General features: G+C 43.1%; 1 protein-coding gene across 2 annotated transcripts; it reads right to left on the bottom strand.

Annotated features, from left to right (window-relative positions):
* Positions 1–5,412: 5,412 nt before the first annotated feature.
* Positions 5,413–54,348, bottom strand: OPTN (optineurin). 2 transcript variants are annotated; one of them, XM_037846218.1, is made up of 14 exons: positions 54,222–54,348; positions 39,995–40,165; positions 39,187–39,389; positions 30,832–31,008; positions 27,866–27,939; positions 26,013–26,147; positions 18,733–18,835; positions 17,449–17,564; positions 16,517–16,666; positions 16,053–16,146; positions 14,261–14,419; positions 8,976–9,106; positions 7,968–8,050; positions 5,413–6,368 (listed from the first exon to the last, which is right to left on the bottom strand). In XM_037846218.1, exons 2-14 carry the CDS (start codon positions 40,152–40,154, stop codon positions 6,241–6,243), a joined length of 1,713 nt encoding a protein of 570 aa, XP_037702146.1. In that variant the 5' UTR covers positions 40,155–40,165; positions 54,222–54,348; the 3' UTR covers positions 5,413–6,240. The 2 variants fall into 2 exon arrangements, with proteins under 2 accessions (XP_037702146.1, XP_037702147.1); XM_037846219.1 differs by having other exon boundaries at positions 7,968–8,047.
* Positions 54,349–60,948: the final 6,600 nt, after the last annotated feature.

Genomic DNA, 60,948 nt, shown 5'->3' with positions numbered 1-60,948 from the left:
TCCTAGGTATTTCACAGAACTGAAATCATACAGTATTTGTCCTTATCTGCCCTATTCATGTCACCCAGCAAAATATTGTCAAGGCTCATCCATATCTCAGAATTTCATTCCTTCTTATGGCCATGTAACATTCCATTTTGTGTATATACCACATTTTCTTTATCCATTCATTGTTCATGAACACTTGGTTTGTTTCCACCTTTTGGCTATTGTTGTGAACATTGGTGTACAAGTTTAAGTCCCTGTTTTCATTTTCTTTGGGTGCATATCTAGGAATGGAATTGCCAGATCATATGGGCATTTTATATTTAACTTTTTGAGGAACCACCATTCTGCTTTCCACCGTGGCTGCACCATTTCACACTCCCAGTAATGCACAAGGGGTCCAATTTTTCTGCATCATGGACAACATTTATTTTCCGTTTTTGTTTTTTTTTTAATAGCCATCCTTGTAGCAGTGAAGTGGTATCTCATTACCTAATGGCTAATGATGTTGAACATTTTTTCATGTGCTTATGCCATTTGTATATCCTGTTTGGAAAAATGGTCAAAACCCTTTGCCATTTTAAAAATTGGGCTATTTGTCTTTTTTGTTGAGTTGTAGTAGATCTCTCTATATTCTGGATGTTAAACTTTCTGTCAGATATATGCTTTGCAAATGCTTTCTCCCATTCTGTGGGTTGTCTTTTCACTTTCTTGATTATCTAGTTTTTCTTTTGTTGCTCATGCTTTGGTGTCTTATCTAAAAACTCATTTCCAAATCTGACATGCAGATTTGCCCCTATGTTACCTTCTAAGAGTTTTAAGGTTTTAGCTCTTATATTTAAGTCCTTGATCCATTTAATTTCTGTAAATGGTGTGAGGTAGGGGGCCAACTTCATTCTTTTGCAAGTGGATATCCCATTTTATCAGCACCATTTGTTGAAGACATTGTTATTCCCCATTGAATGTATTTGGCACCTTTGTCAAAAATCAGTTGGCCATAGATGTGTGAGGTCTATTTCTGAATTTTCAATTCTATTCCATTAATCTATATGTCTACCCTTATGCCAGTACCACAGTTTTGATTATTGTAGCTTTGTAGTAAGTTTTGAAATCAGGGAGTATGAATCCTCCATCATTGTTTTTCCTTTTCAAAATTGTTTTGGCTGTTTGGGGCCCCTTGAAATTGCATATGAATTTGAGGTTCAGCTTTTCCATTTCTGCAAAAGAAACTGCTAGAATTTCAACAGGTATTGCATTGAATTTGTAGATTGCTTTGAGTAGTATTGACATCTTAACAATATTAAGTCTTCCATCCATGAATTTAGGATGTCTTGCCATTTATTTAAGTCGCCTTTCATTTCTCTCAGTATTGTTTTATAGTTTTCAGTGTACGAGTCTTTCACCTCCTTGGTTAAATTTATTCCTAGATACTTTATTCTTTTAGATGCTGTTGTAAATGTTATTGTTTTCCTAATTTCTTTTTTGGATTGCTCATTGCTAGTGTGTAGAAACAACTGATTTTTGTGTGATCTCGTACCTTGCAACTTTGCTAAATTATTAACTCTGGTAGCTTTCTTGTGGATTCCTTTGAATTTTCAATGTATAGGAACATGTCATCTACAAAGAGAGATTGTTCTACTTCTTTTCCAATTTGGATGTATTTTCTTTTCTTTTCTTTCTTTTTCTAATTGCTCTGGTTAGAACTTCAGTACAATGCTGAACAGTAGTGGTGAAACCAGGCATCCTTTTCTTGTTCCTAATCTTAGGGAGAAATCCTTCAGTCTTTCACCATTATCATGTTAGCCATGGGTTTTTCATAAATGGCTATTATCGTGTTGAAGAAGTTCCCTTCTATTTATGGTTTTTTGAGTGTTTTAATCAGGAAAGGGCACTGAATTTTGTCAAATGCCTTTTCTGTGTTAATTGAGATGATCAATGGGTTTTCTTTTTCCCTTTCTTCGAATCATGTGGTGTATTATGTGGATTTTTTTGTGTTGAACCGTCCTTGCACTCTGAGATAACTCTCACTTGCTCATGGTGTTTATTCCTTTAAATAATGCTATTGGATTCCATTTGCTAGTATTTCATTGAGGACTTTTGCTTTGAAGACTGCATGAGTTTTAACTGCTACCTGTGCAACCTTGGGTAGGTTACTTAACCACTTTCTCAGTACCTCAACTTCCTCACCTGCCAAGTTGTAGGGACAATTAAAGTTATTTCATGGGGCACTGTAAAGATTATATTAGAAAACCTTGAAAATGTGCATTCTGCCTGGGACATGTGAGCATTAAATGTGTATCAACTAATATTCTTGTTATTTTATAGGGCATTGTTTAGATTGATCTAACAAAATTGGGTGCTCAAGAACTAAATGCATAAAACTGGAGGCAGAGAAACTAGTTAGAAGATTGAGATAGTCCCAGACTGAGAACTGAAGAAAAGGGACAAATGGGAAACATATCATGAAGGGAAACCTATCTGCTTTGGTAACGGATTGTAGGAAAAGGGGGAGGGTGATGGGAGACTGGCAGAGTTATAGAAAAAGACCAGGCACCTAAAGGAGGAGCTTCCTCTGGAGGGTGGAGGTGTGAGTTCAGTCTGTGATGATGGTGCACAAGCCTCACAAGTGGAGATTTGGGCAGGTACTTTTAGATTTGTGACCAAAGCCAGGGCCCATATCAGGGCTTCCAAAGTAGGACTGGGGTGCTAGTTCAGTGAATACAGCAGAATTCTCTTAAAGGAGAGATTGAAGCAGCAGCCTATCTTTGAATATGCTCAGCTGATTAGTGTACCAGATGGTGAAACCAATTCTTTCATCCTCAGGCCCTGGAGAAGGCAACACTATTCAAAATCAGACCTTCTTTTGGAATCATCTTGGGGTTTCCACAGCCTCCTCTACTTCCACCTCCTTAGAGACATCTGTTCACATCTGTCTTCACATTTTCCATGCTCTCTGGTGCAGGGCTCTCTGAAGTTTTATCCCAAGGCTTGAATTTGTCCAGCTGATTGGACAAAGATCCTCTGCTAAGAAAAATGCCAGCCTTGTTCAGAAGCAGCCCTCTACTTAGAGATGAAGTGGCCTGAGGAAGAAGAAAACTCAACCTCCTTAATTTTTCTAACAGAATATTGTCTTTGCTGCCCAAATAGCCACCTATTGCTCTTCAACCAACACAGAGACTAAGCAACAGGGTGTGTTCCTCCATCTAGTTACCAAAACGGAAGCTTTGCAAAGGGAAGCCAATGTCTCACCTTGGTGGTTTTCATTAATTCGTAAGAATGTTCAACACATGCCATTTTTGGTTTTGCTGGGTTAATAAATACAGTATATATCCATATATGTGAAATAACTTTCCACCCTGATTATAGCTCCATATATTTAAAAGACAAAGTTGCTACATACATCTCTCAGCTCACTGAGTATTCCTAATCAATACTTTTTGTATTGTGCTTCACATCTTTGCAGTTACTTAGCTTTTAGAAAAAAAATAACAAATTACTCAGTGTTGACTAACATTTTCATAGCAAAAGTATGTTATTTCAGTAATTTAAAAAAATGACAAATTATGTAAGCCAAAGGATTCCACAGAAGATGCTAAAAATCAATTTATACTTTATCTGCCTATCATAGCAAAGCCGTTTTGGTACCTTTTCATTGTTCCAGTAAAACATCTGAATGTTGTCCCATATCCTTGATTCCTATTTTACTCAAAAGCTGTAACTACCTGCCATATCAGCTTTCCCCCACTGAATGAATGATGGCACAATAAAGTTGGTATTTCATTAAAAACAATCTCAACTTAGCCGTTTCATTTTAAGTCAAATGGAAATACTGGCTAACCTTCACACCATCTTCAGTTTATGATGCATTTAGGTGTGTTCATATTAAATAATCTTATAGTTCAAAGTTATTTTTAAATATAACATTTGAAGACTTACTATTATAAAATTGTTTAGCTGTGAATTTTTCACCGGCTCACTCATTCAAATTCCTCCATTTTGCAGCTTTCTACTCCTCATTTACTCAGTCTTCAAGAATACAATATTGCAGGGCCCGGAAGAAGCGTCAAGATTTCCATGAGGGGCAATTAACCTGTGCCATGGAGCAAGGCCTCTGAAGAGATAGCACGCTAAATTAATTAGGTAAGAGATGCATGGAATTTTCAGTTGATGACCAAGCTGTTTGATTCCCTCAGAACAACAGTTTTAATTTAAACTGAGCTTATGAACTTGCCTTCATTTGCAATTCTTCCAATTATCAAGCAAAAAATTTAATCACAGTTTTAATATGCCCATACAGGCTATTATTTCAGAGTTTGGATTTGTTTAATATTTTTACTTAAACAAAGGATAAGCCCAATAACTTAATGTGAAACCATTTGGTTTGCTTCTGTATTTAGGATACTAATAGAAATCTGTTTTCTCCTGTATAAAATCGTAGGGAAAAAATTTAAACCAGAAACCATAAACAATAAAAAGCAAAATCACAACAGTTACTTTAGAAATGTCTTTAACAAACATTCTCTCTGGGATGGATGGTGGTGGTGGGGGATCTTCTAATTGAAATTACTGTTGAGTTTGTGCAGTATGCTTTCCTGACATGAAGATGTCCACAACTATTTTGACTCCTGTCAAAATGTATATGTATAAAAAGTCAAGTTTGCTTAGGAGAGATTCTTATGATAAATGCAAACAAAGGTATATTAGTTAGGGTTCTCTAGGGAAACAGAATCAACAAAAGATATCTAAATAAAAGATTTTATGAAAGTGTCTCATGCAGCCGTGGAGATGCACAAGTCCAAATTCCATAGGGCAGGCAGCAAACTGGCAACTCAGATGAATGCCTCAGGAAACACTTTGCTGGCTAGCCGAAGAAGTGAAGGTTCTCTGTCTGTCTCGCTTAAAAGTCTTCAACTGATTGGATTAAATCCAGCTGAATGAATTCTCTCATTGCAGAAGACATGCCCTTTGTTGATTTAATCAGTCACAGCTGCAGCCAATTGACTGATGATTTAATAAACCAGTTTTCTGGTTTATTAACCAGCCGCAAATGTCCTTGCAGTAATGGTTAGGCCAGTGCTTGCTTGACTAGACACCTGGGCATCATCACATGGCAAGTTGACACATGAACCTAACCATCACAAAAGGGGAGTTTTAATCTCCTCTTAAATGCTTTTAGAACTTAGATGCAAAAGGGCATTGTGGATTTTTATAGCTGGCCTAGTATTAGCTAGTCTTGGTAAACTGCAGTTTTCCTATCTATATACCTCCTCAGCAAGAATAACTTCCAACTCAACAATGTGTGCAATATCTAGAAAAGGGATCTGCACATAGTCATGGAATTAACCAAACAGATCTAAATAAGTGTTAGAAGTTTACAAACTGAATAATCTCAATAAAGAATATGTGTTCTAAGAAATTAGTCATATATATAAACCATGTAAAAGTTTCATAAGCAACATTTTATTTTGCATTAATGTTTTTTTGGGTGTACAATTATGAAGCTTTAACCTGATCCAGGAAGAAAATTAATAGACAGCTGTTCTTTTTACAGACTATTAAAGTATCTGCTGTACAGCCACGGTATCTGCAGTACAATAGAAGAGCAAAGCTAACTTCTTTACACTGTGAATGATTGTGTGAAATCAAGCAAATCTACTGTTACTGACTTCCTGTACACCCATAGTTTTTTCACTTATTTGACATGAAGTAAAAGCTTACAGGGCTCATATGACATGAGCCCATGTCACAACGGTGGCACAAGCACCGTCGCGGTAAAATCACCACCACCACGCACGCGCGCGCGCACACACACACACACACATGATACAGCCATTTTAAATGGGTGAAGGAAAAATAACAATATAATTTATTTAAAAAATACTTGAGATATTTTCTTGATCATACCCGTGACCGCGTCATTTTTCCTGCCTCCTTAACGGTTCTCAAAATTTGTCAGTGAAGTTTCTTCTTTCTGGTTGCATGGATTGCCACCTGCTGTCTGCAATGCAGTGTTCACACAGATTGAATGTAAAAACTCCTGAATTTACTATTAGAAGGGCGGCATGTTAAGGATTCTATTTTGTGAGTTTAAGAAAAATAAAATATGTTACTTAGAATGTATAAATTTTCTTTCTCTTAGCACAAACACAATGAGCCAAAATATTTGAGTGGAAACAAATAACACCAAAGTTCAACTCTTGGAGGAAAACTACCTGACGTTCACCAGTGGTCTGGGGTGGGGGTGAAGCATAACACTTAAATGATGCAGTCCATGACGTGGATCTGCAGGGTGTCTATGTCAGGCAGCACCTCGCCACATTTGGGGCAGGAGTGAATTGGCAAGTTCTGCTGCTGCTGCCGCTGCCAGCTTCCATCCTCAGCTCCTGGGGATAGAAGAAATGCCATTCATCAGTTCCATGTCACAAGCAGTTTTTTCAGTTTGGTTTTAATAACCGGTGGGCTAGTTTTAGCATGAGTAAGACTTTGTAATCAATACCCAGGTGGGAAGGGAAGAGAGGACTCGACAGGAGTCTTAAGAGTGAGGAGGGACAAGTGAGGGGAAGGACTGAAGAGTGACTGCCCTGACTCCCCCCAGTTTTGGAGTCATGTTGAGAGTCAAGCCTAAATTACAGACAGCTTGAAGGGGCCTTGACTCTAGGTGGGCCCCATGTGTACAAATTGTGATCAAAGCTGGAAATTCCTTCTGGCTCCTGGGACATCTCTGTGGTCTGACCCTCTTGGACCAAATACAGAATGTTGGCAATGGCTAGAGGAGGAGCCTTTAACATGGTTATTTATTTCTACATGTGCATGTTACCTGATGTTAATAACATGTGAGGCTATTGCGGATAGTCTATGTTCAGAAAACTGTAGAAGCATTCTCAAATAGAAATGTTGATCACAAGGCACAATTTCTGGAGCACGGAGCATTCTAATTCTCTTATTGGTCTAGATCAGGGGTCAGCAAAGGACCAGAGAGTGAATATTTTAGGCACTGCAGGCCAAACAGCCTGTGTTGTAACGACTCTGCCACTGTAGCATGAAAGCAGCTGTGGACAATACGTAAACCAATGGGCATGTCCATGCTCCAACAGAGCACAGGCAGCAGGCTGGATCTGGCTTGTGGGCTGTTGTTTGCCAAGTCCTATTCAGCTGACCACCACCACTTCCTGGGGACTGCCAATTGTACTGTAAGCTGTATTGCATCTATCTGAGCCTTCCTTTTCGTCCTGGTCTACATCTCAAGACAGGTTTGAGCTGCTGTACCAGTCTGCTTATGGGTCCTCTCTGCCTTCTGACTCTTCACGCTAAAGACACATAGTCATTTTTCATTATGAAACAGATCATCCTCACTCCTGCCTTTGCTCTTCATCCTTGCACCACTCTCATCTGCATCCCTGCTTCAAGGTCAGACATACAGTCCCCATCTTTCCAAGGCCTTCCTCTACCCCGTGGGCCTCATAGCCATCCTGTCCTCTGATCTGAGCCCTGGTGCTTCCACTCCCTGCAGGTTACCTTGTATGGTGAATTCATCTTTTCCGATGCGCACCCTGTCTCCACAACTAGACCCCAGTCCCCAGGCACCTGGCCATGCCTATGCTTTTTGTTTCCAGCAGAATGTCCCCTGGAAAGAGACTGGAGGGAGAGATGGTTCTATGTGAGGAAGGACCCCTCTGTGTAAGCAAATCTGTGTGGGTATAAAATCATAGGACAAGCTCAAGGAGCAGGGAGTAACTCCATGTGGCTAGTGTCTGCAGGAGAATAAAGTAAGACAAGGCAAAAAGGCGTGGCCATGCCAGGCCAAGGAGCCCAATCTTGATTCAGGAGGGGAGGGATGGAGACGGGCACTGGTGGGTGCTCTGTTTCTGGAGACTGGTTTGGAATCTGCTGTGGAGCACAGGGTGGGGTGTTTCTTCAGGTGTCTTCTTCACAGGGTACTGCTATTCCTATGGCCCTGAGCGCCGAGTGCCCGCGTTCCTTGCCTCTCTGGGCGAGGTAAACCTGCAGGGCTGCATCATCTGTCCTGGCCCCGTGGCGGGTCTGCATCTCCATCAAGGTCTGCCTGCTGGGACAGAGCAACACTGCACGTGACCTTCCAAAACCTGAACACAGCAACAACTCTAAGCAGATCTCTCCAACAGAAGCAAGAGGAGGATTACAGTGTCAAAGTGTACAAAAATAAAAACCAGAACCTGAGAGTAATCTGAGTCTTAAAAATACTATTGGCACTTTTACAGTATACAGTAAAAGTAAATAACAGTTAAGAGTTAAATAAGGCAGTTAGGAAAGACGCAAACTGCCAATTGACAGGGGAATAGTTTTTTAATGTGGCATATTTCTAAAACAAGAAACTACACAGCAGTTAAATAGAATGACATAGACAGGGTTCAAATCACAGTGCTGTGTAAAGTTGCAGAATGATGCATATGGTAATCATTTTGTAACTTAAACAAAGAGAAATTAAGTTCTTGTTTAAGAAATTATTTAGATATATGTACATGTAAAAGCATAAGACAGATAAAGGGGCTGCATACCCAATCCCTGGTAGGCTGGGGTGAGGGCAGAGGGGACATGATGAAATGGGACAAAGGAGACCTCGACTTGATCCACAGCCATTCTTTTCTCCTTTACTAAAAAGAACTCTTGAAGCACATGTTCACACCTTTTAGTTCTGAATGGCATACTGAGCGGGGCATGTTATTTGATTTTCTGCATTTTCTGTACTTTAAGACTTTCTCACAATGCATCTTTAAAAGGCAGAAGTAAATTTTAGCAGCACTTTCTTGTAAAACGTACTACGGAAGTTAGTTTACAGTTACTTGTGTTTCACCCCGACAATGGCAGGACAGGTACCAGAGCACACCAGGCCTGTCTGCATTCGTCGGGGCTGTGCCAGCCTCTGCCAGCCTTGCCGTGGGCCATGCTGGGCATGAGGGCCGCGAGGGGGGCGAGCGTGTCGGGTGCCCTCCCCTCCACTCCTTCTGCCTCACCTGCCGTCGTCTTCAAAAATGTTATTCTCTTTCAGCAGGAGGGCCAGCTGTAGGGCCAGTTGCTCCTTCTCTTCGTGGATCTTCTCCCTTGCTGCTCTTTCAGCGTGAAAATCGGAACAGTAAAGCTCCATCTGTCAGGGGAGTGGAGGTGATGGAGGTTAGGGTGGAAGGCCGGGGACCCCCAGCCCCATTCCTGCCGTGGAGACGTGTGCTGCCGCCCGCACCGTGCAGGCAGACTTCTGCAGGAAGGCAGGAAGGCAGCGTGACGGCCAGACTCCAGTCCGTCCAGGGAGTGTATGCATGTGTGCACGCATGTGTGCTCTAAACGATTAGGCCGTGGCAACCATACAGGGACAAGTGGTTAAATACTGTATGTGCCATTAAGCCAGTAAAATTTGCTTTCCCTTGATAATTAAGAGTCCTCTCTTTCTTTAAAAAAAATAATAGTCAGGATTAACTTAAGTATAATAAATGACTTAATCACTCTGTCAGGTATATTTATGAAGGCAGACCTTAAGCTAAATTTAAGTTAATTAAAAACAGATGCTCTTAATTGAATTGTATACATGTGCGAGGTTTTGTGTTGGGTGCTTTATATTGGCTATTTCATTTCACCTTATCAGAAATCCTGAAAATGGCAGAATTGCTATCCTCATTTTAAAAACGAGCTTTATAGCTCTTAACCTTGGGCAAATCAGTTAAGCAACAGAATCAGGATTTGAGCCTCAACTGAAATCCAGGCTGCCCTCTGCACCTGACCACAGCTCCTGTGTGGGGCCAGCCTCCACCACGGCTCCAAGGGTCCTCGCCCTGGGTGTTCCTGTCCACAGCGAGCCCCCTCCCACGGGATGTCAGACTAACCCACGTGACCACCAGGATTCCGCGGGAGTGATAGGGGTCCTAAAATCCCCAAGCTCCTGGCTCGCATGGGGGAGGCCAGCGGCCACACCGTGAGGACACTCGCGCAGCCCTGGGGAGAGGTCACACGGTGAGGAACTGAGGCCTCTTGCCCACAGCCGTGTGAGTGAGACAGCTTGGAAACTGGTCTTGCCCAGCTCAAGTGTGGCCTCATGAGACCCTGGACAGAGCTGTCCAGCTAAGCTGCTCCTGGGCTCCTGACGTGCAGGGAATGCATGTTTACTGGGATAATGCATGATTACCTGGATAATGCATGTTTATTGCGGCTTTAAGCTAAGTTTTAGGGAAGTTTGTTATGCAGTCATCAATAATTAATACACCACAGTAGCAATTTCTTCAGTATTACCAAGTAAAAATGAACCACTTACTAGTGTTAAAAATTTAAGTGAATTGGGTATTATTCTAATATCAGTTTTTAACTTTCTATGTTTAAAACTGTAAGCTTTTCTCTTCAAATTTAATAGTTCCAGGATACAAACTATTACCCATTACTTTTGGCAGACATTCTATCAAAACTATAGTTACAAAAAATGCATGCAATAGAGATCATCTTAAGGGGCTTTCTCCATGTTATGTGATGTTCCCATTGATGGATCACAGGCTTTTGAGTTAGATCTAAACTCAAGTTAGAATCTCACTTCTGTCACTTACTAGCTTTGAGCAGGTAGGAACAGGGTCTTGGATTTGTCCATCCCTGTATCCCTAGCAGTGAGAACAGTGATAGACTTATTATAGGTGCGCAAAAGAGTAGCTGAATGAATAAACCAGAGAAATGTCGTGTACGGCATGTGGCAAAAATATACAACCCCAGGAGAGCAGAAGAACGCAGTAACATGAGGAACCCAAGGCGATGGCAATGTTGGGAAGAACTCACAGAGACTGAGATTATATTCCTCTGCAAATAAAACTAACGCCGCACGTACAACCAACCACCTCGTTTCACTGCGGCCAGCCAGCAGCAGGTAGTAACAAAGAATAAGCTGCTGAGATTGTCACATGGAAAAGGAGCCAGGTGACCTTCATTGTACTGGCAAAGATGTGGGGGAAACAGAAGGCCACATGCCCTTTGGGTGGGAGTATAATTCTGGTTACGTATCGTTGGAAGACAACTTAGCAACACTCATTTAACTTACAAACGTGCATACTTGTTGGCCCAACAATTCCATTTCTAAATTGTAATATGGATTCCACAAACACACAAAGACACATGTGCAAAAATATTCACTGCGGCACCGCTGGTGACAGCAAAAATACCAGGGCAACCTAAATGTCCATTAGGAGAGCGCCAGACAAATCTGTCAGGGTAACACACACTTTGAGACACTGTGCAACAGTTAAAAAATTAATGTGTGACTGCGAGTAACAACATGGAATGATATCCAAGATATCATTAGGGAAAACATCGTAAGACAAAAACTATAGTGGGATCCCATTTTTAATTAAACAAACAAAATAAAAACAGAAGAAATCTACTTTATACTTACCAAAATGGATTCGAAGAGTTGTAATTCCACTTTCTACTTAATATATTTCTGTACTGTCTAAAAGTTTTGTTTTGTAATGAGTAGCGTTGCTTAAGTAATTTAAAGATAAATTTTGAAAAGGTACCTGATTATCCTAAAACTTTGCCTGAGATTTCTGGTTATTTAGAAAGAAAAGATTATTTTTCCATGTTTTTTGTGATTCTATAGCTTAAGCAGGATGTACTCTTATACACACACTCATACACTCTCCTCCAAGTAGTCCAACCGTCAGTCTCAGACTGGGTCAAAATAGTCACAACAAGCTAATCTTACACAAATCCTTCCAGAGAAGGGTAAAAGAAGATATGTGCCTCAACTTGTTTTATGAAGCCAGCATAACCGTGATATAAAAACCTGACAAGGATGTTAGCAGAAGGAAAATTCTAGGCCAGTCTTACTCAAGAACACAGACAACAAAAACCTTAAGCAAAATATGAGCAAACTAAATTCAGCATTATATACAGAGGATAATTCACGGAATGCAAGGTGTAATATAAAACAATCAATGTAAATCACCACATTCGCAAATTAAAGGAAAAAAGCATATAATTACCTAATTATATCATTATGCGAAGTAAAAAACATTTCCTAAATAAATTCAACATCCACTCAAAATACAAATTCTTGGCAAACAAAGAGAATTTCCTTATCTGATAAATGATCTCTACAAAAAGCCTATAGCAAACATACCACACTTAACAGTGAAATGTTGAAAACATTGCTCTGAAATTGGGAACAAGACAAGATTGTCTACTGTCTCCATTATTAGACAACATTGTACTGGAAGGTCCTAGCTTTGCTATATGACAAGAAAAAGAAATAAAAGATAAAAAGAATCAGAAATGAAAAAATAAAACTGACACTGTACAAATGATATGATTATTTAGGCAAAAAGTCTAAAAGGATATTAAGAAATACTATTAGAATGAAAATATGAGTTGAGTAAATTTGCTGAATACAAAGTCAACGTACAACATCAACCATACTCCTATATAACTGCAACTCTTAGGAAATGAAGTTTTTAAAAAATATGCCTATTATAATAGTATCACAGAAATATAAAATATCTAAGAATAAAAATAATGAAAGATAAGCAAAATCTCTACTAAGAAGATTAAAAAAACATTACTGAGAACAATTAAAGAAAATATACCATGTTCATGGATTGGGAGATCAATAATGTAAAGAAGTCAATTCTCTCCAAACTGATCTCTATATATTCAAATTTAATTCCTACCAAACCACAGTCGTGTTTGTGTGTGTGTGTGGAAATTGCCAAGCTAATTCAAAAATTTATATGAAAATGCAAAGAGAAGGAATACCTAAGGTCCTCTCGAAGAATATCAACATGGTAGAAAGATTTATTCTACTAGATCTGAAACTTTCTGATGCTTTATAATAAGCCAAGACAGTATGTATCAGAGGCAAGGATATACAAATAGACCAGGGGAACTGTTCACAAAGTTCAGAAACAGCATGCATGAGACAATTTATGGAAATGAAGGCAAAACAGCAATTAAAAAAAGATGACCTTTATAATAAATGGTGCAAAGTCAACTGGATACCCATGTCGGCAAAAAATACGACTTTTTACCTTTACCTTACTCCATATTCAAAACGTAATTCCTGATGGTTTGTAGATCTGAATGTAGAAGGTAAAACAATAAGGATTTTAGAAGATACCACAGGAGGGTATCTTCATGGCCTTGGGGTAATGAAAGTTTCTTGAACAGGAAACAAAAAGTACTAATCAAAAATGAAAAAAAAACTAGTGAACTGAACTAACTAAAATTAAGAACTTTTGTTCATTAAAAGATACCTTTCTTGATGAGAGTGAGAAGGCAAGCCACAGAGTGAAGAAATCTGCAACAAATATAACTGACTAGGACTTATATCTGGAGTATATTTAGAACTTCTACAAGATGAAGAAAAAGTCAAACCAAAAGAAAAACAGGCAAACACTTAACCGGCATTTCATAAAAGAGAATACCTAAATGACCAATAAACATTTGTAAATGTACTCAACCCCATCAAGTCATCAAGGAAATGCAAATTAAAAGAATACTTCTACACACCCATTAGAATGGTTAAAATTTAAAAGAGTGACAATACAAGTGGTCCATGAGGATGGAGAGCAACGGGGACCCTCAAACACTGCTGATGGGAGTAAAAATCAGTACAACCAGTTTGGAAAGCTGTTTGGCTTCATCTATAAAACTGAATAACACGCATACTCTAGGAGCCAGCATTTCCACTCCTGGGTATGTGCCCAACATTCTCTTGTACATGAACAAAGAGTTACGTACAAGAACCCCACAACATTAACTGTAAGGCACCCAGCTGGAAGTAACGCAACTCTCCATCAATCGTAGAACGGATAAATAAAATACAATACACAATGAAGTACAACACAGGGATGAAAATGGAGGCACTGCAGCACCACACCGATGGATCTCACAAACTTAATGTTGACAAAAGAAGCCAACTTCAAAAGAATACAAAATACAATTCCAATTACATAAAGCTCAAAAAGTCACATCCAAATGATAGTTTTAGATATCAGCATGACCATTATCTTTGGGGAAAAGGCGGAGGTAGTACTGGGTGGGGTGGGGGCAGCTGGAGGGTTCTGGAATGTTCTGTGTGCTTTATAAGATCCTTCACTGAGCTTGATACTTAAGTTCGGCACACTTCTCCATGTATGTTGAACTCTGAGGAAGAAGTTGAAGAACCACACTGGTAGAAACAGGATAAAACCCAAGGATGTCTTTAAGCACCCTCGCTTTCCCATGGGAAGGGCCCTCGGGTGCCCCCACCCAGCCTGGGCTTCAGACGGAGCCTTGCCTGGGCCTTCAGGACGGCCACGGTCTCCAGCTCCTCCTCCTGCCGCGCGACCGTCTGCTTCAGCTCGTCCAGCTGGCACTGCTTGTAGGCCAGCGCCGTCTCTGCCAGCACCAGCTTCTCCTGCAGCTCCTGCACCATCGCCTTATCCACTTTTTCGGACTGAAAAAGACAGGCTTGTTATTGAAATGATTTTGAAATCATTCAACCAATTTCAGTAAAATATTAGGTAAGTTTTTTTTTTTTAAGTGATGGGCTTTTATGTTAATTAGCAATGCTGACTTATTCAGAAAGTTGTGTTCATTAAACTTACAGCTGGCAAATACTTTCCGAACTTAAAACAATAATATAAAAAAAGACTTATTTTAGTAACACGGGAAGTAGTGACAAACCACAATCTCAGTAAGATTGTGGCCCCCTGATCCTGTTATTTTTCCATGCATGTTACTCTTACTTGGTGAAGTCAGTGGAAAATTTTAATAGTCATTTTCATCAATTAAAAATCTATTAAGGACTTTAAAGATGAAAAAAACTCTGCAAAATAAATGAAGAACAAAGTATATTTATACAGATATAAATCAAAGACCTCTTCTGAGTCAAAGCTGCCATGGTCTTCATAAGGTCACCCCGTGTTGGGTGTCACACTGATTTAGGTGGCACCCCGGGTCCAGGGTCCCAAGCGACAGCAGGAAGCTGGCCTCTGCCTCCAGCCGTCCATCTCTCTGTACACCCTTCACCCTGGAGCCCACACTTGGGGCTCTCTTTTTTTTTTTTTTTTTTTTTTTGTATTTATTTATTTATTTATTTATTTATTATTTTTTTTAATCATCATTTTATTGAGATATATTCACATACCACGCAGTCATACAAAACAAATTGTACTTTCGATTGTTTACAGTACCATTACATAGTTGTACATTCATCACCTAAATCAATCCCTGACACCTTCATTAGCACACACACAAAAATAACAAGAATAATAATTAGAGTGAAAAAGAGCAATTGAAGTAAAAAAGAACACTAGGTACCTTTGTCTGTTTGTTTGCTTCCCCTACTTTTCTACACATCGATCCATAAACTAGACAAAGTGGAGTTTGGTCCTTATGGCATTCCCAATCCCACTGTCACCCCTCATAAGCTACATTTTTATACAACTGTCTTCGAGATTCATGGGTTCTGGGTTGTAGTTTAATAGTTTCAGGTATCCACCACCAGCTACCCCAATTCTTTAGAACCTAAAAAAGGTTGTCTAAAGTGTGCGTAAGAGTGCCCACCAGAGTGATCTCTCGGCTCGTTTTGGAATCTCTCTGCCACTGAAGCTTATTTCATTTCCTTTCACATCCCCCTTTTGGTCAAGAAGATGTTCTCCATCCCACGATGCCGGGTCTACATTCCTCCCCGGGAGTCATATTCCACGTTGCCAGGGAGATTCACTTCCCTGGGTGTCTGATCCCACGTAGGGGGGAGGGCAGTGATTTCACCTTTCAAGTTGGCTTAGCCAGAGAGAGAGGGACTTGGGGCTCTCTTACACACCTCCCATCAGGTCTGCTGAAAGCTTGCTCCCTGATGGTAGCATATTAGCACCATCTTTGTATCCAGAGAACACTGTACATTGATGGAACGTCAGAAATTACAAACACACAGGCACAAGAATTCAACTATAAATGGGAAAACCCAAAACCTGTGAAACCAGACTTAGTTAAGGATTAATGCACATACATATATTTAACATATAAAATGTTCGCCACTTTCCATTCATTGCTAGGCTGTGAAAGTGATTTTTGTGTGTGCATACCTCTTTCCTTTTCAGTTCCTCAATTGTCTTCAATGCATTACTGTGTTCTTGAAGAAGCTTATTGTGTGTCAACTGTAGGGAGGCTAATTTACCCCTATTAAAAAAGAAATGAAAAAATGGATTGTTGGGGGGGAATCATTGAAACTGATTTATAGTCATGCCTCCCAATTTTCTTCTGAGCACTCAAGTAGCAAAACCTTCTCCTTGCTTTATCACCCCACCTCCTACAAGCATTTTCTTACTCTCAAAGAAAATATTCTTTCCCAAAGAATCAAGAGAGAGCATAACTAATTAAATTCTGTTGTGAAAAAACCTAAGTTTTATCCTTTCAGAAAGTCTCCCAGTATTCCTTCACATAAATAAGAGAAATTTTATAAATTTATTCTCAAATCCTAATTCCGATATGCATAAAAAAGCTATTTGATCTCCTCTTAGCGAGTAGCCACTCAATCGTACATACTCACTTTTCATCTTCTGTTTTAGTTTGCTCCATTTTGATTTCTGACCGCATGCTTTCCACTTGCAGCTCTAGCTTTCTGTTATTACATACAAGCTCTTGCTTTTCATTCAACTCTGATGAGGCTGCAGAATTTCTCCTCTCAAGGGCCTGACACCTACGAAAGATCAAGATTTCATGAGGACAAACACTGCTCCTTCACTTCTCAGTGGCTTTAAAACAAACCCCAAGATTATGCAGTGAATGCAAAGCATTTTGGGTTGCAACTTTCAAGGATTTAACAATACACAATAAAATATTTTCTCTTCCTTGCCTGTTTCCTAGACATGGTCATATTTCTGAACCCGTATGACTAAGCATTGAGAAGGAGAAATCTACAATCACATGAGCTACTATCCACTTTGAATAATTAAGGAGCTATGCTAATAGATTTTTATCTCATATAGTGATCTAGGGATAACTTTTATATTTAAAAAAGCACAAAGACTGTGACTTCTGGCAACATGCTCAATTTATATGTTAGACCTAATAACTAATTGAAAAGGAAAATTCTTTTCTCAATCTCACTCAAGCCCTTTTTGCTCCTTTCAACCTTCTTTTATGTTTGCTGACAGCTTCAATGTTGTCAGCTGCAGTCAGTCTCAGGAAAGGGGGCTCACTGCTCTGCAATGGGGCTCACGTGGGCCAGTATACTGAGCAAGTGCCCCCAGATAGCAGGATCAAGGTCCCCAGGCCCTGTCCCCCCATGCTATGACAACAATTTCATGCTTGGATATTAACCTGGACACCAGCATCTTTTGAATTCATATTTTAATTAGGTCTCTAGCTTTCTTTCAGTCAGTACCATAGTAACAGACTTCCTGTGTTTTAACATAGCAAAATCTTTTGTAAAACTGCATGTGTCTATGTAGAAAGATAACATTCATCTCTCATTCTTACTTTTCTTGAAGTCTCTTCTTCATCAGCTCTGCTTCACTGAGTCTGGCATGAGCCTCTTGGAGCTCTTTAAACAGGGTTGTTATCTGCAGGTTCAGCGTTTCCACTTCACTTCCAACCTGCCATGCAGGAAATTCCAAGACGTGTGATTATCATCAGAGGTTAAGTGGATCCTTTGGTGGGAAAATAGTCTGAACCGTTAGCATCCAATTAAGACTGATTGGTGAACTGATTAACCTTTGACAATCAATACCCCAAATATCTGGTATGAAAAGAAATGCTTTGGATATAGCCCTGTTTCCTTGGACAGCATTAGCTGATCAGTGTGGGTGCATTTGTGATCATGACCCTATCACAGTTAAAATGAACCCTGACTGTGGTTCAGACCATCGAGCCCAGTGGGGTCAAACCACAACCTTGTTTATCCAGCTTGCAACTCACCCCCATAATCCCTCACCAATTTCTGTTTCTAGTTTACTCAACTACTTTTGCTATCTAGCCTTTGCTCTGGTGGCGTTATACTTTCCATAAATGAGTTTTCCTTTATGATGCCTCGGAAGCCTCTGTGATGTTCTATGATCAGTTGTGGAATGAGCTGCAGTCACCAGGGAGCTATCCCTCACTGGTGGTCTCTTCATCTGTTTTCCAAATGTTCTCCAGTCTCTTGAGGGTCTAAGGGACTCAGCCCAGAGCACAGCATGCAGCGGGCTTTAAATATGCATTTGTTGAATAAAGGAATTAGCTGAAGTGAGTATTTTATGTAGAAGCATTTCACATGGGCTAAAATCACAGTTTCATTAACCTCCCCTAACTTTATGATTCTCTGCTTGCAGGCTCAAAGGCACATCTTTCAGCTACCACAGAACGCTGAACATATATGCACAGGTGTTTTTCATTCAAACTAGTAGTAGGTCAGAACTAAGATCTCTAAACTCTACCTCAACCTCTTGGGTCATGTCCTGTCCTGAACTGATCCCATTATGAAGTGGACAGAATTCCTTTGTCATTAAGCTGGCTTGTTCACTCAAGCATTTAGGAGATAAAATCCATCCGGAAAAGATGGAGGAGTGATTTCCTCGAATACTGATAGGAACACATCTCACTGCAATTTACAGTGAATGAAGTTCGAATCAGGACAGGAAATATGAGTGAAATAAAACATATTTAATCTTAATATTGCTCCTGTATCTCTAAAGCAAATGACGTATCACGAGACTTGGATCCAGTGTCTACACTGCTCTTAGCCCATCGAGTATGTGCAGGCAGTGTTGGAATCTTGGTACCCACGGTCTCTGTGATTTTCTCCTCTTCTTTCTCTCTTTCTGTGTTCCCCTCTGTCTGGGTTTCAACCTCAGAACGATCATTTGCTTTCTTTTCAAAATCTGAAATTCTGAAAAATGATAGAAAGAGGAAAAGTTACTTTCTGTTTGGCTTCAAGGATTAACAGCCACAGAAGCGCTAAAAAGAACACTGTTCAAATTTTGGACAATTTCACTGTGGGAGTTTTGGTTTTATTTTTCACCAAAAAAACCCAGTTACAATTGATTTACCACAAATGTATACCAAGGTAAAAGGTCTAACTCACAGTGAACACTGAACACCGCCACCTGTTCTCATATAAAATATTTTGAAAATATTTGTGTTTCTGTGTGTGCACACCTATATAGGCTTGGGTGTCATATAAGAATTCAACAGAGAAGGAAAGACTTTTCCTTTTTGGACTTGTCTAAGTTACCAAATCCCTGAAAACAATCAAATGAACAAATGTAGCAACACTCTTTTATACCTAATCATCATCACATGAAAGCCATCCCAATACAAGAGAAACAAAGAGAGACTTCTGGTTGAAGATGACAGCCTGGATGCATGCATGTGATTTTCTCCCCACCCAAATCCCCACTAAAATGACTTTTAAAAAGGTATACACCTACATGATCTAAGAGAAAGGGAGGGAAAACCATAGCAAGTGGGAAGCTGGGAAGTACAGGTGTGAGAGGGAACTGACTTACAGCCCAAGAAAGCTGGGTACTACACCAACAGTGGGGGGAGCTGAAAAGTGACTTGATACATGCTGTGGAACCCCCAAAAGGCTCAGGAATTGGGGGCACCAGGTAACTCGGGAAGTGGCAATAAATGTGGGCTAAAAACAGAGGTTGCTCAAAGCCTGTTAAGAAGACTGGAAGGCTGAAGGTCTGCACCATGAGGTGGAGGTGGGGGCTTGCACTCCTACTAAAAAGAGGGGATCAACATGCTGAACATCGAGATCCTCAGCCTTCTTCTACCTATCTCCAAGAACGCTGGCATCTAGAAAAATACCCTCAAAGAAGGGGACTGGAAGAGTCTTCTCTGAAGACTGTGACCAGCACAAGGGAAAAGATTTAGTTACTGACATGGGGCTTTCCCAGTGAGACTTCTCAGCCACATCCCCCCCCACAAGCACAAAGAGCTTCAATCTGCTTCTAACATCTCACTCTTAAATCTGGTCAAACAGCCCAAATTACTAAACATTTGAGGAAAACCTCTAAAATGAAAGAATGAGAATGAAACAGAAAAAAGCAATTCACTGAAAACGGAATCTGCCTGGGGGTGTGTGTGTGTGTAAAAACCACTATCATTAATATCCTCAAGAGACATTAAGAAACACAATGCATCCATAAAAAATGGACTGCTATAAAAAGGAACAAAGAAGAACAACAACAAAATTGAAAAATGACAGTTGATCAAATCTACCAAAAAGGATCAAAATAGATGGAGAGATGGAAAAGAGGAACAAGGAGTTAAGAAATGCTAATCCTGAATAACAGTTCTAGAAAGAACACGAAAAAAGCAAGAGTAATAAATAAATCCTAAATTAATTTGAGATCATGAAGGACATGAGTTTGCAAAATGAAAGGGCCCAAGAGAGTCCAGAACAAATGAATGAAAAACAGCCTCACACCAAGGCGCCTGTGAAATACTTGGGACAAAGCAAGGAGCCTTCCAAGAGGATGGGACAAAAAGAAGCTTTATCCAAAAAGATTAAGAATCAAAATGGCACTGCATTTCTCAACAGAAACACCAGAAGCTAGAACACTGTGAAGCAATGCCTTCAAAATTCTGGGAAAGTTATATCCGACCTAGAATTCTATATCTAGCCAAACTATCTGTTCTAGTTTGTTAATGCTGCAGAATGCAAAACACCAGAGATGGATTGGCTTTTATAAAAAGGGGGTTTATTTGGCTACACAGTTACAGTCTTAAGGCTATAAAGCATCCAAGGTAACACATCAGTAATCGGGTACCTTCACTGGAGGATAGCCAATGGCATCTGGAAAACCTCTGTTAGCTGGGAAGGCATGTGGCTGGCGTCTGCTCCAAAGTTCTGGTTTCAAAATGGCTTTCTCCCAGGACGTTCCTCTCTACCAAGCTTGCTCCTCTTCAAAATGTCACTCACAGCTGCACTGAGTTCCTTCTCTTTGAGTCAGCTCATTTATATGGCTCCACTGATCAAGGCTCACCCAATGGGTGGGGCAACACTCCATGGAAATTATCCAATTAGAGTCATCACCCACAGCTGGGTGGGGCACAGCTCCAAAGAAAATCTAATCAGCACTAAAACTTCTGCCCCACAAGACTGCATCAAAGATAATGGCATTTGGGGGACACAATACATTCAAACTGGCACACTATCCATTAGGCATAAAGGTAGAAAGTTGTATGCAAGATCTTAAAAAATGTATTCCCCATGTATTTCTTCCTCAGAAAGTTACTGGATGTGTGTTCTGTTATTTAAAAATAAAAAGTAAGAAAGGCACTGGATTCTGGAAACACGTTCTCTCCAATACAGGAGAGCTAAAGAGCGTCTCCAGGGTGCTGGCAAAGAGAGATTCAAGATGGCCGCAATACAGCAGGCCTAGAAAGGAACTGGGCCAGGCTCCAGGAGAAAACCTTTCAAGAAGAGAAAGCTACTAGATTATTCACGTGTTTGAATGGAATTGAGAGATTTCCTTCCTGGTAGAAAAGTTTGGGGAAACTAACCAACTTTTTAAAAGGCAATTATTTATGCACTGAGGAAAAAAACTGTTGTGCAAAAAAGAGAAAAGCAGTCATGGCATAGTACATGGCTCAACTGTGAAAAGCACATAGAGAGGTATTCTAATGCAAACACTAAGCAGTAATCCAACCAAACTGCAATATAATCAATTTTGGAGTGGGGAGGGGAAGAGCGGTCCAGAAGCATATGTGTCTGTGATGATGTGGAGGTGAAAGACAGTTAAATTCTCATCCTTCATAGTGGGAAGTCATTAGATTATGTTTAAGATAGGGAAGAAAACTGAGGAAGTAGCAATATAAGCCTGATGTATGGAGGTAAATTATCAAAAGAACTCACTGAATATGTTGAAAGTGGATGTCTGGGAAGTAGAAAAAGGGAACATGAGAGGGTTGGTCAAGGAATTGTGCTTTTTCCATAAGAAGCTTGTAGAATAACCAAGTTTTTAAACTGGAGTGGTGGTTCTGAGTTGTAGGTACCCCAGAAAATCATGTTGTTAAATCTAATCCATTCCTGTTAGATTGAACCCATTGTAAGTAGGACCTCTGGATGAGGTTACTTCAGTTAAGGTGTGGCTCAACCCAAACAGGGCTGGAGTCCTTTATAAAGTGAATGGAATTCAGAGAGAGAGAGAGAAACCCACCGCAGGAAGCGTAAGTTGAAGGTTGATGGAAGCCGGAAGAGAAGAGAGAGGCCACCACATGCACTGCCATGTGACAGAGGAGCTCAGGATAAAGGATCGCCAGCAGCCAGCTCCAGAACACCAGTCTATAGGAAGAAAGCATCACCTCGATGATGCCTTGTGTGCTGGTTTGTATATATTATGTCCCCCAGAAAAAGCCATGTTCTTTGATGAAATCTTGTGGGGGCAGATATATTAGTGTTGATTAGGTTGGAACCTACTGATTCAGTGTTTCCATGGAGATGTGACTCAATCAACTGTGGGTGAAGACTTTTGTTGGATAACTTCCATGGAGGTGTTGTCCCACCCATTCAGGGTGGGTCTTAACTGGATCACTGGAGTACTTTAAAAAGAGCCACACAGCCCAGATGCTGGAGCAGCTATGAATGACATTTTGGAAAGCAACTGAAAGTGACATTTTTGAAGAGAAGCTGCAGCCAAGAGAGGACAAAACGCCCCAAGAGCAACACTTTGGAGAATGCCATTTTGAAACACAACCTGGGAGCAGGCAGATGCCAGCCATGTGCCTTCAGAGCTAACAGAGGTTTTCCAGATGCCATTGGCGATTCTTCTGTGAAGGTACCCTATGGTTGACACCTTAGCTTGGACATTTTTATGGCCTTCAGATTGTAACTTTGTAACCAAATACACCCCCTTTATAAAAGCCAATCCATTTCTTGTGTTTTGCATTTTGGCGGCATTAGCAAACCGAAACACCTCGATTTGGACTTTTTCCTAGCCTCAAAACCACGAGCTCAAAATTCTCCATTGTTTAAACCAACTGCATGGTATTTGCTTGAGCAGCCAAGGAAACTAAAACACTATGTGAATTTAACTGATTAAAAAAATATAAAAAACAGTGGTGGTAAAAAAGTAAAACAAACCACACAGGTATCTGTGGTAAACTGCCAAACCTAATCCATAGAAAGGGCGGGTCTCCAGCTATGTCAGATGGATGGGATAAGAGACACATGGTACAGAGTTGGAGGACAGGCCTATTAACCCCACTCACATCAGACATATAGCTTAACTTTCTGGGGTAAACTTTCATTGTCCTGGTCTGACTTTTCCGTTACCTCTCAATTTTCCTACACCTCTATCCACTCCTTAAAGGCTGGCAGTATGAGTATGTTTAGTAAACACAAACTACATTAAATATGAATCCTGGTGAAACAGTGACAGAAAGACAAATCTACCATCCCCTCTCTACAAATCACCTGATAAATTTCAGGATAAATTTTAGACTATCTCTACCACTGTTTCCCATGATTAATGAAAATGACAGAAGACTGACTTATTTGTTGGAGGAAAAGACATCTTATGTCTCTGAATGTGCTTCATTGTATCCTATATACTATGTAAATCAAGTCAGGGTGTTCACCCCTCAGTGACTTTATTTCTTGGTTTCAGTCCTACCTAAGCTAGGAGGAAACCATCATCCTTCTACTCATGTGGAGAACACTATGGTTGACTTTTCAGGTGTCAAATACTGACAGCAGGCTGGCCCGCAAAGCAGAAATGTACTGCTGTTGGGAAGTGGACCCTTTACAGGGAGCTCGAGGTAGGGGTGTAAAGGTGAAGACAGGTCCAACTTACTAGCTCCCATCTGAAGAGCCACACCTCTTAGCCTCCCAACAGAAAGCTATAATTAATTTAAAAGCAGGAACTATACATGCAGGCATGCCTTGTTTTACTGTGCCTCATTTTATTGCACTTCGCAGATGCTGTGGTTTTTACAAATTGAAGGTTTGTGCAACCCTGCGTTGAGCAAGTCTATCAGCGTCATTTTTCCAATAGCATGTGCTCACTTTGTGTCTCTGTGTCTCAATCCAATTGAGGTACATATATCGTTTTCTTAAGACATAATGCTACTGCACACTTAGACTACAGTATAGTGTAAACATAATGTTTATATGCACTGGGAAAACAAAAAAATTCATGTGACTTGCCTTATTGTGGTGGCCTGGAACCAAACCCACAGTTTCTCTGAGGTATGCCCTTTATCATTTGAAAGATCAGATGTACAACTAGCAAATTCCTAAGTTTACATGCTTATTATTGAAGCTAATTATGCTAGTCTAAGAAAGGATGAATCATTGGCTAAACTTGATTTTTCTAATGGTGTGCAGAACTGGAGACGTGCAAAACATAAACACACTTTGATTACTCCTAGCTATTGAGGTCTCATTCACAGCATAACCTCTTCTTTAAAAATCAGCTGTAATAAAGGTTTAAAAAGGAAGAAGGCTTAATTATTTATTTCCTTGTTTATTTGCACATTCTTACTATGTATTGGGATTAACTAAAACGGCAGGACAGATATTTTACCACATTAGAATACATGAGGACAAGTTCCTGGAAGTTACCTCTTAACTTTACCAGGAACACTGGTAGGATATGAGGTGAAAGCCTAGGATTACAGCCACTGTGGCTTCCCTAGGAAAAGAGCTGACCATTAAATAGGTCAGAGGACAAATGCTGACATGCCTTCCAGGTTAACCTGATTCTGAATAAATAACTTGTGATGGTTTGAAGCTGTATGAACCCTAGAAAAAGATCATGTTCTTAAAGCTAATCCATTCCTGTGGGTGTAGACCTGTTGTGGGTGGGACCTTCTGACTAGGGTTTTTCAGTTGAGGCGTGCTCCAGGTGGGTCTCGCTCCTCTACAAGAGCACGAAAGACAAAGAGAAAGACAGAAGCTAAGAGAAACAAAGCCTAAAAAAGAGAAATACACAGAAGCTCAGACAGCAAGTCACAGATGGAACACCAGAAGCTGAAAGCTACGAAACCCAGGAGAGAAGGACCGGCAGACGCCGCCATGTGCCATTCCACGTGACAGAGGGGTCCAGGACCGCAGATCGCCTGCTGATGCCTTGATTTGGACATTTTCATGCCTCAGAACAGTAAGCTTATAAACTAACAAATCCCCACCGTTAAAAGGCAGTTCATTTCTGGTATATTGCATTTTGGCAACTTTAGCAAACTAAAACACTTGTGTCTTATGTTTTTAAAACAGATCCTTCCTATATTAAAAATTAGAACTGCTTCAATTAGAAAGGGCTTTTTAAAGATTCTTCAAGATTAATGAATCCTTTATTATGTCTGGCTAGAGTTAATTATGTCATAGCATATTTATGATTAAATGTTACAATTACCAGAACCCTAAAACTATTGTAAAAACCTCCCCCATATCTTATATTAATTTAGCACTTTGCATTTCTAAAAAGTGCATTCACAAATAGAACTTTATTGACTTTGCAACAGCACCATAAGGTAGATAAATTTTACCCCAGAGCCCAGTCAAAATGATCATGCTTGCAGTAGCATTATGTTGCACATGTACCTCCATAAAGAGGTTCACCATACTGAAAATCAAGGGGTACGGGCGTATACGTATATATCTATGATGCAGGACTACTTCCTAACTCATTTTATGAGGCCAGCATTACCCTGATACCAAAACCAGACAAAGATATCACAAAAAATGAAAACTACAGACCTATATCCCTTATGAATATAGACGTAAAAGTCCTCAATAAAACACCAGCAAACCAAATCTAACAACATATAATATACTGAAAGTAGATTAGTAGATGTCAGAGGTTGGGAGGAGGGAGACAGGAGTGAGTGCTAAGGTGAACGGGGTTTCTTTCTGGGGGAGAATATGTTCTAAAATTATATTGTGGTAATGGGTATGTTATGGTAATGGTTTAGAATATGTGACTCTTTTAAAACCCTCTGGAAAGTCTGCGTTAAATGGGTGAATTGTGCACTTTAAATCGGTATGTGAATTACATCTCAGTAAAGCTGTTGGAAAAAACACGTATATATATTTCAAGTAACCTATTGCATACCTTTCTTTGGTGTCCTTCAGTGCAATTTCAAGTCTCTCCACTTTCTGGTTTCCTTCTCTGAGGCAAAGCAGGAGCTGGCTCACTGTTAAATCCTCAAATTCCAAACCATTCCCAGCACCTGCTACAGATCTGCTCCTACATTAAGACAAAGTCACTTTCAGTGTAAAGGTTAAAAGGTTTTCATCAGGAAATGAAAATGTAGAAGTCTAGGAACCTGCCATACAGGCCACTCTCCCCGGCAGGCCCTGGGACCCTGTGCACACCCCGTGCAGCCCAGGGGAGCAGCAGGGAACAGCAGGGAGGCTCCAGAGAGGCCACCGTGCACCCAGCCAGAGCCCGGACCCCAGCCAACAGTCCACCAAGGAGCCCGGTGTAGAGAGCAGGCCTCTGGGGGGCTGCAGCGACCGAGAAGCACAAGCACAAGTGCCGCCTCTGGTGACATACTGGCCGCCGCTCTCTAGCCAGTCAGAAGCCATCAGGCCATCATGTGAAGAGAACAAAAGCTTTCTCGATTTTGGCTTCAGATCATCAGAACTGAGAAACGTAGGCACTGCTGGCAGGCCAAATATTTTTCTCAGTGTGAACATCTGATTAAATACAGCAACATTTTGATGACCGGCAAACAATACCAGAACCTCCACTACAAGGACACAACCCTGGGGGGTCCATGGTGACGCTAGAAGCAGCCACGGCGCAGGGGTCTGCCCTGCCCACGCGTCTAAGGGTCAACCAGGATTCAGTCCCCAGTCCCCAACTCCAGGACTGCAGCTCCAAACCTAGAAACCAATCGCTGAATCCTCTGATACTCACAAAAAGAGGACAAGAACCTATTGTTTGCTAGAAATCGCAGTGTGGCCTGAAAGAGGAAGTGGTTTTGAGTGTGTGGATCCAAATAAGGAGGAAGTGGTTTGAGCATGTCAAACTGGGCTTGCTTCCTTCTCCCACTTCCAGACAAGCCTTTTGATTTTAAGAAAGCAATTGAGGGACAAGCTGAGGAGTTTTTCACTAAAAAAGGAAACAACTTTCATTCATGCCAATTGCCCTATTTGGTGAAAGAATACTATTTACTACTTCTTTTCTCCCTTACCTAAGGGTTTGGGAGTATAATTGAAAAATATTAACACATACATCATTTTCATGTTTTATAAGCCCTTCTCTGTGCACATTCATCAAGCTATAGTAAAAAGGTTCTAAAGGGCTATGGGGAAAGGGATCCTTAAAGAGACTGTCAGATAACTGTGCCTTCCACGGGCAAGCCCAGTTCCTCCACCACCTTCCTCTTCAAAGACCCCCCCCTCCAACTACTTAAGCTGCTTGTTTCCTGGTATCTCCCTGAGACAGGTAAGCTTGTGACTCCACAGGTAGGATAGGGGCACTTCCCAGAAAAGCCCACAGGGATTCACACAGCAGCAGCCCCCCTCATAGAAGTTCGCCCAGCCTCAGTCACCGTGGCTTGTGCTTGAATGACCAGGGAGAAGATGAAAACACCCCCTCACCAAGCTGGGCAGCCTGCTCCAGGCCAAACAGCACTGGTAAACAAGCCAGGACATTTGGGTCTTTCACTTAAGAGCCAGCAGCTAGCTTCTTCTGATTAACAACACGTTTGTTTTCGCCTCCCATCTGGTGGAGAGAAAACAGCTTCACAGCAGAGTGGTGAGCTTTAGGTAGCCTAAAAAGGCTCCAAGCACTTGCTTTCGTCTTCTGCCAGTTTCGGCTGCAACGTAAAATAGCGTCGGAACTTAACATTCCTGAAAGGTCCTTAATAAGAAGTTGCTTTTCTTGCCATGTTTGACCACCTAGAGAGGAGATGAAAGTCACAGACTGCCCCCCCCGCCCAAGCCCTCTCCACATACGTGCTGAAGGAGTCCGTTCCTGGGGGCCCGGGACCATTCTTGATTTCTTTCACTGCCCCCTCTGCTTCTCCTTCCTGTACAAGCAGAAGTAAGAGGGATTTAACACATTATGTATGCAAGACAAATTCCTTGACAAAAGAAAGACAAGAGGGCAACGATTTGGATGACACACAACCCAAGGAAATTCCCAGACATTTAGGCGTGAAGTGCTGAAATCCAGATGTTGGGATGGACACTTGCCCTCTGCCCTCACCCCCCAGGCCCCTGTCAGGGTCCCAGACACCGTGGGGCAGTGCCAGGGCCAGCCCCCTCTCAGGTGGCACTTTCACCCTAAGTCCATGAATGTGAAAGCTTCTCTCTTACCCTCGCTCCTTGGCAGTTCCCTCTTTCCCTCGGTTAAGGCCACCAAGAGCTAGTGACATCACCACATGCCTTCCCTGCAAAATGCTAGAACTTGTTGAGGCAAAGTTGAAAAGGGGGCAGTTTTTTTTTTGTGGGGGCGGCACCCAGAGGCAGCTCCTCCTAGAGATTCTCTGGCACTGAGGGACACTTGGGGAGCAAGAAGCCTGAGGCCACTTCACATGGTTTCTCAGAAATTTATATTTCAGCGAACTAGGAGTGAAAAACTTCAAAAACTGCACAAAGATTGTCATGAGTAATTGTGTTTGCAGAAACTCTTTCTAAATCCTGGGCAGTGTTTTCCAGGTCACGACATGCAAAGCAGGAGAAACAGTTTACACTAATAGTAGCTGTCCCTCTTCTGTGAAGGAGACTTCACGCTCACCAAGCACTCTGCAGGAAGAGGCCACCATTGGGTACCTCTGATATGCTCTTTGAGCTTCCTGAATTTTATCAGTCATCTGCAGAAGGCTGCAACAATTTGATCAAACTTATGTATTCATACTCTCTTCTCCCTAGCAGAAAGGGTCCTCTGGGGCTAAGTGTGTTTTTCAATTGGCACTTTAATTCCCTTGATTTTGGCCACCACTGATGCATCTAAGATTCTATTAAGGAGTATAGACGGTATGTTTCTTCTTTTCCTTCTCCTTGTTATTTGTTCTGGTAACACATATACAACACAAAACTTCCCATTTTAACCACTTCCATGTGTACAATTCAGTGACATTAGTTACCTTCATAATCCTGTGCTATCATCACTATCATTCAGTACCCAAACTTTCCCATTACTCCAAAGAGAAACTCTGTACCCATTAAGCAGTAACTTCCCATTTCCCACCCTCACCCCCACTGCCTCTACCCCTGGGAAACTGTAATCTACTTTCTGTCTCTATGAATTTGCTTTTTGTAGGTATTTCAAATGAATGAACTCATACAATATTTGTCCTTATATATCTGGCTTATTTCATTCAACACGATGTCTTCAAGGTTCATCCATTCTGTAGCAGGTATCAGAACTTCATTCCTTTTTTTGACTGAATAATCTGAATAATATTCCATCGTATGTATATAACACATTTTGTTTATTTATCGGTTGATGGACACTTGGGTTGCTTCTACCTTTTGGCTATCGTGAATAATGCTGCTGTGAATATTGGTGAACAGGTATCTGCAAGTCCCTGCTTTCAATTCTTTGGGGTATATACCTAGAAGACAGATTGCTGGGTAATATCAAATATAGAATTATTTAACATTCCGAGGAACTGTGAAATTGTTTCCCACAGTGGCTGCACCACTTTACATTCCTACCGGCAGTGCACGAGGGTTCCAATTTCTCCACATTCTTCCCAGCACTTCTTATTTTCCATTAAAAAAAAGTAACGGCCATCTTAGTGGGTGGAAGTGGCTATCTCACTGTGGTTTTAATTTGCATTTCCCTGATGGCTAATGATGATGAGCATCTTTTCATGTGCTTATTGGCCATTTGTGCATATTCTTTGGAGAGACAGCTTTTCAGATCTTTGCCCTTTTTTAATTGGATTGCCTTTTTGTTGCTGATGTCATGGTTCTTAAGAACCAGTTTCAGATCCTATTAATCTTCAGTGCAGCAAATGAATCAGAAAGTAGACCAAGTCACACGTCAACATTTCAGACATATCCAGCAGTTTTGTTTTGTTTTGTTGTTTGCAAGATGCCCCCTCACCATCTACAAAGTACATTCCATTTTTTCAGAGACGCAATTCACCTGTTTTCCTATGGGAGAGATATACTTTGGCAAAGCTAAATTGATAGCCTGTAACAAGGATTTCTGTATTCACTATCAGTTTTTTTCTTTTAGTGGCAATGAAGGAGGGGCCACACACGGTTTTTCTGTGTGGTTTGCTCTTGAATAGTGCAGCCTGGGCACCCAGACACAGTCACAACAGATGCTTCCCGAGTGCACACGCCACCCTCTTGGCTCACCTCACCTTGGCTCGCACGTCAGTGCTTCACACTCAGCTCTCCCCGGCGCCTGAGAAGCTGCTGTGGGGAGGGAGGGAGAAGCCAAGCCACCCCTCACCCTCCGCCACAGCAGCTCTCACCTTTCTTTCTCCTATTTCTTATTTTTAATATACCATGGCTCCTCATAAGACTTTGTGGAAAAGATGGTTCTGCTCTGGAAAAGGGTTTAAAATCCATGAGTTTACTGCATCTGATCACAATTCTGCCCACCTAAGTGAGCTGCTAAGCAGAGCCTCGAGACCCAGTCTGAAAAATGCATGAAAGGAGGTGTATGTTTGCCTCTTTTAGGTCACTCACAAAAATGTCCAATTTGCCAGGACATACTGCAAAAATAAAAAGACTATCCCTTTTGATATAAAAGATAATCAATGGCTTTCCATTTCAGCTATGACAACATTTTTATAGCATTGAGTTAGATTTAAAAAATGAGCGTCAATTTTTCTTTGCTACACTGAAATCTCCTCATTATTTGGCTTTCCGGTGTTAAAAAGAAATGGCGGTATGTCCCTGCTGCTGCCAACTATCTGGGTTGGCTTTGTGACTGGGGATTCTGTTCTTGAACTTACAGTAATATTGATTTCAATAAAGGAGTCTTCTCTGCCCAGGCCCAGCTTGAGTTGTAGCTCGGACACGATGCCCAGCAGATCCGCCTTTTCAGCCTGGAGGCGGGCCACCTGGGCCTTCAGCTGCTCCATCACCTGTTCCAGCTCTGCCCTGCGAACCCTGGAGTTGCCAGCGGGGTCCTGGAAAGGACAAGGAAACCGAAGCAGATCAGCACGTCAAACGGCGCACCCTGTCATCACACTCGATTTCTCCCACACCCACACGACAAGGCAGCTCCCCTAGGCTTTAAGAAGAAAATTCTAGATTTGACTTGGCAAGTTATTAGGATGTAACATTTAAAATGGAAAACTTTACATTAATTCAAATAATAGAAAATTAAAATAACCTACGAGAAGGAAGAAAGGCTTCCTTAGACACTGGAATAATCTCGTATCATGGAAATAATCAACTGGACTTTATCAATGATTGACTCGTGGTTTAGCGCAAAATTCCAGATGATCAGAACCCTTCTCCCCGTGAATGCCTGCCCGCCCCCATTCCCGCCTTGTGCATCTTGCCTGGTTAGAAGCCAGACAGGAGGCCAAGGACATTACTTGGTGAAGCAATGGCGGAACACAATGAAAGGTTGCGAACTCCCCCAGCTATGGAGGCTGGCGACAATAGCATTCTCTGCTGCTGTTTTAAGGTTGCTAAAGATGGTCAGGTGAGAGAATATAAAATTTGAAATTCAGAGGCTGATATCAAGGGTCAAAAAATTTCATTGTACCCTGTATAAACTGATAATAAACACTGGCATTTCACTATTGCCAAGTACATGCTGTGTTTAGCTGTATATGACAAAGTCATAAGAGAAGGACCCTATTTATACGTGGTGTTTTCACTTGTTTTTATGTGGACAGACTCTGGTCCATACTCCGCTAATTCCTGAGAATAGCGCCTGGAGGAGAGTCACTTAACACCTCTGGGCATCAGTGTCCTTGGTTTAGAGAGACTCATGTGCTTTCTCTGGTTTCTTCCTGACCTTCTAGGCCTCTCTTGACTTCTTTCTCAGGAAATCTTCACGACTCTTACATGTGCTGCCACGCTTTAGTTCCCTTTCCAAAGCAGAAATATATATACTTGAGAGTTTCAGAAAACTGCAACACCTTAGAAAACTGAAAAGCACACATACACATAAGACTATTCTAATAATATAGTGCACACTAACGAATACCTTAAGACGAGATTGTAGAGAAAAATCTTAATTACCCTCAGGAATTTATAGCATGATTAAATACCATCAACAGCGTCTCCAAACTAGTGATTTAAAAAACGTCATCTGAGTTGTTTTCTTTTCCCTTTCCCCGCCCTCCCTCCCTGTGAGATTTCCTAAGGAGTGGTAAACAGGTCCAAAGGCTTGTGGGTGGACCAAATAGTCCGTGAACTCTTTAATGCCATGGAAATGCCCCCCCCCCGCGCTGAGATAGCGCTCCTTCTCTCTCCAGAGCCTCCCCTTTGCTAGAAAACCATCACAGGCCTCAGAGAAGAGCAACTCACAGTGAAACCAAAGAGCCAGGTCTGCAGGGAGAGGTTAAATGCCTCTGCAATCTGAGTCATGACTCATACACAAGAAACATAAACTTAAAGGAAGGAAAACAATGTAAGGAAAGGCACGGCTTAGCGTGGAACCAGGAAATAAGCAGGTGCAGGCCAGACTTGGCCTTATTAGGAGTCTTCACATTTGCCTTCTTGACCTCTATAAAGACATTTTATGGGGTGGATTTTTAGAAGTCACCTTGGGAAAAGGGCAGGAAACAGAGCTTTAAACAAGTGCCTGAGGGCCACGAGAGGACAGGACTAAGGCTGGGACAGTAGGCTCTCAGGCCATCAAGGTACTTGTCTTCAATGTGGCCATGAAACACCTCGCAAGTCAGCACTTCAATGTTAACACTCGAAATTTCCCTTCATTTTACCACTGAGACCCTCTGTTCCTTCGCAGACCAGGACCCCTGTGGCTTATCCCCTTTGGTCTCTATCCCAAGCCCACTATTTGTTAGTGTCTTTCATCACTCTGGGCACACCCATTGGCTCGCCTGTAAACACAGTTACCTCTAAGTCTTTTTCATTTAGTTGCACAATGTCTTCGTGGGAGCCCCAGGCCCAAGGCCTTCCCCAAGTGCCTTGGAAACTGCACACAACAGCTTGTGTGACCTAGGACAGTTAAGGTTTGACCTACTCTCCTGGTAAAATCAGGCCTCTGGTGCTAAATTTAATCTATAGCTTGCCTCCCTCCTAAAACTCCCTGAGGTACTATTATCTAAAGATAATCTATCATCCTCCCCTCTTCCCTGTTGACGACAATCAATCCCTCCCTACGCCACAAGACCCACCCCCCACCCCCCTTATACCCATTTGAATGTTTTTGTCCTAACCCTTATAAACCACTCCCTGGGACCCCTGCTTTTGCAAAGTACCTTATACATCGAGCTCTGAACCCGCCACCATTCAAAGCAGCTGACTTCCCACCCTGTTGGTAAGCCCCCAAAATAAAAGCTCATGTCTCAGAACATGTCCAGTGCTTTCTTTAGTCCTCTGGCTGCAAAAGCCTTCTTGGCTGTGATAGTCTCTATCCCACTGCCCTGAAACCATGCCCAGGTTGATGAAGGATCTCAGAATCTCGGAAGCATAAATCTGTCTAATGACCTCTGCCTAGCAATGTGTGCTGTTAAAAGTTACAAAGGCCTCTCTAGAGAGAACTGAAATGCACAAGTCAGTGAAACCTTAGAGAAGCATTACTGCCCAGCCTGAGCACCCCACTCCCCTCCCTCATGCACAGGCACAGGAGAGGCCCTGGTGGCATGGCAGGATTCTCAGTGACCTGGCTGCAGAGATCAGCCACAAGGATGGGCCGGCATGAGTGAGGCCTCGAGAGCGTCCCTAAATAAGAAAGCACTTCAAATGGCCTGGAGCACAAGTAGAGCTAGAGGCCCTGGGCAGGCGGGGATGCTGGGAGGCAAGGTCTGGGGGAAGAAAGCTGATACCCAAGGGTTTTGAAAAGCCATGACAGAGTTTCTTCCAAGCACCCCACCTTATCCCCGAGCCCTGCTTGTCACTGGCTTCCGCTGATCACATGCATGGAAAGAAACTGTCCAGGGCTCCAGCTTCTGATCTCAACTTCTTCCAATACTGCCATCTTTTGGGAAAACCTGTAGACAGACTCTCTCAAACAGACAAACTGCTTCTGGAAGCTTCCTTCTTGGCCACAAGGCAGGCCCCAGCAGCTGTCAGCTCAGATCCCCATAGCCAAGGAAGGAAAACAACGTAAGATTATTTCTTCCACAGGAGAGAAAATTATTCATATATTCCCAATGATCTTTTTGTGGTATTCTAGCTCAAACTTACTTAGATCGTGAGCAAGTTCCCCCAAAGAAATTGATGCTTTTTGAAATGTAAGATAAGTTGAAGCATCAGATGTGATAAATCTTATTAACAATGAAACACTTCAAAAAAAATTTAAATCTAGTAAAGCAGAATGCTTTCATTGTCTCCTAGACAGGAGCTCACAAGTAAGAACATCAGTCTCAACTGTACTACTTTTGTAAACAACCTATCGTGCCTTAGATGATTCCATATCATCCCCTTTCATTATTCCTTTCCATTTTAATTCTCTGTTTCTGTTCTTTCCCAGCTGTGCTGCCGCCCCAGGCCTCAGAGAGGGTGGAGCAGATTCCCCAGTTACTGGGGAGAATACTCACGCCAGCATTTGGAGAGAAAAGGGCTGCCGTGAAGGTCCTTGGAAAGGGTTGGACTCCTGCTGTCTCAAGCCCCAAGGATAAAACTTTGTTCTATAAATGACTCTCAGACTTTGAAATCTAATGGAGTTTGCCCTGCTGGTTTTAGGAACTGTTTTGGTCCCATGAACACTGTTTTCCTTTCAGTTTCTCCCTATGGTAATAGGAATGTTTATCCTATGACTGTCCTTCCTTTTTATATTGGCAGCAGAGAAGTTGTTCTAAGTTTCATAGGTCCACACGGCCAGAGGGGAATTTTGCCTTAGGACAGACCACGCCTGTAACTGATTCTGATAAGATCTTGTACTTACCTATTGTTACTGAAATGATTGAAGTTTTTTAAAAAAATATGTCATTTTGGGGTCCCGGGGGTGGAATGTGCTGGTTTGGATATATTATGTCCCTCCAAAAGCCATATTCTTTAATGTAATCTTGTGAGGGCAGACATCAATCTTTCGATTGAGTGTTTCCATGGAGAAGTGACTCAATCACCTGTGGGCTAGACCTTTGATTAAATTATTTCATGGAAATACGGACCCCGCCCATTCAGGGTGGTCTTAATTAAATCACTGCAGTTCTGTAAGAAAGGGACATTCTGGAGAAGGCTGTTGAAAAGCTGATGCTTGGAGATGCAGACAGAAGGACGTTTGGAGATGCTAAGCTAAGAGATGCTAGCCCAGAGTTTGCTCTGGAGAAACTAAGAGAGGACCCCCAGATGCACAGGAGCTAAAGAGGCTAAGAGAGCCAAGCCCAGAGACATTTTGGAGAACACCATTTTGAAATGCAACCTGGGAACAGCAGACGCCAGCTACATGCTTCCCAGCTGAGAGAGGTGTTCCGGACTCCATCAGCCTTTCTTCAGTGAAGGCATCTTCTTGTTGAGGCCTTAGTTTGGACACTTTTATGCCCTAAGGACTGTAAATTTGTAACCAAATATGTCCCCTTATAAAAGCCAATCCATTTCTGGTATTTTGTATACTGGCAGCATTAGCAAACCAGAAAACCATCTCAGAAATTAGAGATCAAAAAGCTTCAAGGTAAAATCTCCAGACAATCAATGGTATCAGGGATGAGTTCTGAGCCAAGCCAGTGCTCCATGCTACAAAGGGCTGCGAGGTCCTGGTTTGGAAGAAAAGAGCCAACAGAGATCCTGAACAGCACAGTGAGCCTCGGGGAAGGCAGGGGCTTAGAATGTGTTCTGATTCATTCAGCCACTAACATCTCCTTCTGACATTCACCTTGGGTGTGAGCACAACTCCCAGATTCTTTGGGTCAACAAAAAGGGGTCTTATTTACCTCTTTTTTGCGGCAACCCCATGGTCTCCTATCCTGATATGACACTGGCCAACCATATTGCTCTAGTTTGCTAATGCTGCCAGAATGCAAAACACCAGAGGTGAATTGGCTTTTATAAAAGGGGGTTTATTTGGTTACACAGTTACAGTCTTAAGGCCATAAAGTGTCCAAGGTAATGCATCAACAATCGGGTACCTTCACTGGAGGATGGCCAATGGTGTCTGGAAAACCTGTTAGCTGGGAAGGCACGTGGCTGGCGTCTGCTCCAAGTTCTGGTTTCAAAATGGCTTTCTCCCAAGACATTCCTCTCTAGGCTGCAGTTCCTCAAAAATGTCACCCTTAGTTGCTCCTGGGGCCTTTGTCCTCTCTTAGCTTCTCCAGAGCAAGAGTCTGCTTTCAACGGCCATCTTCAAACTGTCTCTCGTCTGCAGCTCCTGTGCTTTCTCCCACGTGTCTCTCTTGGCTGTAGCTCCTCTTCAAAAGGTCACTCTCAGCTGCACTGAGTTCCTTCTGTTTGTCAGCCCATTTATATGGCTCCACTGATCAAGGCCCACCCTGAATGGGTGGGGCTATGCCTCCATGGAAATATCTAATCAGAGCCATCACCCACAGTTGGGTGGGGCACACCTCCATGAAATACTCAAAGAATCACAATCTAATCAAAACTGACACATCTGCCCACACAAGATCACATCAAAGATAACAGCATTTGGGGGGACATAACACATTCAAACTGGCACATTCCATCCCCTGGACCCCAAAATGACATTATCTTTCCATATCCAAAATACACTCATCCCACAATATCACAGTAACTTAAATCATTTCAGTAACAACAGTTAGGTACAAAATTCCATCAAAATCAATTATAGGCATGGTCAGTCCTAAGCCATAACTCCCCTCTAGTTGTGGATCTGTGAATTTAGAACAAGTTATGTGCTTCCAATATACAAAATAGGGACATTCATAGGATAAACATTCCCACTGCCATAAGGAGAAACTGAAAGGAAAACAGGGTTAACAGGACCAAAACAGTTCCTAAAACCCGCAGGGCAAACTCCGTTAGATTCCAAAGTCTGTCATTTACAGAATGACGCTGCATCCTTGGGGCTTGAGAGAGCGGGAGTCTAACCCTTCCCAAGGGCCTTTGTGGCAGCCCTTTCCTCTCTAAACACTTAGGTGAGTGCTCCAACATATCCACACATTGGGAAGACCACCTTCTCGGCCCCACCCTCCTCAAACCTCGGGGCAGCTCCCAGATTCCCTTCCATCTCCAGGGCACATGCTCAACCCCTTCAGAACAGTGTGGTGGCAGCCAGGCTCTCCCCAATTCCCTGGGAATGTGCTCCACCCTCTTTGGGGTTTGGGGTGGCAGAACATTTCCTGAGCATCGAGGAGGAAGGCCCACCCTCGACCTCCAGGGCAAACTCACCCTTTTCATGCATGTGGGCCACTCTGCTCTCCCAACCCAAGGCCTCTTGACTCCATGGCTCTGTCTTTGAAGAAATTTTTCCTTCAATTTGTTCCTTATGTCTATAAAGATTTTGCAAAAATTCTGTTGGCTTTGCATGAAGCACACAGGGGTCAAAGCCATCAGACAATAGGACTTTACACAAATCCCTTCTGGATAACTCCATCTCCAATCCTGGCTTGTACTGAAAAAGCAGCTGGGGTCCATGTTTAGTTAAATCCTCATATTGGGCTGTAGCTTCTGGGGATTCACCCCCTGGAAGCCTGGAATTTTCCAAACCATCAGTTTCTTGTTTCTTTGAATCCAAGAGTTCAGTTCTAAGTTTATCTCTCTCTGCTCGCATTTTACTATAAGCTGCAAGAAGCCAGGGTACATCTTCCACATGCAGTCTGGAGATCTTCTCAGCTAAGTATTCCAGGTTGTCGCTTTCAAATTCTTCCTTCCATCTGACACCAGGGCTCAATTTTGCCAAATTCTCTGCCACTTTAAAACAAGGATCGCCTTTCTTCCAGTTCGCAAAAACTCATCATTTCTGTTCAAGTCCTTGTCAGAAGTATCTTTAGAGTCCATATTTCCACAGTCTCTTCAAAGCAGTTTAGGTCTTTTCTATCAAGCTCCTCACAATTCTTCCAGAACCTTCCCCTTTTCCATTTAAAAAGCCGCTCCAACATGTTTGGTATTTGCAAACTCAGCAGCAAAAGCACCCCACTTCTCTGGTACCAAAATCTGTTCTAGTTTGCTAACGCTGCTGGAATGCAAAACACAAGAAATGGATTGGCTTTTATAGAAGGGGGTTTATTTGGTTATACAGTTACAGTCTTAAGGCCATAAAGTGTCCAAGGTAACACATCAACAATCGGGTACCTTCACTGGAGGATGGGCAATGGTGTCCAGAAAACCTCTGTTAGCTGGGAAGGCATGTGGCTGGCATCTGCTCCAAAGTTCTGGTTTCAAAATGGCTTTCTCCCAGGACATTCCTCTCTAGGCTGCAGTTCCTCAAAAATGTCACCCTTAGTTGCTCCTGGGGCCTTTGCCCTCTCTTAGCTTCTTTGGAGCAAGAGTCTGCTTTCAACAGCCATTTTCAAACTGTCTCTCGTCTGCAGCTCCTGTGCTTTCTCCCACGTGTCTCTCTTGGCTGTAGCGCCTCTTCAAAAGGTCACTCTCAGCTGCACTGAGTTCCCTCTGCCTGTCAGCTCATTTATATGGCTCCACTGATCAAGGCCCACCCTGAATGGGTGGGGCCACACCTCCATGGAAATATCTAATCAGTCATCACCCACAGTTGGATGGGGCACACCTCCATGGAAACACTCAAAGAATCACAATCTAATCAAAACTGACACATCTGCCCACACAAGATTACATCAAAGATAATGGCGTTTGGGGGGACATAATACATTCAAACTGGCACACATATTTACAAAGGAAAAGGTGAAGTGAAAAAAATCTCTATTTTAGACTGAGAGGAAGAACAAGGTCAATAAGTAAAAATTCTGGGTATTGGAATTTTTTAAAAAATATAATTTTATATCAGTCATAATCTAAAAACAATTGGATGGTTCTAACCAGAGATCCTTCTGGATCTTCCATAATGAACAGAAAGCATTTGACTTATCTTTTGACCACAAAATGGTTAAAGCTTTACAAATTTCTTTCCTCCAATAGATTACACACGGCCCTTTAACTGCAATCGATGTATTCAGCAAAAACATTTCTTCCAAGACTAGTCCAGCCTGAATCATGAAAGGTTTTCATCTAGAAGTCTAGACAAATAAGAATCTACTACAATTAATAAAATCACAACTGATCAGTTTGCTCACCTCAAATGACCTTTCTGGTTTCCCTTTTAGCTTTTCAAGCTCTTGCTTCAATTTCTCGTTTTCATGACTTAAGGCCATCAAGCAGTCTTTGGCTTCCTTGCTCTGTATCTCAAAGAACTGGCGCTCCTCCTTCTGTTTTTCCCTCCAGGCTGAGAGCTCCTCGAATCGCTCCTTCATAGCTTGGTTATTTAGCTTCATGGCTTCTGTACGGGGTCAGAGGGAGGGGGCCACACACCAGGGGATGGACTTAATTCGAGGAATCAGCTTCCCATTAGCCCACCTCACCGTGCGGCCCTGAACCTGAAGCCGCCCTGCCCGGCCTGGGCCCAAAGCGCAGCCAGCTGAGGGGACCTGGCCTCCAGGCAGCCCTGGCCGCTCTCCTGGCAATTCCTGTCCTCCAAAGTCCTAAGAACATGATGACTTGCATGCTGCACTACCACACAGAGACTATTAACAATTAGGGGACCGAATCCTGGTCCTGCCAACAGCCCCATCTCGAGATACTAGAATGCTTCCTCTCCATCTCCAGGTCTAACTCTGCAATGAGAACAGCAGCCTGTCCCTTTCTTTTTAAATGGGCTACAAGTCATCATGCTATTTCCCTGAGACACAGAGAATCCTTTTTATTCTTACCTGTTTCCAAAAGCAAACACACAGAAAGCTAAATCCTGCACTCTGCCCTCCACTCCCCAAGGGAACAGAAGGAGAGTGAAGGGGGTCCACCTACAACCCTGCAAGCCTCTCCACCAGGGGACTGTACTTCAGGGCGGCCCGGGGAAGGCAGGGGCACAGCGTAGCCACTGCTCACCCTTCAGCTGATGGTTCTCGGTAAGGAGCTCTTTCATCTGCTGCAGCAGCTCCTCGGGGGTGTCCAGTTTGGAGACAGCCTGACTGGGGGATCCATTTCCTGGGCTCTTATTGGGGCTGTCCCCCTTCTCAGTTCGGCAGTTGAGTGGCTGCTGAGACATGGCAGCAGGTCCTGTGGGAGAGTCACAGACTGAAAATGCAGCGGTTCCCCTTGCAAGGGGGACCCCACAAAAGCCACAAATCCACTGGTGATTGCTAATACTTGTTCCCAAAGTTGCCTCTTTTCTCTCCAATTATGTTTTTGAACATTTTTAGATTCTTCTTTTTAAACAGAAAAGGTATACCCAGATTCAGGGAAACGTGTGTAAGCATGTGTGCACACATGTGTGTGCAGGGTGTATAAAATGAGGAGCTGGGATGAGAAGGGGATATTGCAATTATCAGGAATCCTAAAATGAGGAATTCAAGAGGGTTTCTTGTAATAGAGATATATATTATATATCATATACTATATGTTATATACTTTTTATATAGTTGTAGTCATGGGCAAAGTATCAATAAATCAATAATTTTCCCATGCAGATCTTTTAAGTTAAAATTTCATATTTTGGGTGAATTGCATGTTATGTGAATTACATCTCAATAAATCTGATAAAAATCTAATATTTCTATTAGAATAAAAATAGTTTATTTCTGGTCTTTTGGTTCAGAGGCACTGGAAAATAACACTTTTTGAATCTTACTATGTGCAGATTCCAATCTTCACTAAACCCTACCAGACAGCTATCTGACGGGTATGGAAACCAAGTGCATGGCTTCACAGCTTGCCCAAGGCCACTTAAGAAGTGGCCCAGCCAGGTGTCAAGGGTGATTCCGAAGCTCAACCTTGTAACATAATAAAGGCACTACCGAATACAAAGGGTTCAGTATTACAGGATTTTTTCACAGCACACTAAAAAGACTAAGAAATCTTGCTTAGTTATTGCATATTCTGAAGTTATTTCTACACATTTCACTTTACTTTGTGGAAGGGTCAATGTGGGCATATAAATGTAAGCCAGATGGGTGCATCCCAACTCCACTTCTGTCTTACCTACTACCTGCACAAACAGAGAAATCTCTTCCAATGACCGGCCACACTCTATCGGCAAAACATTTCTCCTTCACACTTCAAGAAAATGGGCATAAGCCTTTTCCGTGAAGAACTGATGGGGATAAACTATAAAACAATACACAAATGAAAGCTGTACACATACACCCACATACGCATGCACACTTCTCTCTTTCATACATAGAGCTCACTCTCATACACATACATACACACACACACACACACACACGCAGTTTTGCAAAGATAAAAGATAGCAAATGTCCAGAGAGAACCCTGAGAAAGCCTAGTATTATTTCCTCCAAGATGCTTATCCTTGGAAGACAATTTTAAATCCATCTAACCAACAAACAAGTATTCAGCAACTGTGCATGCCATACAACCATGATCAGGCAGAAAGAGATGGCATCGTGAAAGGTAGGGACGATGGGCTCTGGGATGAAGGAAGGGCTGGGAAGTGAGCACCAGTTTCTAACAGGGGAGCCACGGCTTTCACACCCCCAGCACTGCACAATTATCGCCTGCATGACCTCTTTGAGTTGCAGTCATTTAGCCATGAAATCGGTCACTGGAAGAGAGGCGAGAGAAGCACATTGTCTCTGAGATGTAACTGTATAATTTGCTCTCTTTGTATCCATATTTTAAAGTAAAACCAAAGGCACTGAATGAAGTGTGAGGTTTCTTCCCAATGCCAACAGGAGGCAACACACGGGTCCTCTGGAGCCGAGTCTGGGGACCTGCTGGCTTTATTTAGGTCAGAAGGGACTTTCAGGAAATTGGCAATGGTGCCACTTCAACAGGGGACAGCAGGCCCTGCAGCACTTCTCCCTCAAGCAAGCACAAAGGGATATGTCTTCGTGAAATTATTTAATGAGGATGGCAAGGCTATGAGGTGAAAAAACACCGATGAAGCATATTATTCAATGTTGAACCTTTTGTAAGTATCCAACTTTTACATATCCCTATTCATTTAGAGAAAAAATATAATGGTGAAGTGTTCTCTCTTAACATAAGGGACTAGAATAAACTGCCCCCCCCCCATAAAATAATTTGGACAAACAGCCAGTTTCTGGTCTTCCACAAAATTCTTTTTGCATAGAATGCTCTGGGGGCTAACATTTCATAAAAATGGGGTTTTACTGAATAACTGTTCCTATTTTGCAGAGGAACGCTAAAATTCTAGGCAACAGACCCTAAAGTCCTTGTAATATGTATCATTTACTCACCAACATTAAATTTGCTCAGATAGTCAATGATTATACTGTAATTTGCAAGGGCCATGAAAACATTTAATAAATGTAAAAAAACAAATGTAAGCAGATATCTGGAGGTGTGCTTGGTTTCATTCTATCATATGCAAATTTCTCCTTAATGGTTTTTCAGAGAAAGAGACAGAGATCAATTATTCCCTTGGAAATGGTTCAGATTTTTTCTCCTTGACCTTCCCTACAAAGCCTTTTATTGTGGTATAACCACAAGAAAGTTAACTCTGGTTCTAGATGTTATAGCGTACCTCAAGCCCTCTTAAGTTGCCTAGATTTACATGAGGGCACAAAGGGGACATAAGCGGGTTATGCCAGAGAGACAGGAGAAAAATACTCACTACCCAGGTGTGTGACCTTGGGAAGTCACCTGACTTTGTGATTTGGTAGTGACTCATCCAGCAGATCAAACTGATAATCATGGTTGCTTTCAGGTCAAAAACTCAGTGGAAAGTGATCTTTGGCATCTAGCAAGATCACGTTGCAATCTCCACCCCTCACACGCACACAAACACACTTACTAGCCCCATGGACACACTATCTCCTTCCACTGTCCTAATTACAGTCAACTCTTTATTAGCCAGAACTGTTAGGAGAAATCATTTTGTAATCCAAAGCCACAGTCAATAAGAGGTTAGCATATATGACATATATAAGAATGCAAATACTTACAACTGATATTTTACTACAAGTAGCTGAATTGATTTTTGATAACTCAAAGGGCACTTTACAATTTCAGAATACTGTGGGGCATCGTTATGAGTTTTGCCATACAGGGCACATGTGAAACGTCGATTGGTAGAATGCAAGATAGAGAAAGCTTACTCTAAAGTTTTCAACATTGTTTTAGCTATTCTCAATTGGACACCCAGAGATGCATTAAAAAATCCTTGCACACATCTTCAAAAGGTTATAGAGGTGGGCGGGGCAAGATGGCAGACTGGTGAGCTGTATGTTTTAGTTACTCCTCCAGGAAAGTAGGTAAAAAGCCAGGAACTGCGTGGACTGGACACCACAGAGCAATCTGTCTTTGGGCATACTTCATACAACACTCATGAAAACGTGGAACTGCTGAGATCAGCGAAATCTGTAAGTTTTTGCGGCCAGGGGACCCGCGCCCCTCCCTGCCAGGCTCAGTCCCGGGGGAGGAGGGGCTGTCAGCTCCAGGAAGGAGAAGGGAGAATTGAGTGGCTGCTCTTATCGGAAACTCATTCTACTGATTCAAACTCCAACCATAGATAGACTGAGGCCAGACACCAGAGACTCTGAGAGCAGCCAGCCCAGCAGAGAGGAGATGGGCATAGAAGGAAAACAACACGAGAAGCTCCAAAGTAAAAGCAGAGGATTTTTGGAGTTCTGGTGAACACAGAAAGGGGAAGGGCGGAGATCAGGCCTTGAGGCGCATATGCAAATCCCGAAGCAAGGCTGATCTCTCTGCCCTGGGCACCTTTCCTTAATGGCCCTGGTTGCTTTGTCTATTAGCATTTCAATAACCCATTAGATCTCTGAGGAGGGCCGTTTTTTTTTTTTTTTTTTAAATCCTTTTTGCTTTTTCTAAAACAATTACTCTAAGAAGCTCAATACAGAAAGCTTCAAAGAATTGAAATTTGGGCACGTCAAGTCAAGAGCAGAACTAAGAGAGCTCTGAGACAAAAGGCAATAATCCAGTGGCTGAGAAAATTCACTAAACAACACAACTTCCCAAGAAAAGGGGGGTGTCCGCTCACAGCCACCATCCTGGTGGACAGGAAACACTCCTGCCCATCGCCAGCCCCATAGCCCAGAGCTGCCCCAGACAACCCAGTGTGACGGAAGTGCTTCAAATAACAGGCACACACCACAAAACTGGGCGTGGACATTAGCCTTCCCTGCAACCTCAGCTGAATGTCCCAGAGCTGGGAAGGGGGAGCAGTGTGAATTAACAGAGCCCCATTCAGCCATCATTTGAGCAGACTGGGAGCCTCCCAACACAGCCCAGCAGCCCAGAACTGCCCTGGGGGGACGGCACTCACCTGTGACATAGCACAGTCATCCCTCAACAGAGGACCCGGGGTGCACAGCCCGGAAAAGGGGCCCACTTGCAAGTCTCAGGAGCCATACGCCAATACCAAAGACTTGTGGGTCAGTGGCAGAGACAAACTGTGGCAGGACTGAACTGAAGGATTAGATTATTGCAGCAGCTTTAAAACTCTAGGATCATCAGGGAGATTTGATTGTTAGGGCCACCCCCCCTCCCCGACTGCCCAGAAACACGCCCCACATACAGGGCAGGCAACACCAACTACACACGCAAGCTTGGGACACCAATTGGGCCCCACAAGACTCACTCCCCCACTCACCAAAAAGGCTAAGCAGGGGAGATCTGGCTTGTGGAGAACAGGTGGCTCGTGGACGCCACCTGCTGGTTAGTTAGAGAAAGTGTACTCCACGAAGCTGTAGATCTGATAAATTAGAGATAAGGACTTCAACTGGTCTACAAACCCTAAAAGAACCCTATCAAGGTCAGCAAATGCCACGAGGCCAAAAACAACAGAAAATTATAAAGCATATGAAAAAACCAGACGATATGGATAACCCAAGCCCAAGCACCCAAATCAAAAGACCAGAAGAGACACACCTAGAGCAGCTACTCAAAGAACTAAAGATGAACAATGAGACCCTAGTACGGGATATGAAGGAAATCAAGAAGACCCTAGAAGAGCATAAAGAAGACATTGCAAGACTAAATAAAAAAATGGATGATCTTATGGAAATTAAAGAAACTGTTGACCAAATTAAAAAGATTCTGGACACTCATAGTACAAGACTAGAGGAAGTTGAACAACGAATCAGTGACCTGGAAGATGACAGAATGGAAAATGAAAGCATAAAAGAAAGAATGGGGAAAAAAATTGAAAAACTCGAAATGGACCTCAGGGATATGATAGATAATATGAAACGTCCGAATATAAGACTCATTGGTGTCCCAGAAGGGGAAGAAAAGGGTAAAGGTCTAGGAAGAGTATTCAAAGAAATTGTTGGGGAAAACTTCCCAAATCTTCTAAACAACATAAATACACAAATCATAAATGCTCAGCGAACTCCAAATAGAATAAATCCAAAAAAACCCACTCCGAGACATATACTGATCACACTGTCAAACACAGAAGAGAAGGAGCAAGTTCTGAAAGCAGCAAGAGAAAGCAATTCACCACATACAAAGGAAACAGCATAAGACTAAGTAGTGACTACTCAGCAGCCACCATGGAGGCGAGAAGGCAGTGGCACGATATATTTAAAATTCTGAGAGAGAGGAATTTCCAGCCAAGAATACTTTATCCAGCAAAGCTCTCCTTCAAATTTGAGGGAGAGCTTAAATTTTTCACAGACAAAGAAATGCTGAGAGAATTTACTAACAAGAGACCTGCCCTACTGGAGATACTAAAGGGAGCCCTACAGACAGAGAAACAAAGACAGGACAGAGAGACTTGGAGAAAGGTTCAGTACTAAAGAGATTCGGTATGGGTACAATAAAGGATATTAATAGAGAGAGGGAAAAATATGGCAAACATAATCCAAAGGATAAGATGGCTGATTCAAGAAATGCCTTCACGGTTTTAACGTTGAATGTAAATGGATTAAACTCCCCAATTAAAAGATATAGATTCACAGAATGGATCAAAAAAAATGAACCATCAATATGTTGCATACAAGAGACTCATCTTAGACACAGGGACACAAAGAAATTGAAAGTGAAAGGATGGAAAAAATATTTCATGCAAGCTACAGCCAAAAGAAAGCAGGTGTAGCAATATTAATCTCAGATAAAATAGACTTCAAATGCAGGGATGTTTTGAGAGACAAAGAAGGCCACTACATACTAATAAAAGGGGCAATTCAGCAAGAAGAAATAACAATCGTAAATGTCTATGCACCCAATCAAGGTGCCACAAAATACATGAGAGAAACATTGGCAAAACTAAAGGAAGCAATTGATGTTTCCACAATAATTGTGGGAGACTTCAACACATCACTCTCTCCTATAGATAGATCAACCAGACAGAAGACCAATAAGGAAATTGAAAACCTAAACAATCTGATAAATGAATTAGATTTAACAGACATCTACAGGACATTACATCTCAAATCACCAGGATACACATACTTTTCTAGTGCTCACGGAACTTTCTCCAGAATAGATCATATGCTGGGACATAAAACAAGCCTCAATAAATTTAAAAAGATTGAAATTATTCAAAGCACATTCTCTGACCACAATGGAATACAATTAGAAGTCAATAACCATCAGAGACTTAGAAAATTCACAAATACCTGGAGGTTAAACAACACACTCCTAAACAATCAGTGGGTTAAAGAAGAAATAGCAAGAGAAATTGCTAAATAGATAGAGACGAATGAAAATGAGAACACAACATACCAAAACCTATGGGATGCAGCAAAAGCAGTGCTAAGGGGGAAATTTATAGCACTAAACGCATATATTAAAAAGGAAGAAAGAGCCAAAATCAAAGAACTAATGGATCAACTGAAGAAGCTAGAAAATGAACAGCAAACCAATCCTAAACCAAGTAGAAGAAAAGAAATCACAAGGATTAAAGCAGAAATAAATGACATAGAGAACAAAAAAACAATAGAAAGGATAAATATCACCAAAAGTTGGTTCTTTGAGAAGATCAACAAGATTGACAAGCCCCTAGCTAGACTGACAAAATCAAAAAGAGAGAAGACCCATATAAACAAAATAATGAATGAAAAAGGTGACATAACTGCAGATCCTGAAGAAATTAAAAAAATTATAAGAGGATATTATGAACAACTGTATGGCAACAAACTGGATAATGTAGAAGAAATGGACAATTTCCTGGAAACATATGAACAACCTAGACTGACCAGAGAAGAAATAGAAGACCTCAACCAACCCATCACAAGCAAAGAGATCCAATCAGTCATCAAAAATCTTCCCACAAATAAATGCCCAGGGCCAGATGGCTTCACAGGGGAATTCTACCAAACTTTCCAGAAAGAACTGACACCAATCTTACTCAAACTCTTTCAAAACATTGAAGAAAATGGAACACTACCTAACTCATTTTATGAAGCTAACATCAATCTAATACCAAAACCAGGCAAAGATCCTACAAAAAAGGAAAACTACCGGCCAATCTCCCTAATGAATATAGATGCAAAAATCCTCAACAAAATACTTGCAAATCGAATCCAAAGACACATTAAAAAAATCATACACCATGACCAAGTGGGGTTCATTCCAGGCATGCAAGGATGGTTCAACATCAGAAAAACAATCAATGTATTACAACACATTAAAAACTCGAAAGGGAAAAATCAATTGATCATCTCAATAGATGCTGAAAAAGCATTTGACAAAATCCAACATCCCTTTTTGATAAAAACACTTCAAAAGGTAGGAATTGAAGGAAACTTCCTCAACATGATAAAGAGCATATATGAAAAACCCACAGCCAGCATAGTACTCAATGGTGAGAGACTGAAAGCCTTCCCTCTAAGATCAGGAACAAGACAAGGATGCCCGCTGTCACCACTGTTATTCAACATTGTGCTGGAAGTGCTAGCCAGGGCAATCCGGCAAGACAAAGAAATAAAAGGCATCCAAATTGGAAAAGAAGAAGTAAAACTGTCATTGTTTGCAGATGATATGATCTTATATCTAGAAAACCCTGAGAAATCAACGATACACCTACTAGAGCTAATAAACAAATTTAGCAAAGTAGCGGGATACAAGATTAATGCACATAAGTCAGTAATGTTTCTATATGCTAGAAATGAACAAACTGAAGAGACACTCAAGAAAAAGATACCATTTTCAATAGCAACTAAAAAAATCAAGTACCTAGGAATAAACTTAACCAAAGATGTAAAAGACCTATACAAAGAAAACTACATAACTCTACTAAAAGAAATAGAAGGGGACCTTAAAAGATGGAAAAATATTCCATGTTCATGGATAGGAAGGCTAAATGTCATTAAGATGTCAATTCTACCCAAACTCATCTACAGATTCAATGCAATCCCAATCAAAATTCCAACAACCTACTTTGCAGACTTGGAAAAGCTAGTTATCAAATTTATTTGGAAAGGGAAGATGCCTCGAATTGCTAAAGACACTCTAAAAAAGAAAAACGAAGTGGGAGGACTTACACTCCCTGACTTTGAAGCTTATTATAAAGCCACAGTTGCCAAAACAGCATGGTACTGGCACAAAGATAGACATATAGATCAATGGAATCGAATTGAGAATTCAGAGATAGACCCTCAGATCTATGGCCGACTGATCTTTGATAAGGCCCCCAAAGTCACCGAACTGAGCCATAATGGTCTTTTCAACAAATGGGGCTGGGAGAGTTGGATATCCATATCCAAAAGAATGAAAGAGGACCCCTACCTCACCCCCTACACAAAAATTAACTCAAAATGGACCAAAGATCTCAATATAAAAGAAAGTACCATAAAACTCCTAGAAGATAATGTAGGAAAACATCTTCAAGACCTTGTATTAGGAGGCCACTTCCTAGACTTTACACCCAAAGCACAAGCAACAAAAGAGAAAATAGATAAATGGGAACTCCTCAAGCTTAGAAGTTTCTGCACCTCAAAGGAATTTCTCAAAAAGGTAAAGAGGCAGCCAACTCAATGGGAAAAAATTTTTGGAAACCATGTATCTGACAAAAGACTGATATCTTGCATATACAAAGAAATCCTACAACTCAATGACAATAGTACAGACAGCCCAATTATAAAATGGGCAAAAGATATGAAAAGACAGTTCTCTGAAGAGGAAATACAAATGGCCAAGAAACACATGAAAAAATGTTCAGCTTCACTAGCTATTAGAGAGATGCAAATTAAGACCACAATGAGATACCATCTAACACCGGTTAGAATGGCTGCCATTAAACAAACAGGAAACTACAAATGCTGGAGGGGATGTGGAGAAATTGGAACTCTTATTCATTGTTGGTGGGACTGTATAATGGTTCAGCCACTCTGGAAGTCAGTCTGGCAGTTCCTTAGAAAACTAGATATAGAGCTACCATTCGATCCAGCGATTGCACTCCTCGGTATATACCCGGAAGATCGGAAAGCAGTGACACGAACAGATATCTGCACGCCAATGTTCATAGCAGCATTATTCACAATTGCCAAGAGATGGAAACAACCCAAATGTCCTTCAACAGATGAGTGGATAAATAAAATGTGGTATATACACACGATGGAATACTACGCGGCAGTAAGAAGGAACGATCTGGTGAAACATATGACAACATGGATGAACCTTGAAGACATAATGCTGAGCGAAATAAGCCAGGCACAAAAAGAGAAATATTATATGCTACCACTAATGTGAACTTTGAAAAATGTAAAACAAATGGTTTATACTGTAGAATGTAGGGGAACTAGCAGTAGAGAGCAATTAAGGAAGGGGGAACAATAATCCAAGAAGAACAGATAAGCTATTTAACGTTCTGGGGATGCCCAGAAATGACTATGGTCTGTTAATTTCTGATGGTTGTAGTAGGAACAAGTTCACTGAAATGTTGCTATAATATGTAACTTTCTTGGGGTAAAGTAGGAACATGTTGGAAGTTAAGCAGTTATCTTAGGTTAGTTGTCTTTTTCTTACTCCCTTGCTATGGTCTCTTTGAAATGCTCTTTTATTGTATGTTTGTTTTCTTTTTAACTTTTTTTTTCATACAGGTGATTTGAAAAAGGAAGGGAAAGTTTAAAAAAAAAAAAAAAAAAAGAAAAAAGACAAACAAGGGAAAAAAAAAAAAAAAAAAAAGATGTAGTGCCCCCTTGAGGAGCCTGTGGAGAATGCAGGGGTATTCACCTACCCCACCTCCATGGATGCTAACATGACCACAGACATAGGGGACTGGTGGTTTGATGGGTTGAGCCCTCTACCATAAGTTTTACCCTTGGGAAGACGGTTGCTGCAAAGGAGAGGCTAGGCCTCCCTGTATTTGTGCCTAAGAGTCTCCTCCTGAATGCCTCTTTGTTGCTCAGATGTGGCCCTCTCTCTCTGGCTAAGCCAACTTGAAAGGTGAAATCACTGCCCTCCCCCCTACGTGGGATCAGACACCCAGGGAAGTGAATCTCCCTGGCAACGTGGAATATGACTCCCAGGGAGGAATGTAGACCTGGCACCGTGGGACGGAGAACATCTTCTTGACCAAAAGGGGGATGTGAAAGGAAATGAAATAAGCTTCAGTGGCAGAGAGATTCCAAAAGGAGCCGAGAGGTCACTCTGGTGGGCACTCTTATGCACACTTTAGACAACCCTTTTTAGGTTCTAAAGAATTGGGGTAGCTGGTGGTGGATACCTGAAACTATCAAACTACAACCCAGAACCCATGAATCTCGAAGACAGTTGTATAAAAATGTAGCTAATGAGGGGTGACAATGGGATTGGGAAAGCCATAAGGACCAAACACCACTTTGTCTAGTTTATGGATGGATGTGTAGAAAGGTAGGGGAAGGAAACAAACAGACAAAGGTACCCAGTGTTCTTTTTTACTTCAATTGCTCTTTTTCACTCTAATTATTATTCTTGTTATTTTTGTGTGTGTGCTAATGAAGGTGTCAGGGATTGATTTAGGTGATGAATGTACAACTATGTAATGGTACTGTAAACAATCGAAAGTACAATTTGTTTTGTATGACTGCGTGGTATGTGAATATATCTCAATAAAATGATGATTAAAAAAAAAAAAAAAAAAGGTTATAGAAACTGGAGCTAAGCCATTTATTCCAAGCTTCTAATAACAAACATTCTCATAATGATCCAAGTAGTCCAGATCTGAAGTGTGTCATTCCTCAGCAAAGGTGATACTTAATTACAGAAGGGTGAATAAATTTAGCACAGGATGTGCCAAGGTTTTACTAATAAGGAAGAAAAAGAGCCACCTGGTGGGTAGATCAAAAGGAAAAATTCCTGGATTTTATTCCCAGATCTGAATTCCTGATGATCCATATTATCATTCTTAATTTCAAAGGAGAAGTAATTATAGCAACAGCTTGACCCTGTAGGTATGAACTTAAATCTCATTCCCAGGTTGGCTTTAGAGATGATCCAGTCCCACGTCTTACTCAATGCAAGAATGTCCGGTCTGGTTTCCACGGCAGATAGTCACACACCTCAATGGCAGGCAGCTGCCCACTCCACTAAGGGGCAGTTTTAATTTCCACAGTCATCATGGACCAAACAGAAGCCTGCCCTTTACTGACTTCCACCCTCTGGACATGGCATAAGAGAGCAAAACACAGAATCAGCCTAGGCCCCGACCCCAGGGTGGCTCATTCTCTAAATGTGCTAGCAAAGTAATTCACAGTTTCCATCCCTTGATGGAGAAATTAGTTTTAAACCGTGAAAATGTGTTTCTTGGTCAGAAACAACAGCTGGCTATTGGCAAATTCTGGCTTGGGTTCATTAGAGGGGCTGAGTAAGATTCAAAGACTGTATTGACTGTACCCACCACCCTGGAAAAAGAATATGAAGAAGCTATCCTACTGACGGGGCAAGAAAAGCCTCACGTTTAAATGCCAGAAATGGCATTTTCATTTGGTATTTAGTAATACATAGAAAATGCGAGTAGATTTCACCTAGTCACCCAAAGCAGGAGCGTGAGTGTTATGCTTGATTCTTCCTAACCTCTCTTCCTCCAAGTCTGATGGTGCAACAAGTGCTGTAGGTCCACCTCTGAAATGCTTCTGAAACCCACTGCTTCCTGTGCATCCCACCCCTTCGTTCCCGCCCTTCTTATCCTGTCAGTACCAGAGCACTGTCACACTGCAAGAGGGACAGTTCTATTCTTCTTCTCCAAGCTGTATCCCAGCACCCAGAACAGCACCGACTCACAGAGAGATGCAACAAGGATTTGTTGAAAGAATTTTAATAACCCCCTGCATGGTCTGATTCTCATCTTTACGCTGTAGTTATACTGCCTTTGTGTCTCTTTCCTAACATGAAGGCATTCCCCTGCTCCAAAACCTTCCCCCAGCAGGTAGTTCCAGGACCCCACAAGACAAACACATTCCTTGAGTCTAGCCCGACATGTCCACCAGCAAAATCTCCTGTCAACATTGTCCCTGAGTGCAGTAAAGAGGTCACAGTTCCCTGCCCTGTTCCTTCTTTTGAGGACCCAATAGCACTTTGTGTCCCACATCCTGGGCCCTTTCTGTATCAACGTGTAATGATCCTATGCCAATCCATCTTCCCATCAAACTGGAAGTCAAGGTCTCCATGTTATTCTTTCTAGAAACTGCTGCATAGCAGGCTCTCAGCAAATGCTTGCTGAGATGAAATAAAATACAGTATAATATGGTATTCTGAAGTCTAAAACCTGTTAAACACTTACCGCCGTGGAGGTGACAAATCCAGCATGCTAGTACTATTAGGAGTTTTTCGGTGGTTCTATGGTATTCCTTTCCAGATTCTTGAACTCAATTTTTAAAACTTATCTCTAAAATTAGAACTGCTTTTTACATCACTAAGAACATATATGGATATCATTTCATAACCCATATTCTATTATTCAATCCTTATATACATGTCAAAGTGAAAATAATGAAAACTTTAAAAATAATTTTTCTTTCTGAATAAAACAGATTTTATTTAAAAAAACAGAGTTTAATTTCCTTCTTTTCTGCTGGGTTTTAGATTTACTATTCCATAAATTCCAAAGAACATATCAAATATTCTATGTCTATAAAATTCAGAGACGGTGGGGCTTGGGTGGCGAGAATGTGTACTTTGTGTATTTTCATGCCCACTTGCCTCTACTTACAGGTGGGGTTCCCTAGGGAGGTAACACTGCAACCAATTCCTTTCAACAATACTCTTGTTTCTTTGGGGGAAAGGGGGAGGGTGTTCGCTTAGCTTCAGCAGCATAATATGAAACCTGAAGTTCAGTTATAAAAAACCACAAGTGGTAACTGTTATAGTGTAAACAATATATAAAGAACTACTAAAATTGTCCCAAGAGGAAAAGAGGTAAGTCACCCGGCTGGCTCCAATCAATCACTGTCCTCTCTCTACAGGCCACATTTAAATGTCCCTTGTCTTGGCCATTTCCGGACAGTTACTGGTCTTGGCTTCTGCTTCCAGGACTTTCCAATCTAACGCAAGCTGGGCGCTGTCCTGAGAGGCGGTTCCTCCCCCTTCCCCTCTTCTGTCGCTCATCAAGAGCAAGGCAAGTCCTTCTGGTAACAATGTCGCCTTGCTAACCAGATGTGGAAGCTTTTCGCATGCGGACAGACACTTCTATGCTTTGACTTCTCATTTCATCTTTAGGCAGTTTGTGGCAAACATTTCCATACAATGTGTTTCTGGTGGCGAACGCCAGATAAGAAGCTGGGTTTCGCTTTCTTCTTAGCAAACCTGTCTACTGCCTCTAGTTTCCATCAGATTCCATACACACAACACACGTGTATATATAACCACATAAACTGCCACCCACACACGTATACACAAGGATGACCTGCTCTTTCCTATTCCTAGACCACTGCCTGAGGCCAGAGCATGACTTAACGCCTCCCGCAGGTGAGCCTCTGCCCGCCGCCCCCTCCAGGAGAACCTGGCTGCACAGTCACGCCCGGCCCCGGGAGGCCCCACCCTGGAACCCCGAGACCCGCAGGGCTGGGGGCTGCTGCGGCCACTGGCGGAAGGAGAAGGGAAGCCCCGGGATCACCGCCCTTCACCTCCGTTCAGGAGACCCTGCGGGCAGCGCCCACCGGGGACCCCCGCCCACCCCGCCCACCCCGCCCGCAGGGACCAGGCGGCGCCGGCCACCGACCGCCCACCCCCACCCCGGCCTGCTCACCCGCCGTCGCGCTTCGGCCTCCGCTGGGCTCACGGCTCCTTCGGCATCGTGCCCGCGAAGGACTGCGGACCCGGATGCAGACGCAGGCGGGGGTCGGCGGGGCAGCGAGGAGCCGGCTCCCAGGTGGCGGGCGTAAAGACTCGGGACCCGCCCGCCGCGCTGCAGACGCCCGCCCCGCCCCCGAGTCCCCGCCCCGCTCTCCGCAGGCCCCGCCCACCACACTGCAGACAGACGGACGGCTTCACCCCGTTCCCAAGATCCTCCGCCCACCCCTCCACAGGTCCCGCCCCACCTGGCAGGGACTGCTGGCAGGCCCCGCACAGCTCCGTGGCCCCGCCCCGCTCCCTGCAGGCCCCACCCCGCCGTTCCACAGACTCCGCCTCACAGCGCAACTAATGGCCAGTTTACCCTCCCCGCCCCGCCCTTCTAGGTCCCACCCACCCCTCCACACTTCCCGCCCCACCTGGCAGGGACGCCGGAAGGCCCCGCTCCGTCGGCCCCACTCTGCTCCAAGGCCCCGCCCCGCCGCCGACGGACGGCTCCGCCCCCGAGGCCCTGCCCCTCTCCCGCAGGCCACACCCGCTCCGTCAAGGCCACGCCCACCACGTAGCCGACCGCCGGCCCTGTCCCCAAGGCCCTGCCCATCTCTCCACAGGTCCCGCCCCACGGGGCAGCGCTCGCTGCAGGCCCCGCTCTCCCGTCGGCCCCGTTCTGCACCAAAGCCCCGCCCCGCTCCCCGCAGGCTCCACCTCGCCCCTCCTCGGACCCCGCCTCACCGCACAACTAATGGCTAGCTTACCCTCCCCACCCCGCTTTTCTAAGGCCCCGCTCCGCTTCCGCACTAGCCGCGCCCCCCCACCGCTCCTCTCGGAATGTCCGGGCCTTGTACCTCCTCGGGCTCGGCCCCACCCAGGCCAGGCCTCAGCAGGCAATTTCCCCGACCCGCCCTCCAAGGCTCGCCCGTCGCCTGGCCCCGCCCCTCCCTAGGTCCAGGCCCTGGCTCCGCCTCCCAACGACAGCCCGAGGGTTTTTCGTCGCCCCCAGCCGGCTGCTCGCCCGGGCTCAGGTACCGCCTGGGGAGCCCGCGGGACTGCCGCGACAGATGTGACTTGAAATGAATGAATTAGTAGGCAGCATCCGGAGCCGAAGTTCCCTGGTCCTCCCGCGGGTCCCATAGGAGATTGCAGAGCCGGCAGCGGCGGGGACGGCCCGAGGCCCGCGTGGATCCCGGCACGGACATACGTTCTCTCCGCCCGGTTCCGCCCTTAGAACCCACCTTTAATCAAAGCATTGAATCTGCAGGTGCTTCTCGGGCGCTCGTTCCTAGGAAACACCTGGGTGCGTCGCTAACACCTGGTGCACCAGGTGTCCGGGCGGTGGGGGTATGGTGGAGGGACAGACCGACTTAGGTCCCGTCTGGGGCGGTCTTTAAGCGGTGTGGGAAGTGCTGGGTCCCTATTCCCTAGGAAAGTGCGCTGGTTTGGCGGCAGGACTGCTGGGGTGCGCAGGGCCGGGGCTGCGGGGTGGTTGGCGCTCTCAGCACCACGCAGGGTGAGCGGAACGCGGCCACTGAGCGCAGAGGCTCTCGATCCCGGGTGGTGAGGCCCCAGGACCTGGTGCGGAGCGAGCAGGGGCTGGGGGTCCCGGTGGTGGGAGCGTCCGGGAGGGGCTAGTGCCGAAGGCAAAGAAGGATGGCCTATACAAGCAACTGCCCACCTTTCCTTCTTCCGGGTGGGAAGGAAACGCAAACAGTCCTTGTCCAGTGTGGGAAAAGGCGATGCAAAACTGGGTCCCGGTATCTAAACCGCCTGCTGCCTGGTGGCTCTCCCTAACACCACCCCTGAGGCTAACCGCCGGAGCAGGACAGGGAGGGCCTGGGGGCAGTAACTGCCCCCAGACCCCATTGCCAGGCCATAAGCTTGGTGTAGTGTGGGGGATGGGTGGTGGGGTGCAATGGTGGGGAAGGGCTTGCACCGAGCTGGTCTCCCCCAACCCCAAATGAGGTGCTTTTTAAAAAATCAGTGCAGTGCAGAATTGGCTTAGGAAAATGAGAGACAAAAATGGAATAAAATCCTCAAACTTTTGTTTTAACTGTTGGGATTATTCAGGCAGAAGAGACTGTCACAGCTGTCCTCTGGGGACTGTGGAGAGGGTCTTCTCTAGGCCTCCTGGGGGTGCCTAGGATGAGTCCCTACCACTATTTTAAACCATATTAATGAGGGATAAAATGAGCATCAGGGAAAAGGACACTCACAATGGCTGCGGGGCTTTGGGAGTTTGAGGTGGAATTTCTCCAGAGGAAAGTAGTCCAGGTAGCTTTTTGCTACCTATTGGCTCTTAGGTGGGGGTCGACCCTCTGGAGTGCTGACAACTCTCCCACCACCCTTCCATTCCCACCCCCAATTCTTAGCTATGTGACCTTAGACAAGCTAGGTAATTTTGCTGTACCTCATTCTCTTTAACTGTAAAATGGGAGAATATAAACAAAGGTCCAAAATCCAAAAAATTTTGAGAACCAGAAGTGTCTTCTTAATTGGTTTAGTGGCAAAACCTGACCTAAACCATGGTAAAGCTATTGCAGTCTTTATTTAGACTACTTGATGTGATTGTTTTGTTGAAGAACATTAATTATTTTGTATGAGGGCTGTTTTAGACACTTTGGTGATATTATGTTCTATCAATTACCAGCATTGTATCACCTTTTTAAAGTTCACAAATTTCTGAATTTTAACACAAAGCTGGCTCCGAGGGTCTGGACCCAGGGCATCTACTGCCGGAGGATGGTGTGAGTTTTAAAGGATAGTTCACATAGAACACTAGTGCACAATCATCACCTATCAACTAGATATGGCTAACTTTCATCACTAGCTGTAGAGCCAGTTCAGTGCTGCTTTCTGCCATCTTGTGAGTCAATGGAATCTAAGTGCAGCTATGGAGACTGAACTTATAAAATGCTTTTAGCTGTTTGATGATGTGGCTTTGTGGCTGGTCACTGCAAAGCAGCATGGTAGGGGGCTGCTTCAGAGGTCCTCCCTCTCCCCTAACCCCTCTGCTTTGAGGAGGTAGCCAGTCCCTTTGTGTTTCCTACCTCAAGGTCATTGGCAGGATTCTAAACTACAGTTGGTGAAAGTCCAATCTTTCTTCTTGTTACTGGGCCTGGATTGCTGACTGATGCACATAACAGCCAGTCTTTGGCACTGGGGTTTCAAAGAGAGAAAGAGCTTTTATTGCAAAGCACAAGGTAAGGAGAGCAGGAGGCTTGCAGGTCTCAGATCTGTCTCTCCAAACTGGAAAGACTCTGAGAGTTTCTAGTATATCGGCAAAGGCAGGTTTATGATATGGAGTGCAGTGGTTTGAGATGACAAAGCTAGAGGTGGTTGTTCCGGTTTGCTAATGCTGCCGTTTTGCAAAACACCAGAAATGGATTGGCTTTTATAAAGGGGGTTTATTTGGTTACAAAGTTACAGTCTTAAGGTCATAAAGTGTCCAAGGTAAGGCATCAGTTGGATACTCTCACTGAAGGATGGCCATTGGCATCCAGAAAACCTCTGTTAGCTCAGAAGGCACGTGGCTGGTGTCCACTTGCTCCCAGGTTGTGTTTCAAAATGGCGTTCTCCAAAATGTTGCTATTGGAGCGTTTGGTCCTCTCTTAGCTGCAGCTCCTCTTCAAAATATCAGTCTTAACTGCTCTGATGTCCTTGTCTCTGAACTCCTTTAAATGACTCCAGTGATCCAGTTAACACCTACCCTGAATATGCAGGGTAACACTTCCATAGAAATTATCCAATCAAATGTTTCACTCAGTTAATTGAGTCACATCTTCATGGAAACACTCAATCAAAGGATTCCAACCAAAACAACACTAACACATCTGCCACCACAAAATTGCATTAAAGATAATGGTGTTTTGGGGGACATAATACATCCAAACTGGCACAGTGCTGTAGTTGATTAATTACATGCTTAGTTATAGGGCGCATGTAAGCAAATGGCAGTCTTAACATGATGGGCATGATTTTTAGTTTTATGTTTAGGAAAAGGTAACTTTAGGTTAAGGTTCTCTGCTACTGCACATGTCTAGAGGGACAATTCTGACTGAAACTGGCTTTATCTAAGAGAAGAGAAACAAGAACTGGGGTGGGATGATTTAGGTTTCTTCATTAATAAACATGAGGGATTGTTAACAGGATCATAAAACTACTAAGTTACAAAAGTCAGGGTAAGCAGTAGGTACAGGGTCACAGGCTATTCCTTTGTAATTATAAGGGAAGGCATCTGAGTTACAGTTTAGCATTTTCCCTTAGATAAGGAGGTTGGTAGGCATAGAGAGTTCTCAGTTACACTGTCTTTTGAGAATGCCTACTGTCACTAAATACCTTTTCCTAAGTGTCCCTGAGGGAGAAGGAGAGAGCCAGGTTGGGGTGGGGACTTTCACAGCAGTTGGAAGGAGAAGCGACTTGCCCAGATGGGGAGAGGGGGTGGGGGCTGGCATCCTCAGGAGAATCGAGAACTCAAGCTCGGGTCCCTGCAGCCAGCAGCAGGACAGATGGTAAGCTCTGGGGCGAAGCAGCTGTGGAATGTGTCCTGAGAGGCAGGATCTTGGGAACCTGGCCTCCCAGCTTTGGCAGAACAGAGCAGCCAGCCTTCTTGGGGCCTCTACACTAGTTTGCGAAGGTGTCAGCTGCAAAGTTGATGGGCTGAAGAATAAATGGCCCTAACTCCAGTGGGTGCTGAAGCTGTCCTGTATTTTTTGGATGACCCTAGGGAAGGGGGGCCTTTGTCCTCAGGGACATGTGATGCCTTAGAATGACTTTCCCTGCACCCCTGAAGGCTAGGAGCAGGGTTTAAAGAAAGGGAAGATGTGTGATATTTTTCTGCACAGCTGAGCTAGTAGGCTAATATTCATACCTGGTATGCCAGTTTGGATGTGTTGTATCCCCCCAAATGCCATGTTCTTTAATGCAGTCTTGGGGTGGGGAGACATTAGTGTTGATTAGGTTGGAATCCTTTGATTGAGTGTTTCCATGGAGATGTGACTCAATCACCTGTGAGTGAAACGTTTGATTAAATTATTTCCATGGAGATATGGACCCCACCCATTCAGCTTGGGTCTTGATTTAATCACTGGAGTCCTATAAAAGAGCTCACAAACAGAAGGGCCACAGAGCAGCTGAGAGAGACATTTTGGAGACGGCCGTTGAAAGCAGACTTTTGCTGACACTTTGGAGATGCTAGCCCAGTGTTTGCTCCAGAGAAGCTAAGAGAAGACAAAACACCCCAAGAGCAACATTTTGAAGAATGCAGAGGAGCTGAGAGAGGAGCTGGAACACAACCCGGGATCAGCAGACACCAGCCACATGCCTTCCCAGCTAACAGAGATTTTCCGGAAGCCATTGGTCTTCCTACTCATGTTGACACCTTAACTTGGACATTTTTATGGACTTCAGACTCTAAATTTGTAACCAAATAAACCCCTGTTCTAGTTTGCTAATGCTGGAGAATGCAAAACACCAGAGATGGATAGGCTTTCATAAAACGGGGGTTTATTTCACTACACAGTTACAGTCTTAAGGCCACAAAGCATCCAAGGTAACACCTCAGCAATCGGGTACTTTCACCGGAGGACGGCCAGTGGTGTCCGGAAAACCTCTGCTAGCTAGGAAGGCAGCTGGCGTCTGCTCCAAAGCTCCGGCCTCAAAACGGCTTTCTCCCAGGACGTTCCTTTCTAGCAAGCTTGCTTCTCTTCAAAACATCACTCCCAGCTGCACTCTCTTTCTTCCCCCCAAGTCAGCTCATTTATATAGCTCCACCGATCAAGGCCCACCCCGAATGGGTGGGGCCACGCCTCCATGGGAACATCTCATCAAAATTATCTCCCACAGCTGGGTGGGGCACACTCCAAGCAAATCTAACCAACACCAAAACTTCTGCCCCACACAAGACTACAAAGATAATGGCATTTGGGGGACACAATACACTCAAACCGGCACATTCCACCCCCTGGAACCCAAAATGGCATTATCTTTCCAAATACAAAATACATTCATCCACAATACCACAAAAACTTAAATCATTTCAGTAACAAAAGTTAAGCACAAAATCCCATCAAAATCAATTTAGGCATGGTCAGTCCCAAGGCACAATCTTTCTTTAGCTGTGTATCTGTGAACTTAGAACAAGTTACGTGCTTCCAATATAACAAAAGTTAAGTACAAAATCCCATCAAAATCAAATATAGGCGTGGTCAGTCCTAAGGCATACTTTTCCTTTAGCTTGGATCTGTGGACTTAGAACAAGTTATATGCTTCCAATATACAAAGGAGGGACATTCATAGGATAAACATTTCCATTGCCATAAGGAGAAAGAGTAAGGAAAACAGGGTTAACAGGACCAAAACAGTTCCTAAAACCTGCAGGACAAACTCCATTAGATTTCAAAGTCTGAGAGTCATTTACAGAACGATGTTGCATCCTTGGGGCTTGAGAGAGCGGGAGCCTAACCCTTCCCAGGGGCCTTTTTGGCAGCTGTTTCCTCTCCAAATGCTTGGGTGAGTGCTCCAACATTTCCACACATTGGGGAGACCACCTTCTCGGCTCCACCCTCCTCAAACCTCGGGGCAGCTCCCGGATTCCCTTCCATCTCCGGGGCACACGCTCAACCCCTTCAGAACAGCGTGGTGGCAGCCAGGCTCTCCCCAATTCCCTGGGAATGTGCTCCACCCTCTTT

This window comes from Choloepus didactylus, chromosome 8 (genome assembly GCF_015220235.1).
Source record: "Choloepus didactylus isolate mChoDid1 chromosome 8, mChoDid1.pri, whole genome shotgun sequence".
Taxonomy (NCBI): Eukaryota; Metazoa; Chordata; class Mammalia; order Pilosa; family Megalonychidae; genus Choloepus; species Choloepus didactylus.
This window is presented reverse-complemented; position numbering and strand designations above follow the sequence as displayed.

Bases quoted from the DNA above. Each gene is read 5' to 3' on its own strand.
- OPTN (XM_037846218.1), bottom strand. From the start codon at position 40,154: ATGTCTCAGCAGCCACTCAACTGCCGAACTGAGAAGGGGGACAGCCCC. The intron at 16,667-17,448 runs GTAAGAATGAGA...GATCTTTCGTAG, and splicing joins AAGAAGAGACTTCAAGAAAA to GTGTCAGGCCCTTGAGAGGA. The intron at 6,369-7,967 runs GCAAGGAACGCG...TTCTATCCCCAG, and splicing joins GGTTTACCTCGCCCAGAGAG to GAGCTGAGGATGGAAGCTGG.